The 70,575-nt window shown below is 55.8% G+C and overlaps 1 long non-coding RNA gene across 1 annotated transcript; it reads right to left on the bottom strand.

Annotated features, from left to right (window-relative positions):
- Positions 1-32,551: 32,551 nt before the first annotated feature.
- Positions 32,552-43,514, bottom strand: LOC147348875 (uncharacterized). The gene is made up of 2 exons (XR_015150249.1): positions 38,817-43,514; positions 32,552-33,720 (listed from the first exon to the last, which is right to left on the bottom strand). It is a non-coding gene; the product is annotated as an uncharacterized LOC147348875 (long non-coding RNA).
- Positions 43,515-70,575: the final 27,061 nt, after the last annotated feature.

Below are 70,575 nucleotides of genomic sequence, written 5' to 3'. Positions count from 1 at the left end.
GCCTTTTAAACTTTACACGAATACAGTCTTCCCTCACGTGTGCCGTTTGTGTCTTGCTTCTTCCATTCAATGTCACACGCGTGAGATCCGTGCGTTTTAATGCTGTGGTGTCATTCGACGGTCTTGCCTGCTGCTCAGTATTCCGGTGTGTGGCTCCATCACAGTGTGTTGGTCATGGACGCTTATGTCGTCTCGAGGCTACTTGCTATCACAGGGCTGCGGTAATCAGCCTGGTTTAGCGCTCTACATGCACGTGTGTGCTCCTCTCTCTGGAGGAGCCTGCTGGCCGCGGTGGTTGGGGTGGAGATGCGTCTGAGTGATGGAGCCCCCGCCCCGCCCTGGTGCTTGAGTAGCTGAGCGGGGCTGGGGCAGTCTGGGCTGCCCTCCTGGCTGGCCCTGGTGGCCCGGAGCTGCTTTGCCCACCGACTCCACTGTGCCAGACAAGGATGACACTGTCACTTCTGCACAAGTGGAAAAGGTCAGGGAGCACTGCGCTAGAGACGTCACCAGGTACGCAATTATGTGCAGATCACTTTCACTCACAACGGTGAAGGGTTTTCCGAAGTAGCTGTGACTCCGGCTCCCACGGCTGAGAGCTCCTGTTGCCCCACATCCTTTCCAGTACCTGGAATCCACCTACTTTTTAACTTGAGCACATTTTGTTGTAGTAAAATGGCATTTTGTTGCTTTGTTTTAAATTAACAAATAAATGCAAGTTAAATACAATACAATCAGTTGGAGATCGTAGAACTTGCCTGCGATGAAGAAAACAAAGTGGCAGATTCGTGTACAGATCTTCCTCTACTACGGGGCTTGTTCTCAGTCGCGTCCGCCCTGTGAACCGCAGCACAGGCCCCCGTCCCTCGTCATCTCCTGCAGTTTGCTGAGACCCACGTCCATGGAGTTGATGACGCCTCCAACCATCTCATCCTGTCACCCCCTTTGTCATGATAAACCCATCCTAAGTTGAAAATACAAGTCGAAAATGCACCTCACCTGCTGAGCATCACAGCTGAGCCTAACCTACCTTAAATGTGCCCAGAACATTTGCCTACAGTTGGGCAAAATCATCTGGCACGAAGGCTATTTTTATAATAACGTTTTGGGTTTCTTCAGGCTTCCCTGGTAGCTCAGCTGGTAAAGAATCTGCCTGCAATGGAGGAGACCCTGGTTTGATTCCGGGGTTGGGAGGATCCCCTGAAGAAGGCATAGTCTACCCACTCCAGTATTCTTGGGCTTCCCTGGTGGCTCAGACGTTAAAGAATCCACCTGCAATGCAGATCCTCTGGAGGCGGGCATAGCAACCCACTCCAGTATTCCTGCTTGGAGAATCCTCCTAGACAGAGGAGCCTGGCGGGCTATATGGTCTATGTGGTCACAAAGAGTTAGACAGGACTGAGTGACCAAGCACAGCACAGCACACTGGGTTTCTCAGGTAATTTATTAAACACTACGCTGAGGGTGATAAACAGAAGGGCTGCGAGTGTATCAGCTGTTTACCCGCTGACTGCACAGCCGCCTGGGAGCTCCAGCCCACGGCCCAGCGCCATGAGCATCATGCTGCATGTTACCCTCCCAGGAAAAGGTGGAAATTCAACCTCAGGGACTGCTGTAGTGTTAAACTTCTTATGACAAAAAACGGTAGTTCACTGATCCTCCCTTCCTTGATCCTTCCAGACTCAACTATCATTAGCTTTTAAAATAACTTTTCTGGCTTTCACGGTCCACATCTTTCTGTATTTTATCTATCTATAAATCCTTCTACCTTTTGGTTAATCAATTTGAGAGATAACTTTTTAAGATTTCCTCTTCATGGCAGGCTACAAAAAGAGCATAGTGTCGCAAAAGAGTCAGACAGGACAAGTGACTAACACTTTCAGAGCACGACTTTTCATTGTGACGGTTTAGCCCTCAAACTCTGACACCTCCTCTGTTTCCCCTCTCTGCTCTTCCCCAGATAGTTAGATTACAATTTTTGGTTGAACCAAATGGAATCTGTTGAAGTACATTGCACTCTATCTACACAATCACAGCTTAACTTAGCATGATAGCAGACTTCAGTTGCTTCCTTTCTTACTCCGTGTGTTTCCTAAAGTTATTAGTTGCCTCGCTTTTTCATTTGCTAAATTTTTGTTACTCATTCTCCCTGCACTTCCCAATACTCTTTGACATACTTTCCCACGTTAGTTGTTCCTGGAGACTCTCTGCTTAGAGCTCTCTTTCTCCTCTGATCGCCTGCCCGCTCTCTGGGCAGAGGAGAGCGGCACCCGGCATCTGCTTCTGCTGGCGTCTTGCCTTCCTCCTGGGTGGAGCCTGTTTCCTGAATCCCGTTTGTGCCTTCCTGGTTTACTGTCTTCTCTTGGTGGGAACCATTCTCCTGTGGTTATAAGTGAAGATAGAAGGATGGTTCATCCATAGAAATCATAATGATGACAACTCTCAACGTTTTAGTCTCCTGAAAATGCTCCTCCGATCCAGACTGGTTGCTTTGTATGTTCCGAGAGTCCCTTTACTTCTATTTTCTGGATCTTGTGGTTTCCTTGTGTACTCCCTTGTTTATGGAGCACACCCGTGTGCAGTTTATTGAGGAGAGACACACAGGAGGTAAACTGCTTCAGATGTGTATTTCTCTTGCTGCTGTTCAGTCATGACGTCGTGCCTGACTCGTAGTGACCTCATGGACTGCAGCATGCCAGTCTCCTCTCTCCTCCACTATCTCCCGGAGTTTGCTCAAATTCATGTCCATTGAGCTGGGGATGCTATATAACCATCTCGTTCTCTGTCGCCCGCTTCTCCTTTTGCCTTCAGTCTTTGCAAACGTCAGAGTCTTTTCCAGTCAGTTGGCTCTTCACATCAGATGGCCAAAGTGCTGAGCCTTCAGCTTCAGCATCGGTTCTCCCATTATTCAGGGTTTATCTCCTTCAGGATGGACTGGCTTCATCTCCTTGCAGTCCAAGGGACTCTCAAGAGTCTTCTCCAAAAAGAGAGAGAGAGAGAGAGTCTTCTCTATCACCACAATTCAAAAGCGTCAGTTTTTGGCAGTCAGCCTTCTTTACGTTGTATCTCTGAAAATAATTTTATTCCATCCGTACAGTTGATTGCCATTGGATTTGGATATGGAAATGTGGGCTGGAAATCAATTTCCTTTAGAATTATGACGGCATTGCTCCACTGTTTTCTTGTTTCTATGCTGCTGAAGTCACTGTTTTCTCGATCTCCAAGCGCGCCCTTCGCCGCGCCATGATCGAGACAGACTTGCCCCTTCCCGTGAGGTCCCCTCATGCCACATCTTTAAAGTGGGGCCTTCCATCCACCCCGCCCCCACGACTGTCCCCAACTCCCGGCAACCAACTATCTGTTTTTCATCCATATAATTTTGTCATTTCTACAATACTACATAAATGAAATCAGACAGCACGTGGACTTTGAAGCTGACCTGTTTTCACTTGGCGTAATTGGGAACTATTCAAATTGCTTCATGTGTCAGCAGTTGGTTCCTTTGTAGTCCTGTTCTGTGGCTGCACCATTTCATTTAACCATTCACCTGTTGGGGGTCATTGAGTTTGTTCTAGTTGTTGGCTATGATGCATACAGCTGCTGTGAACAATTATGAACAGATTTTTTGCACAAGCATCAATTTTCATTCATCCGGGACAAATGCCCAGGAGCGTAACTGCTAGGTCATATGGTAAGTGTATGTTTGTTTGTGTAAGAAACTGCAAATTATTTTCCAGAGTGTTTTCACCATTCTATGTTCCCATCAGCAGTGTATGAGAGAGACCCAGTTTTCAGCAGTCTTGCCTGCATTTGGTCATTGTCTTCTGTTTCAGATGTCCTGCTGCGTGTGCGGTGATATCTCTTGTGGCCTTGATTTGCATTTCCCCGTGGCTTTGAGGGCACACTCTTCATTTCTGTGCTCTGGCACTGCCTGTACCTCACTGTGGTCGGGTTCTGCCACCCCCTCTGCATCCCCAGCCCCAGAAACACCTGCTACCACCACTTCCTGAATATTTGAATCATCTTGGGAACAAACCAGGTTAATTCACAGTTTTTCCCTTGTAAGCCTAGAATTTATCTTCCTCTAGTCTGCTAAGGCAGTTGCCGCTTGTTCATATGCTTTTCAGCTTCCAGAATCTTGTTGTTTTTGTCTCCTGTCCTGTTCTTCTATCCCTAATGATTTATGTCATAAGAAATGCTCATTGCTATAGTTTTAGGGGGAGTTTGGAGTAAAAATAATGGGATGCACGTGCTCAGCCTGTGATGCGAAACAGAATCCCCTGCAGGAGTTTAAAGAGGCATATCCATAACTGCCAGCGACGCTGGGCTTTTCCAGACACTTGTGAGCCTGTATGTTTCTGTTTCCGGGAAGTGCTTGTTCCTGCGTCTTGCCCGTTTCTTTCCTGTGAGGCTGTTTGCCTTGTCGTGTTGACTCACAGGAGCCCCTTACATGTTCTGGGTGCTGCCTCTTGTCAGTCAGATGTGCTGCAAATACTTTATGCCCGTCTGTGACTTCTCCTTTCACGTTCTTTATGGTTTAAGGAATTGGTTTTCTTAATTTTAATAGTTGAATTTGTCCGATTTTTCCTCTGTTGTTTGCTCTTCTTGAGAAATAATTTTATATTCCATAGCCTTTTTAGTTATGCTTTTCATCTTTTGTCTTTAATCACTGGAAATTTATTTCTAACTATGATGTGAGGCAGGGGTTTGTTATTTTCAGTGTGGATAGCCAGTTTCCCAGTATCTCATGAAAACTCCGGCTTTGTTCATCAATCTGCGCTGTTTGCTCACTCGCAAACTATGCTTCAAGTTTCCACAGATATTCATTTCACGTGTGCTCTTGTTCCCTTCTGTTGCCCTCTTTGTCTGCCCCAGAATCTATGCCAAATGGTCTAATGACTTTAGCTTTATCATAATTATTGACGTTTGGTGGGGCAAGCTCCCCAGCTTATGTCTCTTCTCCAGGACTGTCTTAGCTGATCTCAGTCATATGCTCATATATAAAATTGAAAACTGGTTTGCCAAGTTCCATGAAAAAACTTGTTGGGATTTTTTTGTGTGTAATTGTATTAAATCTTCTTATCAGGTTTGGGAAATTTGACATCTTTAAGAAATATACAGCATATTTTTCCTTTTACTTAGATTTTCTGTAATGTCTTTTAAAAAAGAGTTAATAATTTTCCGGTAAAGTGTTTACATACTTTTCTCAGTTTTGTTCCTAGGTATTATATATATACATATATATTCTGATATAATAAATAGCATTTAAACTTTATATTTTCTTACTGATTGTAGTTGATGTCAGTGTATGGAAATGCAATTGAGTTTGGAATATTGAATTTTGTATCCAGCAAATTTGCTAAATGTTCTTATTAAATATATATATACACTTTTTTTGCTTTGTTTGCTTGTTTTTGAACAAATTACATCATCTATAAACAGCGATGGTCTTTTCTCTTTTCATTTTTATGCATTTGTTTCTCTTGTTTATAGAGTGTTTGAGAACTTTGGTTAGCTTGTATTTTTATTGTGGGAAGATACACACATCATAAAGTCTACCATTCGAGCCATATCAAGTGTAAAGTTCAGTGCATTATCTATGTTCACACTGGTACGTAACCATCACCACTGTCCACCCCCAGAACTTCTCATCTCCCCAGACTGAGACTCCATACCCATCAAATGCAAACTCCCCATTTGGCCCTCCCTCAACTCCTGGCAACCATGGTTATACTTTGTGTCTCTATGAATTTAACTCCTCTAGGGACCTCATTGAGGGGCTTCTCATGTGGCTCAGTGGTAAAGAATCCACCTGCAATGCAGAAGCCACAGGAGACCCGGGTTCGATCCCTGGGTTGGGAAGATCCTCTGGAGTAGGAAATGGCAACCTATTCCAGTGTTCTTGCCTGAAAGATTCCATGGACAGAGGAATGTGGCAGGCTATAGCCCATGGGTTCACAAAGAGTTGGACATGACTGAGCACCCACACAGGGACCGCATTCATGAGTGGAATCATACAGAATTTGTCCTTTGGGCAATTCCTGTCTTTGTATATAAGCATATTAAACACGGATAGTCACTAAAAGAATGCAAGTAATATGTACAGCTTCCAAATCAGTAGGGAGGAAAAATGAGCAACGTGTGTGTGCTTACTCACTCAGTCGTGTCCTACTCTTTGTGACTGCGTGGAGTGCACATAGCCCACCAGACTCCTCTGTTCATGGGGATTCTCCAGGCCAGAATACTGGAGTGGGGGATCTTCCCAACCCAGGGATCAAACCCAGGTCCCCTGCATTGCAGGCGGACTCTTTGCCATCTGAGCCACAGGGGAAGCCCAAGAATATTTGAGTGGGTAGCCTATCCCTTCTCCAGGGGATATTCCCAACCCAGGAGTTGAACCATGGTCTCCTCCACTGCAGGCCAAATCTTTACCAGCTGGACTACCAGGGAAGACCAAAACAAGCAACAAAAAAGCTTAATTCTTAAGGAGGCCGCCAAGGAGGAGGGACACAGAACAAAACAGAAAACAGGGAAAGTACTGGTAGGAACTTGATGATGGGGAAGTCAGGGGGAAATCGCCTGCAGCACCACCTACAGGCTGGAGGAACTCATGATGTTTCCAGCTCAGCTGCCTGGATCTTGTGTCCCAGATTGCGCTTCCCAAGGACTAAGTCTTACAGAGACCTCGCTGCCCACATGACCAGGGTCCAGGCCTAGAGGAGCTGCCTGCCTGCAGAGGACTCTGACAAGAATTCCAAGAGGTTCAGTGGTCCCATTGTAAAGCAACATAAAATGCTATAAAAAAGAGTTTAATCGTACACACACGGCAGGCATTGCATTTAATTTATTGCTCTGCAAAATTAAAGCCGTTCCAGGGTTTGCCATCACTCATGCAGCATAGAGTTATTTATTGGACACTGTCAGAGCTGAGGAGATCCGAAAATCAGGTCAGGAAAAGTCAAGCTTTACAAAGGCTTGTCTAGGGCCCCAGGGGCCCAGCCAGCTTGGGGTGATGCTTCCTGGATTGTTTTGCTGCAGAGACTGGAAGGGGAGAGCTACTGTGTGTATTTTCCAGATGAGAAATTGGAGGCTCCATGCAGGGGTCTGGAATGCAGCCTCTCCTGTGCTCCATGATGTGACCCCTGGACTAACTTCTGGGCTTCTCATGGGCTGTTTCCTGCATCTACCCTCGGACAGTGCACCAGGTGACAGGGGCTTGAAGGGCATGCTTCCACTATGCCCAGCCTGTGAGGCAGGCCTTATCACCCCACAGGACAAATTCCAGCCCAGGCTCAGAGAAATGGATTCCCTGGCCTGGCGCTGTCCACCCAGGCAGGTGCTGAACCTGTGATTTCTAAGAGACCACCAGGCAGAGGGCCTGACCCTGGGAGGAGCGCCAGCATGGAAGGAAGCCTCTCTTGGAGGAATGAAGCTGGTTTGAAATACAAGGAATTGCCTGGTGGTCCAGTGGTTAAGAGGCTTCCCAGGAGGCACTAGTGGTAAAGAACCCATCTGCCAACGTAGGAGACATAAGAGACATGGGTTTGATCCCTGGGTCAGGAAGATCCCCTGGAGGAGGGCATGGCAACTCACTCCAGTATTCTTGCCTGAAGAATCCCATGGACAGAGGAGCCTGGCAGGCTACAGCCCATGGGGTTGCACAGAGTCGGACACGACTGAAGTGGCTCAGCATGCGTGCCGGTGCTTAGGACCTGATGCTTTCAATGTTGTGGACTGGGTTCCATCCCCAGCTGGGGAACTAAGATCCTGCAAGCCATGTGGTGTGGGGAAAAAAATTAAAAATACATTTGGGCAAGTACTATGGCAGACTCCACGGGGTTCTCCCTTCAAAGCACTTACACGAGCAATTACACACCCGGACGGAGTAGGGGGTGCCTTTGGCCCAGCCCCTGGGCTCTAATTAGCCAGCTAATAAGGCTGTTTGTGTCACTTTGCTGAGGCAGGTGGAGTGGCTGCTCAGTCGCTGCCTAACGAGGCGGAGAGTCGGGGTGCATGGCCCTGGTGAGGCCCATTGAGGAGCCAACGGACCATGGCGGCCTCTTTACTTTTCTGTCTGCAGGGCCCCGGAAAAGCACGTGGAGGCTGGGGGAGCTCAAGGCAGGAGGTCCATGGTTGTCATTTGCCCCCAGACCAGCAAGGCACTGCCTGTCCCACTGAAGGTGCTCTGCCACCTCGGGAAGGGCCACTCACTGCCCAGTGTTGCCAGGCAACATGTCAGGGGTCAGGGCACCCAGAGCTCCAAGCCTGCGGCTCCACCTCAGTTCCTCTGAGAGGAGAGATAAGAGAGGACCTGCATGGAGCAGGGGGAGTCCTGGAAGCCCTTGCCTATGTCCTCTCCTTTCAGCCCCACCAGCACCCAAGTGACGCCCACTTTCCTGAAGAATCAGCTGATGCCTGTCCGGGGGAAGCGGCTTGGCCTCAGACACGCAGGAGAGGTGGTGTTGAGCCACGGGTTCAGACGGTGGGCTTGCTGTGTGACCTCAGGTGAGAGCTGTCCCTCTCTGAGCCTGAATTTCCTCTCCGTGGAAAGATCTGGATCTTCAGCTTGGACTTTCTGCCCTTGGACACTTGGCAGCTAGATGGCTGTGGGGCTTGGGGGCGGGAGGAGCTGGGCAAAGGGGTGGAGTCTCTGTGTCTCCGTGCAGAGTTCTGTCTTCTCCCCGCTCTGCCACGTACAGGGATCTCCTCCAGCCGTGCTGAGTCACACGAGCGAATTCTATGACCTACCGTGGGAAGACACACCCTCATTCCATGCAGCTCTCTGGAGCACGCGCTAGGTGCCAGGTGCCCTAATGGAGCCCCGTGGGAGCTCCCGAAGCTCAGGCCAGGTAGGGGCAGGTGTCCGCCCGTCACACAGGCAACTGTCGGGTAGGGCTGTGGCCAGATCTGACTTCAGGTGGGGCTTGCGGGGCAAGGTCAAAGTCCTCAGGTGCCCACTGCAGGCTCTGTCAGTCTCCTGAGGGCCCCTGGGCGGGGTCGGGCCTGCTCCGTCTGTCCTCTGCAAGCACCTTGTGTTTCCTGGCTCTCACCTGCAGCGCTGCCCTTTCCCACACACACACCACGCCCCATCCAGCCACCCCCATCTCTGCAGAGCTTTCCCACCTCCTTCAGCCCCAGGCTCCTGCAGACTCCCACCCATGAACCGGTGTGCAGGTGCCCAGGCGTACAAGGCCCGGTTTCCACTCTCAGAAGCAATGGTACCCGCTGTGCATGCACGAGGTAGACAGGCAGGTGCTAGGTGGCAGGTGCCAGGACAGTCCTGCAGCCCGGGGCCTCGGGCCGAGCATGCTCTCGGAGGACGACCGTGGCCGGCGACCTCAAACAGCTTTGGTGACGGTACCAGACTGTGTCCCTGGAGTGGGGTCCCTGTGGTGGATGCCGCCCTCTTGGGAAGCTCGCTCTGTTCCCTATCCCTCCCTGCCTCTCACCCCCTCTTTATTTCCCTTTGCAGCTTAATAATCACCTGGAAAATTTTTCATTTACGAGTAAATTTTCTGCTGTCCCCACTAAGATGCAAGCCCCATGTAAGCAGAAAACCTGGTCAGTATCTCTTTCCATGCTGCACCCTTGATGTACAGAGCGGCGTCTGGCACGTCGTAGGTACTCAATGAGCATCTGCTGAATAGAGCAGTGAGGGGCTCTCCTATACACCCTCCTTCAGGAAGTGTCCGTGCAGCACGGGCAGCTACGTTGCACTCACAGTGCAAGTGACCTCCTGTGTCCTCCAGCTTGCCTGTCTTGCATAACTCTTGCACACGTCTCCATGGAATCTGCAGTTTTCGCTGGTGTCGCCTGCACACAATTCGGAAGGATGGGTGTGTGTTCCTTCTCTCGCTCTCCGGAGTGAGGGTTGCACTTGAGCGCGTCCCCAGCGCCCTGCTGCTCTAGCCTTGGCTTAAGGTGCATCTTAGGGACAAACTTTCCTGCTCGGTGGAGCAGTTTTTTCAGGATAAGTTGCTGTGAGTCGAGACCACCCAGCCTGGGAGCCCTCATCGCTCTGGCAAGTTGTGGCCTGGAAGCTGTGTGCCAGGTCACACGGCCACCACCAGGGCGGGGGTCTTGGGTGAGGCCAGGCTGCACCTGGCCATGGGGAGAGCTGGCCAGGCCCCAACTCTCAGGACGGAGCAATGGAGAGACATCCATGACCTGCCTGCCCAGGAGATGCGCCATCAGGGGCCCTCACCAATGCGATGCTGGATTGTGCAGGATGCTGAGTGCAGGATGGAGGGGGCATGGGCAGAGGACTGGTGGCGGGAGAGGGGAGCCCGTGGGGCCCGCAGAATGGAAGCCCTGTGCAGAGAAACGTTACTACATCCCTCATGGAGAAGGTCGGTGATGAGCCCACCTGATGATAAACGGGTAGGACATGACCAGAGGGGCTGGCAGGCCTGGTCACTGGGCAGCCACGTACGGATTCGTGGGCCTGGCACCCTGTCGTCTTCTGAGTGCGACGGCAGCTCCATGCAGGTCTCCAGTCGCAGGGCTGGCTCTCTGACCCCTACCCCAACCCCTGGTGGGGGGATCAGACTCCAGGCCAGCTACCCAAAGCTCAGGATGTATTACCAGGTACATCTGGGGCAGACAGGCACTGGCAAAAGGAGAAAGAAGAGTCTACAGAGGGCAGGGGCACCCGGGGGCCTGGGAGCCCCAGCAAGGGCTCAGGCCTGGCTTTAACCGGGGGCGTTGCTGGTGGGGACGGTGGGGGGCAGGGAGGTGCACGAGCGTCCAGGAGCGCCAGGCCAGCTGGAGGCTTCTCCACCCACAGGACAGGGGTGGTGAATGACAGGTTCCAATGCAAGCCATCAGGCCCCGCCTGACTCACTCTCTGGTGGCGAGCCAGAGGAGGCCGGCCTTGAACTTGTTTTGAAGGGAGAAAAGCTGACAGTTTGAAAAGTTGTCAGTCAAACCCCACTTCTTTTACCCAGCGCAGCTCCAACTGGACGGATCCTGCAATAGATACAATGATACACTCTGGGCAAAATATAAAAATAAATAAAGAGCAGGATTTCAGGTTCAGCTCCAACACATAAAGAGCTTGGAACTCATCACTGCTGTCTTTGCAACAGGAAAAAAAAAAAAAAAGGCAGACAAACTGGAAATCGGTGACTTTTCTCAGAAGAGAAGGGAGGTTACAAAGAAACTGCCGCCCTGAAGTCTGGAGAGAAAGCCAGACACGGAAGAGCAAGCCTGAGAGCTGCTTACCTGGCGCAGACGCCGCCGGAGCCACGAACCGGGAGAAATGCTTCTGGGGAGGCTTTGATGAGCGGCTGGAAGCTGAGTGTGGACCCACACGACAGTGAGGGATTCCTGGGAGCCACGGTTTTAGGGGGTCCCCGACACCTCCCTGCGCGTTTCCTCCAGAAACCTGGCCGGGTTCTCAGGAGATCTGAGAAAGGTCCGCAGTGCGTGCAGAAGCGTGAGGGTGTGAACACACCGAGTCTGCCCCACGGTGACGGCCCGGGGAAGACGGTGCTGGAGGCCGTGTCCTCAGCCAGGGCCACCTGGGGAACCTTCTTCCTCCCACTCCAGTCCCCTCCAGCCTCCCCGTTCCACCTTGGGAGAGAAAAGAAACAAGCAAACGGCAGCTGAGGGGCCAGCGCTTCAAGGACACGGACCGAGACAGTCGCATCAGGGAAGCGCTGGGGCCGAGGAAGCAAACGACACCTCAGAGAGACGCGGGGGCACAGCCGCAGCCACAGGGCCGGGGGGAGCACACCCTCAGCCACAGGGCCGGGGGGAGCACACACCCTCAGCCACAGGGCCGGGGGGGAGCACACCCTCAGCCACAGGGCCGGGGGGGCGGGGCGCGCACAGCCGCAGCCACAGGGCCGGCGGGGGGGGGCCACAGGGCCGGGGAGAGCGCACAGCCTCAGCCACAGGGCCAGGGGGCACCCACCCTCAGTCACAGGGCCGGGAGGAGCGCACACCCTCACTCTCAGTCACAGGGCCGGGGGAGGGGAGCACACCCTCAGCCACAGGACCGGGTGGGGGGCGCGCACCCTCAGCCGCAGGGCCGGGGGGGGGGGGCCACAGGGCCGGGGGGAGCGCACAGCCTCAGCCACAGGGCCGGGGGGAGCGCACACCCTCAGCCACAGGGCCGGGGGGCGCGCACACCCTCAGCCACAGGGCCGGGGGGGAGCACACCCTCAGCCACAGGGCCGGGGGGGAGCACACCCTCAGCCACAGGGCCGGGGGCACACACACCCTCAGCCACAGGGCCGGCGGGGGGGCCACAGGGCCGGGGAGAGCGCACAGCCTCAGCCACAGGGCCAGGGGGCACCCACCCTCAGTCACAGGGCCGGGAGGAGCGCACACCCTCACTCTCAGTCACAGGGCCGGGGGAGGGGAGCACACCCTCAGCCACAGGACCGGGTGGGGGGCGCGCACCCTCAGCCGCAGGGCCGGGGGGGGGCCACAGGGCCGGGGGGAGCGCACAGCCTCAGCCACAGGGCTGGGGGGAGCGCACAGCCTCACCCTCAGCCACAGGGCCGGGGGGGAGCACACCCTCAGCCACAGGGCCGGGGGGGCGGGGCGCGCACAGCCGCAGCCACAGGGCCGGCGGGGGGGCCACAGGGCCGGGGAGAGCGCACAGCCTCAGCCACAGGGCCAGGGGGCACCCACCCTCAGTCACAGGGCCGGGAGGAGCGCACACCCTCACTCTCAGTCACAGGGCCGGGGGGCGCGCACACCCTCAGCCACAGGGCCGGGGGCGGGGGCGCACACACCCTCAGCCACAGGGCCGGGGACAGACTGACTTCGTTTGGAGGGTTACAGAGGGCTCCCCGTCCCCGAAAAGACCCGCTGGAGTAACAGTGCACTCTGGAGAAGACACAGGGTCTCCCTAAGGAGCAGGACTCAGAGAGGCTCCAAGTCCACAGGGGAAGCGAAAACAAGGATGCTAGAGAACTGGGAGCGTCTAGTACCCACGGCTAAGGCCAGCCTTAGTCACAGCCCTGCTGCTGAGCTGGAACATCAAGCCTCGCTCTGAGGCCTGGCTACCTCAGGCCCTGTTACCCACTCCAAATAGGTCAGGCTTTCAGCAGGAGACTGCCAAGCACGTTAGAGGGGTTTTTTAAACTTACTGTGTGAAGAGACCATGTGACCCTCAGAAACAGACTCAACTATAACAGACGGCTGAATCATTCAGACATCAGGGGATTCAAAATAACTATGGTTAACGCGTTAAAGGCGCTAATGAAAAAAGACAATATGCAAAAACGGATGAGTAAGCAGAGAAGATGTTAAGAAAGCATCAAGGCTACGGTAGAAACAAGACCATTGTAAGAGAAGTGACCGCAGACCTGCTCTGCACGCCGGACCCTGCCCGAGACAGGTCGACAGAGGCTTGCTGAGCTCTGCTCCGTGCCTCTAACTCCTCTTCTACGTTTTCCACCTCTTTTCTCCCTGAGCTGCATTCTGCAAGATTCCTTCATTTCTGTGGCCTGATTTAGTAATTTTCTCTTTGGCTACATCTAACCTGTTCTTGTAAACTTCGGTTGAATTTTTAATTTCAGTTGTTTTTATTTCTTGAAGTTCAGTTTTTAAAAATCTGCCTGACCATTTTTTTTTTACTATTCTCTCTTTACAAATTTGCCTTTATTTTCCCCAACAGCTTCTTTCAGAAGTATTGAGTGTACTTTTGAAAATTTCATATCGGACCATGCCGATGTCTTACGTCCTGGTAGGTCTGTTTCTGCCGTTTGCCTTTCTGCTGATGCTTACTCAGGATGCCATATTTCATGGATGGTTTTGAATCTTATTTGTGAGGTCATACTCACTGAAGTCCATTTATAGAAATTCTTTGAGTTTGTGTTTAAAGTGTGGTTTTCTGGAAAAGGTTTTGTGGGTGGAGCCCCAAGTGTCTGGGAATACTCGCAGCCCAGGAACATTTCAAATAAATTATTTTTAGTGCACTCAAGTATAGACCCCAACCCCAAACCTTCACAAACGAGAGATTATGAGTGGGAATCCTTGGCAGGAAGCTCCCCGACTCCCCGCCAACACACACAGCCCTTCCCTTGTCCACTGAGACCTCAGGCCCAGGTAGGTGTGTCTCCTGGTCTTTTCCAGTTTGTCTGCTGGGCAGGTTGATCTTGGGACCCTGGATGTGTGAAGAGCATCACGGAGGCGACCCAGCATCCAGCAGGCTCGTCTCCCTTCCTGCGCCCCCATCTCGACTCCCCTACCCCAGCTCCTGGTCTGAAGCCCAGGCCGAAGGCCACCCCGGGCCAGTGGGCGCCCGGGGGCCGACGCCAGTGCCCGCCCTCACTTTCCGTCTTGGAGTCACGTTTTTCCAACTCCAGCGTTCTCGCTTCCTCATGAGCTCAAGCAAGCTTTAAAAATATCGCTTGTCTTATAGGTCTCTGCACGCCCAATCTGACATGTTGCCAGAATGGTCTCTGTGCGTCACCCTCTTCTCTTTAGCAGAGCTGCCAGCAGCTGAGCCTTGGGGCTCCCTGCTGTAGACGCACATCGTGGGCACCACCCGGAGGCAAGTGTGCGAGTCCTTGGCGGGCAGGTGCTGGCTCACGACACTCTTGAAAATGACTAAGATGAAATTCACATACCGTGAAATTCACCATCAGCTCACCTCTCCTCTGCAAGAGACCACCCACCGTTGTCACGCTGACAGCCAACATTCCTGTTGCCCGTGACTCTGTGGGTGGTCCCGGCTGGTCTCAGCTGGGCCGCTCACGTCCATAGACGTGTCTATGGTCAGTGGTGGGCCAGGTAGGGGCCGGACGGTCTGGATGGTCCACCCAGTCACTCAGCGGGTGTCAGCTGGGGTGACTGAGGCCGGAGGCTCCACATCTACACCAAGGGTCTCAACGCTCCTCCCGACTCCACGTGGAGTCTCGTCCTCCAAGTCCTCCCAAGCAGCTTCGTTTCTTTCAGCTGGTTCGTCTCAGGGCAGCAGGAAGCTCTACATGGTGGCCGGTTTCCCCAGAATGAGTGCTCCTCTGAGCAAGGCGGAGCTGTGAGAGCTCGTGTGACTCGGTCCCTGGGTCCCAGCTCATCACGCCTGCGGGAGTCTGGCCATGGCGAGCAGGCCAGTGTGGACCCAAGGCTGGGGTGGGCAAGACCCCAGCTTGCGATGGGAGGGGGAGCCCAGGACTGTCTTCCGTGTCCCCCAGCCTGCCCTGCGGGCACAAAGTGCACACATTCCTTCGCGTACAAAACACACCCAACCTCACTCAGCACTCCCACCAGACACTGAACCCCGTTCCAGCCTCCCCTGGCCTCTCCTTGGCTTGGCTTCCTTGAAGTCCAAGACTACCTCGTCAAGTCAACTCTGCCTGCCCATGGGGCCCCCATTGTGGCTCCTCAGTGCAGGGCTCTGACCTGAAGACCTGAGATCCCGAGCCCCCGACACACAGCATCCACACAGAGACCCAGGAGGAACGCTCTCATTCAGCAAGGCAGAAAATGCAGTTCACGTGGGCTGTCTCGAGCAGTATGGAAGTCCACGCTGGCCCCAGGGCCAGCTCCCGCTTCCGGGCTCCCAGTCTGCCCAAGTTGTTCTTCCTTTTCCATAGAAACATCCCTTGTTCAGCCCTCCTGCCCAGGGCAGGAGGAACGTGTTGGTGCAGCTTCTCTGAAACCTTTGTGGGTTCTTGTGCATTAATGAGTGGTCAGCTTGACAGGACCAGAGCCGCCCATTCCACCTTCCAAGGAAGCCTCTCCCAGCCCCAGGCAGCTGGCTTGTTCCTGGCAGCCTGTTGTCTTCCTGGGAGGGTCAGGGCCCACCCTCGGGACTTCGAGAGGCCCCTTTGTTGACCTGGGGGAGTAGCTGAGACACCATTTTAAATCTCTCTGAGGTCTTCGGCCACACACCTCCTTCCTGAGTTCGCCTCTCGTGTTGGGGGGTCTCTGTGGAGGCTTGGGGGTGACCTGTTTTTGAGCACAGCAAGCCCTGGATCCTTGATGCTTCTTCTAAATTGTGCTCAGAAGTACACCCGTGCCTGGGTGAACTCATCTCTCTTTCCTGGGTGAGCTCATCTTTCTTTTCGTGTTTAATCCCAGGCAGCTAGAGGAAGCCGGCTGGCTCTTCTGAATCTTGCCTGGAAGATTCTGCAGCCAGACTCACGCCTGCCTGAGCGTCTTCCAAGCTGAGTGTTGGTGAGCTTGCTGCCGCCGTGTACCAGGGTGCCTTTCCTCCAGCCTCCAGGGACACCCCCATGGCTCCACGAGCCTTCACCAGCTGTGACCTTGAGGCCCTTCCAGCCCAACTCCTACCTGGTATCCGAGTCCTTGACCCTGCTTGAAGCTTCTCCTGCAGCAGTGCCCACTAGCAGGTCCCACCCTGGGTCTCGGTGCCTGCTGGGAAGGAATAAAGCACCCCAAACGCAGGTGTGCACACCACCCCTTCTGTTTCGCTCCTGGTTCCGTGGTCAGATTTGGAAATGGCTCGGTGGGGCGGTTTTCCTTGCAGACCCGTGGCATTGGCTGTGGCCGCCTCTTCCCAGGTGGCGAGCTCGCCCTCATGCCTGGGCCCTGGCCCCCGCATAGACCTGGGCTTCTCACAGGGAGGCCAGGAGGCGGGGTCCTTCACGTAGCTGGTCCCCTGGGGTGGGCTTCCAGAGCAAACAGGAGTGCTGGTCCTCAGAAGCCCCGGACGCCACCTCTGCCACATCCTGTTGGTGAAGCCAGTGGCTGAGGCCTCAGAGCCCAGGGCGCTGGGATGTCAAAGCCTTTCTGTAGGAGAAGAAGCAAGGATTCGCCTGTCTTGACTCGGTCATGGTTCCTGAAACCCTGTCTCCTGCTGGCTCTCTGCTTCCCCGGTCCTCCCAGGATGCCAGCAGCTCAAGGCTCTCTTTGCTTCTGGGGCCTAAATCCCCATCAGGGAAACAGTGACGGTGGCCCCCAGGTCTCCGTGTCTGGATCTGGGGGATCCCAACCTGGGCAGCTCTGGGCCCTGGGTGTCCACACAGCATCCCGTGGGCAGGGGGACTGGAGAGGGCAGGGCTGGGGGACCAGGGGGCAAGGGCTGGGAGGCTGAGGGGCCTGTAGAAGGGCAGGCAGGTTCAGGAGGAGGTTGGGGGGAGCGGTCTCAGTAGGGGGGAGGGGCAGGGCTCGGGGACGGGCGTGAACAGAGCAGGGGCTTCTGCAGGTCCCCTCCTTTCGCAGACCCCTAGGCTCACCCTTGTGGCATCCCGCTTCCCCACCCAGTTCTTGGGCTCCAGCATGTCGAGGGCCCGTCTGCGTCCTGCTGCACCCCCTCTCCAAATTCCCACAGAACCGTGAAGTTCTGGAGTACTGCAGCAGCAGGTCCGCCTGCCTGGAAACGACAGGGCGCTCCCTTGGATGCTCAGCGCTCAGGAGGGAAGACGCCGTGCGGCGCATCACAGGCTTCGGGGGCGTGAGAGCCTGCTTGGGGGCAGGACCCGGGTGGGTGAGGAGCCCAGTTTCCGCTGCTGGTCAGAGGCAGGCTTGGGGGTGCGGGCATTCAACAGCAAGCCCGAGGGGTGGAAAGAGGCTCCAGGGCAGGACCGTGGGGAGCAGTTTATCCATCAGCTGTTCATTCACCTGTAAACTGGACCGAAGGGCCATGCCCGCCGCCAGGAGGCTGTCGTGAGGGGCCTAAGTCTGAAGGGCTCGGTCAGAGCAGCTTTGGGGGAGGAGTTAGACAGTATTCGTTTTGGTGACAAGTTTTCCAGGCAGACAGAGGGGAGCCCAAGGGCCAGAGATGAGGCAGAGGGCCTGGAGCCCTGCTTGGGGTGGGCAGAGCGAGCGGCAAGGCTGAGGGGGCACCAGGCTGTCCTGGGAGCCGTGGGGAAAACCAGGGAGACCCTCACGCAGCTTGGAGACCACCCCTCCTTGTTTTCTCAGAAGTCACAGAGCAGGGAGGGCAGAGGACTGAGGACCCGGGCCCCACTTCGCCGCCACAGGAGGGGGTGGAGAGACAGAGCTGCTGAGGGTCGCAGGGCAGGGGCTGGGCTGGCCGCCCGGCTGGCCCCCAGGACGCTGTGAGTGCTGGCCACCTGGGCTGGGGGGCGTCAGCTGTGCGTGGCCACGGCTCTCCCCTGCCCGCCCGCTGGTGCTCCCCACCAGGAAGTGCTGGCATGGGGGCCAGGACGGGGCGGGCTTCAGGGTGGTGGGCTCCATCACTGCCCAGGAGACTGCCCGGCCCTGGTAGCGATGCTGTGCTGGCTCTGGGGAGGCTGAGACATTCAGCGTCCAGGAAATTAATGGTTATTGCCGCCCACTGAATGTCAAATGCATCCATAATGGTGGGGGAGCAGAGCTAAAATACTATCCGTGTTTCAAGTGCCTTTGGATTATTGAAACTGTCCACGGGCGGGGAGCACGGTGGGTGGAGGCGGCGCGGTGGCCGCTCAAGCAGATGTGTCGGAGACTCAGCGGGAGGACGGGGACTCGGGGCAACAGGTCCCTGCGGTGGGGCAGATGGAGCACCCGGCTCTGCGGGGGGACATGGGGGCTGTGGGGCCGGGAGGGGCACAGCCTTGCCGTCCTGGCTCATGAACCCCCATACTAGGCCTGCCCCAGGGAGCCCACATCATGAGAGGCCTGGCTGAGATGACCGCAGAGCGGGCGAGGTGCCCACTCCAGCTCATGCCATGCCCACAGCAGGACCAAGCTGGCTGGGGGACTCTTGACCCCTACCCTCCGTGATGCTTCGTGGAGGAACCAAGGGCCAAGGCTCCCACAGTCCACTTCCCCGAGGCCCACCCTGAGGTTCCAGCACCCGCAGGTCACCCAGCTCCAGCCGCCAGCCTTGGAGACCGCTCCCCCAAACCCCGACTCATTTGCACCTGCCGCAGGCTTGACCTCACCCCCTGGCTAGGATGGGCTCCCCGTGGTCATGGCTGGGTTCCTGGACCCCTCACACTGACCAGGCATGCACCCACCTCCTCCGACCCTCCAGGGGCCCCTCGGACGGAGGCTCTGGGAAGAATGAGGGGTCCTCAGTGTTCTGCAGGGACCGAGGGGGAGGGGAGGCCAGGACAAGGCTCGGGGGGGGCGGCCCCCTGCCCCGTCTCAGTCGCCCCGCAGGGTTTGCTGTGGTCACCGTCCTGGGGTCGCCTGTCCCTGCAGTCAGACAGCGCCCGCCCACCCAGCGTGGCCGCAGCTGCCAAGGCTGCCCCTGCCGTGGGAGTGCCAGCCGGGCCAGGGCTCTTTCTCTCCACCCTGCTCTTTGTTTTCTTCCAGTGCCACTCAAAAAGAGAAGAAAAAGGAAAAAAAAAAAAAAGGAAGAAATTGCTCAGAGATGATTCAGAGCTTTTTGCAAAAGTGCCTTTTATCGTCATGCAGAGAGGGCACCCCTCCCCACCGGGTAGAAAAGATGTCCAGCACGTTCTCAGGCCCTGCCTGGCCGTGGCTCTCTCCCGGGTCCCCTACCCCACCGAGGCGCTCCCAAGGGGAGATGTCGCTCTTCCTTGTGGTCGCTGGCCACCCGTAGGCCCGTCCCCCAGCACCCCTCATGCTATTTGTGAGGGGCTTGGAGAGCAGGATGGGGCCTCTGGGGGTCTGGGTCAGCTGTGGCGGGGGGGGCGTCTGGGTGGGAAGAGGCCTGCGGCCCCCTGGCCTTGACGGGATACCCTGGGTGGCCAGGGCTCAGTTGGGGACAGTCCCCTCCTGCCAGCCGGACCTCACAGGACGGCTTTATGCCCTCCTCCTGCTTGCCCCCTCGGGGGGCAACTGCCAGCTCTTACGCTGAAAGGCCTTCAGCGACTACCTTGCCAACTGTGGGGCATCCATCCTTCCTGGCGCTCACCATGCAGGGGCCTGTCCTGACTTGGCCACTGGACGCTCTGCATGTGCAGCAGGGCGGCCCTGCAGCTCCAGGGCAGACGAGAAATGGCCAGCTGTCCCTGGTACCCGTGACCCCTTACGTCGCTGGGTGGGCAGCACCGACCTGGACCAGACCTGCCAGAGGGGCACCTTCTGCCACCATCCTCCCCGAAGGTATGGCTGGAAGGCCCAGCCCGCAGTGTGGCCGCTAGGAGACCTGCAGTCAGACGTGTGCCCGGGCCCCAGCTGGCACAGCTGTGCTTTGATGTTGCGGTTGGGTGAGTGGTGACCCCAGTAAGGTCTGTCTACACCCTGACCCCTGTACCCTGTGGATACGACTCTAATTAGAAAAAGTGTCTTTGCAGATATAATTAAGGATTTTAAGATCATCTTGGATTATCGAAATGGGCCCCAAATCCTTGTGAGAGAGGCTGAGGGGGTTTGAGACGAGAAGGGCAGGAGGTCTTGTGGGGACCGAGGTGGAGACGGGGGATGCAGCCACAAGCCCAGGGGCGCCTGGAGCCCCCAGATGCTGGACGAGGCAGGAAGCATCCTCCCCTGGAGCCTTGGGAGGGACAGAGGCCCTGCTGACACCTTGACTTTGGACTCCCGGCCGCTAGAGCTGAGACAGAAGCTATCTCTGTGGTTGGAAGTCTGCAGTCATCTGTTGCGGCAGCTACCCCAGGACCCTACAGACACCAGCCTGTGGGCTAAGGCCACCTCCCTGCGTGGCTCTTCCTCCCGGGCCATGCCACCTGTCCCCTTGGGTCCCACACCTCCTGTGGCTCCAGACACAAGGGCACGTGTCACCTCTTGAGACCCTTAGTGGAACAGGGCATCTCAAACCATAGGGCTCTGGGGCCCACACCTGCCCTGAGCCCCCAGAGCCTCTCCTTGGTGCCCCGCCCCGCCCCGCCCCAGAACTCCGTAACCATCCCTGGTCAGCCCTGGGCCTTGGCCCCCCAGGACTGGAAGCCTGATCACGGGGTGTCCAAGTGCGTCTCCTGCTCAGGGGTCTGCACAGCCCCCACACGAAGCTGATGAGCCCAGCAGCCCTCCTGATCCCTGGCCTCCTTGTGGGGTCTCAGCAGATTCCTGACCCGCCCTCAGTGGGGGCTCCGGGTCCCCGAGGGAGGAGCTTCAGGCCCCAGCCTGCTCCCACTCTCTGTCTTCTCCCTTCTGGGCCCCGAGTGGTCTTCTCAGGAAAAATGGGCTTTACCATCTCATCTCCTAAAATCACAGAAACCAGGTCTTTCAACATGCAGATGGGGAAACTGAGGCCCAGAGCTGGGAGGGGATCTGACATCCTCCCCTCCCAGGGACCAGGGGAGCTGCCTGGACCCCGTCCTTGCCCTCAGCTCAGCCTCCTGGCTCCATGGCATGGCCCCCACCCCCATCTGGGCCCCTGCTGGTCTATCTGAACTGATGGCTGCCTTGGCATTTCCTGGCATTTGCCTTTGACCTGAGGGAGTGCTGACTTCAGCCAGGACATGGGGACAGCAGTCGCAGGGTCTGGAGAGAGGTTTTCCTGTGTGCCCCTGCCCCTAAAACCCCAGGCTGCCTCCTCAGCTCTCCCAGGCTGGGGGGGGGCCGGGGCCTGGCCTGGAGCAAGCTCCCGGGACTGGCACACGTGCTCGGTTCTCACCAGCCCTCAGAGGAGGCTCCTCCACGATACCCAGAACCGTGGGAAGCAGGTAACCCGGGCATCCACCAAGGGTACAGGGGTCAGCAGATGGGTCAGCGCCAGGGCCCCACCAGGCCTGCGGGAAGAAGCCCCTCCAGAAACAGCTAGAGGAGGAGCAAAGCCTATGCCCTCACCAAGGTTGAACTGGGACCAGAGCTTGTGACGGGCTCACCAGGGCCTGCTGGTGGCGGTTGAGCTGCCTTGGAAGGGAGTGGGGGCCGGCAGACGTGGGACAGACATATCTGAGCCCAGAGGATGCTGCAGTCCTGGAAGGAGCATGTCCTCTCCTGGGTCAAAGCAGTCAACCAAGGCCTTGCCTCCTCCAGGAAGCCCTCCGGGATCCACGTGGCCAAGTGCAGAAGAAAGAAAACCCTGTCGGTATATTCCTGACTTCTGTCCCTAATTCATCCCAAATCATGAGTTCTAAAGGAAGCTCTGGTGTCTCCGCTGTGGCTTCTGGTGTCCAAGAGGGACTGACCATGACAAATGGACACCAACTGGGCAAGGGCTGAGTGTTGGGAAGATCCGGGCTCGGCAGAAATTGTTCTGAGAAGGAACTGTCTGATGAGAGAGTTGTGCTGCCCTGTTGACCACATCCTGTGCTCATGGACAGAAGGCTGGGTGGGCCCCGTTTTGTGTAAGGGGCCCAGGCCAGGGACACTCAGCAACAAGCCGGAGTCCCCAGAGGCACTTGCGAGCCAGGAGGGAGCCTGGGTCAATCTCTTGGATCAGCCTGGAGATTGGTCAGGAGTCACGGCGCATGCCCCGGAGCCTTGGGGCATCAGTAGATCCTGCCCGGAGCCTGTACCCCAGCCTTGCCCTGGAGGCCGTGCCGGACCCACTGTCCCGGGGGAACCCATTCTCAGAGGACCCCAAGGGAAGCCCACGGTGCACAGGAGGAGGCCTCCATCCTCCCGGGGTGTTGCAGCCCCTGACCATCCATGCTCTCCCTTCTCACAGCTGGGGTCCTGTCCTCCGGCCTCCGGAGAAGCTGCTGGGTGTCTTATAAAGGCCAGATTTCATGGTCCAGAACGTAGGACCATAAAGGCCACAATTACTTATTGGGGTCAATTGTTTGGAGCCCCCAGGGGCAGGAAGGGCTGGTCTGGGCTGGGCCTCTTTGAGGGGGGATAGAGCAGTCCAGACCGGGCCCTGGGTCACCTGTACTTGGCTCAGCCTCAGGAAAGATGGGGGGCGGGGGGGGTCGGTCAGCTTGCCCTGTGACACAAGGCTGGAGCTGACCAGGAGCGGGTGACACTCGGGGAGGAGGGACCTCCTGACTGTGGTTCTAATTCCCTCCAGAATCAACCTGATCCCTTCCCCTCAGGGCCCTCAACCGTCAGAGGAGGCGGTTCAGTTGGGAGAGCTCTGGCGTGGAGCCCTCGTTCTTGGGTGTGGTCGGAGAACAAGCCCTGGGGAGCGACTTCAGCAGATCCTGCCGGGGCAGCACCACCCTGGGGTCTGTGCAGCTGGTGGGACCACTGAGCAGACCCCCGAGCAATTCCAGGAGGGCACTCCCAGGGTGCGCCTAGGGCAGAGCGGGCTGGTCCAGGTCACTGGACGCAGCGGGTCACCCTGGGTGGGGTGGTGGGTTCAGCTGTGCAGCCCCGTGGGTCCTCTTACTCCCGATGAGACCTGTCCACCAGGACTCCAGCTGCCCTCGGCAACGGGGCTGAGTCCATGTTCCTGGAGGTGACTGAATGCTTACCAAGGGTCTCTCTCTTTTCCGGCGGGGGAAGGAACACAGTGACCCCCCTCCTTCCTCCACCTCCAGCTCCCACCTTCCCCCCTTTCTGGGTCATCTAGGGACTGAGACCATGGTCAGTAGGAGCTGGGAGGCCCCAGGCTCATCAGAAGTCCACACAGAAAACACTGGCTTTTTTCTCTGGCTTTGTGCTCACGGGTGGTATGAACCCTCGGAGGTGGATGTCGGGGAGGGCTGCGGAGTTGCCAGAGCCGAGAAGCAAGATCAAGGCACTGAAACGGTGCCCAGAGCATTCTCTAACTGCAGTGCAACTGCTAGAAATCATGGCAAAAAGACAGAACACCCAGGCTCGTGGGAATTAAACAAACAACCCATCAGTCAAAGAAGAAACCATAATACGCTAAGCAGTCAGCTGAATAAATTAGAAAAAAAGGAGATTTAAAAAGAAGAGCAGAAATTAGTGAAATAAGAATATAAATACACCCAAAAAAGGGCTCAGTAATGCCAAAACGTTGATCTTTGGAAGGGTTTATGAAACTTATAAAGCTCTGGTAGGCCTGACGAACAAGAGAAAATGCCTGAGATTCGGAGTGAGAAAGAGTCTCCACAGTGTTTACAGATCCCAAAAATTCACGAAGAGGAAGAATTAAACGGAGTATTATCAGTTTATGTCAGTGTGTTGGAAACATTTGATAAAACGGACAACTTCTAGGAAAATACACCTAACAAAACTGACAAATAGAGAGAGCCTGAAAAGTCCTCACCGTGACTATTAAAGAGATCAGACATAATCGAAAGCCTTCCATCACAGAAAACCCCAGGACTAGGTAGCCATCACACGTGAGTTTTGCTCAACGTTTGAGGAGGAACTAATGACAATTTTATACATTTTTTAAAAAGTAAACTCTTCCAAGTGACAGTAACAGAGGGAGATCTTCCCAACTTATTTTATCTGGTAAGGGTAACTTTAATACAGAGACACAAACAAGAAAGCATGATGGAGGATCTCACTTATCGATACAGATGCATGTTAAATAAAACATCAGCAAAGTGAACTTTTTCAAAAGGTCATCCATCGTGTGCAAGTCCGTCTATTCCAGTGTCATAAAGTTAAACAGAAAATCTATCAGTGTAATTACCCATAAAAAGTTATTAAAGAAGAAAAATTATATGATCATCTCAAACGATGCACCAGAAATGTTTGATAAAATCCAATACTAATTAACAACAAAAGTATCTATTAGTGAACTTGGAGTAAAAGAGAACTCTTTAATACAATGAAGAATATTTTTGTAAGACATGCAAAAGCATAATACTTACTGGTGAGATAGAAAGGCTTTCTCTTTATGATCAGTTATCAGAAAAGAGTGCCCCCTGAGCCCAGTTCTGGAGGCCCTGGATGAATCTGTCAGAGAGGAAATAGGGGATAAGAATCTGAAAGACAGAAGCAAAACTTTCCTCATTTAAAGATAAAATTGTTGAGCATACTAAATATAATACCTTATTAGAATTGATAGTTTAGCAAGGTTATTGGATTAAACAATAGTACACACAATTCAATTATGCTTCTATAATCCTCCATTTAACAATCAGAGAATAAAGCTTAAAACAAAGATGCTATTTGTAAAATATCAGAAAACAGTCAACCCTCTATATCTGTGGGTTCTGCGTCTGTGGAGCCAACTAACCACTGATAAATTTTGCTTGAAACCGCAAACTTGGAATCCTCAGAAACGGGGAGCAGACGGTGCCTCAGCGCTTTATATGATGCACTGAGCATCTGGGACTCTGGTATCCTAGGGGTCAAGCAGTGGGCAGTCCCAGCACCGGCCCCCGAGGGCATGGAGGGAGGGACTGTACCTCTGAATGAACCTAACAAAACAGGGCTAATATTTCCACTCAAAAGTCTATTAAGCATTATTGAGAGAAATCTTTAAAAACTTAAAGCTTCATTTTGAAAAAGACCATGAAAATGATGGTCATGGATATTAAGATTCAATATTTTTAAGATTTAAAATTTCTCCAAATCAATTTAATATTTCAATACAATACCATTCAGAACCCCAACAGATCTGTTCCCCTGAGTGTGTGTGTGTGTGTGTGTGTGTGTGTGTGTGTGTGTGTGTTGTGACCAGGAGATTCTACAATACAAAAGACCAAGAATAACCAGGACACAGAAGGAGGAGGAGAAGGGACCTGATTTTGACATTTGCTGTGATGTTATTAATAAAACTGAGACAGTATGTCGTTGGCAAAGCAATAGACGTGAATAGTTTTAAGTGAATAACCTTGAAACAGACCCGTGCATAGATAAACACGCGGCTCGTGAGGAATGTAGCACCAAAGAGCAGTGAAGAACTAACGGAGTGGGGGACGATCAGACATCCGAGGGGATCCAAGTGAACTTGAACTCTACCTTACACCACACTCTGGAATCATTCCAGGTGGGCCGGAAAGCTATGTGTGAAAGGCAGAATAATAGGCTTGAGGAGTTAAGGCAGAAGAAGAGCTTCACGCTGTTGGGATAGAAAACATGTTATCATCACTAACCCTAAAGGAAAATATTGATGCGTTCAACTACATTAAAATTAAGAACTTCTGTTCATCAGAAGACATCATTCACAGAGGACAAATACAAGCCACAAAATGGGAAACCGTATTTGAAAAAATAAAGGGCTTATATTTAGAATTTAAAACAGCCTCCTAGAAACAAAAAGAAAAACTGATGGACAATGGAAAAAAAGCCAGAGACACAAACACTTCACTGAGGAGGACATCCAAAGGCCCCATAAACGTGGGAAAAAGTATCGAGAATTGTTATTATGAAAATGGAAATTAAAACCTCAGGGATATATCATTACCTCGGCACGAGAATGGATTTAAAAAAAGACCGACGATAAAAGGACTCATGCAATGGATCTCATTGCTGCAGCCGGGTGTGTGAGTCGTCACCACCAACTTAGTGGACTTCTTGCCGATACCCGGGTAAGGAGGAGATGTGCAGAGCTCAGACTGAAAGACTCCACCCCAGGAACTCAGCTCAGGGAAACACGCGCGCCTGTGTACACAAGACGCACGTCAGGACGGGATGTTAAGTAAGACGTCCCCACCCAGGAAAACCAACCGGGATGGTAAAATGGTAAACTTTACTCCTTTTGCCAGAAAAGTGGTAAAAGCAGCAACGCCCACGCGATGAATCCTCAGAACGCCATGTCAGGCGAAAGAAGTCAGAAATGAAAAGTGCACGCAAGTGAAACTGGAGTGATGAACAGCAGGCTACTATAAGATTGGGCTGTGCCCTCAAGGTCCCAAGGCCACGTTCTTGGTGGATCTCAACACCTTCCGGGGGGCAGAGGGATTCGTGGCTGGAAGGCAACTGGGCAGCTAGAACATAGAGAAGCAGACCATGAGCTGCGGAACCAGCCAGGACAGCTGCACCTGCGGAAAAGTCTGGGAAATACCCAAAGAGCTAGAGCGTATGCATCGCCTGGCTCCCTACCCGAGGAACGCAGACCCCCATGAACTAGGACGGGGAGGGGCCTGCAGGAGTACTGACTTTACCGGCTCGCTTTCCTTCCTTCCTTCTCGCCCCTCCCCCTTCTCTTGCTCATGTGGTCCCATTTCTGGGCACAGCCATGCGTGGGGCCCAGGGACAGAGCAGGCCTCCTGGAGCAGGACATCCAGACCATCCCCAGAACTGGGGCCTCCTGGAGCCCCACCTTCCCTCTTCAGGTCCTGGTGTGGGCTTCCCTCCTCCAGGGCCAGGGGGTGAACAGGCTGGCTGGAAGCTGGTGGGGAACAGGGTGGCATCCCCCACCCACCACCCCACCAAGTTGGCAAGATAAGGTGTGTGTCCAAGTGCCAAGGGGTCAGGGCCAAGGAGGAGGTCACTGTTGTTGAGTTGCTTCAGTTGAGTCCGACTCTTTGTGACCCCATGAACTGTTGCCTGCCAGGCTCCTTCTGTCCATGGGATTTTCCAGGGAAGAATACTGAAGTGGGTTGCCTTTTGCTTCTCCAGAGGATCTTCTCGACCCAGGGATTGAACTGGCCTTTCCTGCATTGGCAGGCAGAGTCTTTACCTTGGAGCCACCTGGGAAGCCCCAAGGACGACAACCCTGGAGCAAAGACGGTCTCCCTAGGTCAGCACCCTGGTCAGCGCTCTGCAGACAGTACACCTGCTGGAGTCTCGGTGGCCATAGGGGTGATGGTGGTGGTGATGGTTCAGGTCGGGGGTTGCTCCCGATGTGGAATGACTTCACCTAGATGGCCGGCTCCTCCCACCTGCACACTGGTGAACCCCATGCCACTGTGTCCTTGACCCCTGATGGCGGCCTCAGGTCATGGAATCTGGCGTGAATCCCAGGAGAGCAGGACAAGGACTTGTCAAGGGGGACGGGGTACCCAGGCCCCCAGGGAGGAGAGGATTCCCCATGCACGGTCCTAGGGCTTCCAGGCCCCCACCGATCGCCCCTTCTGCTGCTGGATCACCCCTTCTGCTGCTGTGACCACCAGCCCACCAGGACCTTGGCTTCTCTCCACAGGCCCCGGGCCCCACCACACGCATTCCTCCAACATTTCCCCAGCAAATGCCTGCCAGGCTCCTGCCCTGCCTCGGCCCTGGGTGGGGGGCTTGAGGGAGCAGGACCCTCTGTGCAAACTCTGTGGGCTCCTGGGCCCATGCCCGGGAAGCACCCCCCTCCCAGAGAAGGACTCGACGTGAGCCAGCCCCTCGGGAGATGGGCACTCGTGGGAGGGGCCTGGCCGCTGGCCCGTGAGCATTCACAAACCTCCTCAACAAAGGTCCTCCCCTGGCCCAGCAGAAAGCCCGGCTGCCCGTGTTTACCCAAAGGCAGTGAGGACGGCCGGGCCCGGCGGGGCAGTCAACTGCGGCAGAATGGGTGGGCCACTGTGGATGGGATGGAGGCACAGGCAGGCGTGAGCCGGGGAGAGCGCGGGTGGGGGGGCGGGGTGGGGGCGTCCAGGGCCTCATTGCAGTGTCTCCCGGCCGCAGTCTCCCACCAGAGGACACCGGGGCTGGGTCAGCCCTGCCTGACGCGTGCCCTTCCTCGGCGGGCTGCTCGCTTCTGGAGGGGGTGGCTTCTGTCCCCGGGCAAGCTCACGGGGGCTCTCACGCTGTGACACCCGCAGGCCCCCAGCCGCAGCCCCTGTTGGGAGGTCTCGCCCAGCAGCTCCAGGGCTCCTGCTCTGCCCGCCACGTCTACACCCGCTGTGACTCATGCTGGGGGCCCTGCTTCCCATCTGGGCCCGACAGTTCAGACGACTGAGGTTCTCTGGACCTCACGGCTGGGAGTGCCCGGAAAGTCCGGCTGAGGCTTGTCCGGGCTCTTGGCAGGGGATGCAGGAGGGCAGGGTCTCTTTGGGGAGCAGAGGGTGTCAGAAGGCACTCCCTCCGCTGGATGCTAGTGTTGGGACCAATGGCAGGGAGCCCAGGGGTGGTGGTAAACGAAGGGGCCGTTTCTTTCATTCCCAGAGTTTCAAGCTCTCTCTAGATCCCTACTGGGACTGGAGCCTGCTGGCCCAATGCGGCCCCCTGGGGCAGCCCCTCATCCTCTGGGGGCTGGGGGGGGACCCTGACTTGAAGGTCGCACCCTTTTCCGAAGCACACAGGCACCGCGGGCCTCCCTGGACACCGTTGCTCTCTCTGAAGTTCCTCCCGGAGCTGGAAGGACGGCTCCACAGTGGAACCTTCTGAGGACGGGTGCCCTGCCGGCACCGTGGACCCCGGGGCAGCTGGCTGACCACCCTCAGGTTCCTGAGCTGCGGACACTGGGTGGGGGGTAGCGTTGGTCTCAGCTGCTCAGCATCGGCTCATCCGGTGACCGGTCCAAGACTGCAGCAGCGTCTGCCTTGGGGAGGCCCCACCCCTCGGGGTCCCTGGGCCAGGCCAGGGGAGCCCTGGTTCTGCTCCGGCCAGCCCTGCCTGTCCAGTGACCTGGGCAGCACTGCCCGCTCCCCAGCTGGGTCTTGGTGTCCTCGTCTGGAGCCAGGTGGTGGCTGCATGGTCTGTCCGGGCCTTTCCAGACCCGCCAGGTGACGCTTTGACACCTGGGGGTCCAACGTCCCTTTGCTCTAGTTGCTGAGCCTCCACCCTGGGCGCTGGGTGCCTCCCCACCGCTGCCCACGCCCCGGCAGAATCAGGTGCTGGGTCCACCCTGGGCAGCACGGGGCCTCTCCCCCAGCAGCTAAGCGGGGATTTGCTTAATCCAGGCTAACAAGCCAGACACAGCTTGCCGTGCAGAAACGATGCGATTACACAGCTAATCGGCCCAGCCGCCCTCCACCACTGAGGGGCCTCTGCTTGGTCTGTGGGCAGCGGTCTTGTCCTCAGTATTTCATCCCTGATGAGCGGGGCTCCGTTCTCCTGGAGGGAGCCTGGAGTGAGGCCCGTGACCCGGCTGTTCGGCGTGAGGACCTCCGCCCAACGCCCCCTGTCCTGCGGTGAGGCTGTCCCTGGGCTGGTTTCCCCACAGGCTGTGGACAAAGGCAACACTCCTGGTTTCCGTGGTGATGGCCTGTGACCACCCCGCGCCCCCGGCTCTGGGCACCTGCCTGGAGGGGTGGGATCTGGTAGCCGAGAGGAGGTGGGGTAAGGTTTTCTGCTTCCCCTCCCCCAAGGCCCAGCGTGTCCGGTTTGTAAGATGAGCTCACGGTCTGAAACACGCCAGCGCCTGGTTCTGACCTGGGACCATTACGAGCAGCAATTTCTCAGCAGGAAATTGACATGTAACCAGGAGGACTCGGTGGAGAAGCGGTGCTGGGCTCGTGGCTTGGGCAGAGGGGTGAGCCGTGCGGGCGTGGATGCCACCGGCAGAGGGGGGACAGCCGGCAATGGCCTCCCGAGCAAGGGCCCCGCGACGGCCCTGGTGGGCGGCACGTCGGGGCGGCAGCCCTCAGTCTGGGCCCCGGTGGAGACCTGCCGCCCGCGTCTGTTGGGGCCGGTCCGTGGGCTCGGCCGCTCAGCAGCAGCTTCTCCAGCCTCCCTGTCCTGCAGGGATGCAGATCTGCAAGACCAGGGCCTGGGTCCTACTTGCCCCCTGCAGCCGGGCACACGGCCCCACGCAGAGAGTGAGGTGCCCCCTCCTGCCCTCAGCTCCCCCAGGCGCTCGGAGGGGTTCCCGGACCACCTGCCTGAGAGATGCTGCCTGCACCATTGCCAGCTGCAGGGCAAGCAGTCGCCCCAGACTCAGCTGCTAAAAGCCACACACTTATTCCCTCACAGGCTCTGTGGGTCGCAGGCTCTCTGGGTCAGGGTCTCTCAGGGCTGTGGGCTGGGTGTCGGCTGGCCTGGGGGCAACAGCTGCCCCAAACCCCTGAGATGCCATGGGGAGGTGGTGCAGAGCTCAGGGGGTGCCTGGGACAGGAGGGGTGTTTCCTCATTGCTCCAGGAGCCCGTCCTGCCTGGCACCGTCTCCTCCGGGCACAGGTGGCTGTGTCCTCTGGGAGGACGGGGCTCTGCCAGCCCCCACTCAGCCTCACCCTGAGGACTGGGGAGGCTGGGGGAGGTGGGGGCTTCTCCCTGGGCACCACAGCATGCCCGGTCAGACGCTCACAGTGGACCTTCCTTCCCCCTCCTCTCCACCCTCCCTCACGTCCTCCCCAGGCATCCCCTTCCTCCTCCCGGTCCTTCCCGAGGGTCCAGGGGTGGGCCTGGGCTGGAGCCCACCACTGCATAAAGTGGACAGAGCCCTGTCCTGATCCTGCCCCCTCCTCAGTTGGCAGAGTGGCCTTGAGCCAGTCACACCTCTTCAAGGAGCCTGTTTCCCTGTCTCCCGTGGGTGATGAGACTAGATTTTTTTCCTTCTTTTCTTTAATCTTGGAGCCATAGAAACCCAGGGCTGGGGGTGATCAGCCCCTCACCATGCACTCATCTGCTCACTCATCAGACAGTCGCTGTACCTCTCCCGCAGAGGGGAGGACGGGGGCCCCCCAACTGACCATGCGACCCAAGCCTCAGAACCCGTACATGTGAGCTCCCTTGGAGAAAGGATCTTTGCAGAGGTAATTAAGGCAAGGCTCTCGTGATGAGATCATCCACGCGCTCAATCCAACGACAAGTGTGCTAACGAGAGACACGCCGGAGAAGGAAGTCAAGGAAAGACAGGGTTAGGGATACAGCCCGAAGCCAAAGAAGAGGCTGGAAGTGGCAGGAAACCCCTCCCCTGGAGCCTCTGGGGGGAGTACAGCCCCCTCCCCAGCACCTGGACTTGGGTCTCCTGCCTCCGGAACTGTGAAGGAACACGTTTCTGCTGTTTTCCACTCCCTATTTTGCGGTCATGGGTTATGGCAGCCCCAGGAGACACGCAGCTCCCGTGAGCGCTGCCTACGGAAGGGGACAGAGACCACAGGGACCGTTATCCAGGAGGGGAAGTGGGCCGGGGCGGGACGCATGGAGTGGGGGCCTCTCTGCCCTCGTCCTCTCCCCGCCTTCTGAGGCCCTGCAGGACCAGCAATCCACCAGCCCACCGCAGTTATAAACAGCTTCCAGAGTCCTTAAGCCTCAGGGAGGACGACCTCCCATCTCAATAATGATCTGCTCTCGGACATTATGGGGAGTGGGCTGACCGGCCCGGGGAATGTCCTCCGATGGACGCAGGATCTACTCTAATGGATGTGTGACTGCGTGTCCCTCCAGAGTCTCTCAAAGTTTGCACAAGGCAAGGAATTTAAGCGCGACCCCAGTGAAGTGGCTTACGGTAAAAATAGTTACCATGTTCTGATCGCAGGACGTGAGCTCACCAATGAGCGAGGCAGTTAATTCTCTTTGAGAAGAAATAACCGCAGCGTCAGATTTAACCACCAAGCTACTTAATATAACTTCCGCCCAATTTTGCAAATCATTATTTCTGCAGTTAATGGGCAGGAGGGGACGAATGGAGCGAGGCTGCTGGGAGGCTCAGGGAGGCTGGTGATGAAGCCACGGTGGAGGGCATGGAGCTTGTGGCGGGACCTTCAGGCTGACCCCAGGAGGAAGCTGCTGCAGGGGAAGGACCTGCTTTGGGAGCTTCACCAGGAAGGGCTTCTCCACCCTGGATGGAGGTGGTGGCTTCGGCGGGTGTGGGGCAAGGACCGCAGAGGCTGAGTCCAGGGATGCATTTGGGCCACCCGCCCTCCCAGTGCCTGTCATGTGTCTCCCCGCCTCAGCTTGTTGCCCGAGAATCCATGCACCCCAGTTTTTTAGGATGTTACCTTTGCTAGAGCCTTCTTCTGTCTTTTATTTGCTCCCCACACGTCCAGGGACAGAGGGCCTGTTCTCTCCTTCCTGCAGGACTCTAGTGACAGTTTCCGGGAACAGAAAACCAGACCAACGTGTCACCGAGAGTGGAGGTCCGGCTGCTTGCTGCTCTAAAGCCAACCTCGAGAGGCACGCTTGGTGGAAAGGAAAACTTACTTTATTTCCTAGGCCAGCAAACCGGGAGGAAGGCAGACTCGGGTCCAACGGCCGACACCCGCCTGCCAGTCCGTGGGCAGGAGCTTTTAAAGGCGGAGTTTCAGGGATATATGGGGGCGGGGGCCACATGTAGAAACTGCGCAGGCAGCTCCGACGCTCATCTTGAATCTGGTCATCGGTGGTCTGATCGGTGTCCTCTTGATTAAGTACAATCCGCCTTCAGTTTCAGGGTCAGTTTGTTCCCGTTTCCTTGAGGTCACTTTTCAGAATTGTGGCAGCTTATGTTGTGGCCAGGAGCTCCCCAGGTGGTGCGGTGATAGAGAATCTGCCTGCCAATGCAGGAGACGCAGGAGATGCGGGTTTGATCCCTGGGTCTGGAAGATCCTCCGGAGGGGGAAATGGCAACCCACTCCAGTATTCTTGCTTGGAAAATCCCAAGGACAGAGGAGCCTGGCGGGCTGCAGTCCATGGGGTTGCAAAGAGTCAGCCATGACTGAGTGCGTGTGCACACACACACACATGTCGTGGCTACAGTTTGGTCGTCATACAGTTAACTTCTCCACCTGGTGGGATTTCAGTATCTACAACACAGCTCACGGGATATGGCTCAGAATATTATGTGTAGCCCTTGAGAAGGAACTAAAGGTCCTTGACTTTGCTTAATGATTAAGCTATTATTATCCTGTCCTGACTGTTTTCCTTTGCTTCTGCATTTTCTCACTTCACTGAATAGACTTATTCTTTGACTAAAGTTTTCCTGCAGACAAAAGGCAGGGGGAGGACCTGGGGGGCTGCAGGGGGAGGACCACAAGGTCCTGCTGTTTCAGACAGAGACTTGGCAGGGCAGTTCAGTGCTTCACGACAGCAGACTGCTGCAGACACTTCCTAAAGACACCCAGTTCTGCATCCTCGGAACCCGTGAACACGAGCTTCCCTGGAACATGGGACTTGGCGGATGCAAGCAAGTCGAGGATCTTGAGATGAGGAGGTTATCCTGGGGGACTCGGGGAGCCTTAAATGCAATCAGGTGTCTCCTTATGAGCGGGAGGAGAGGAGAGCTGATGAGAGGACGAAGAGGGGAGGGGAGGCGACCACAGAGGCCGAGGTGGGAGTGATGCTGCCGGGAGCCAGGCAGTGAAGGCGGGACGGGAGCTGGAAAAACACGGAGAACGGATTATCCCCGAGAGCCTCGGAGGGGAGCACAGCCTTGCCAACACCTGAGTTCAACCTAACGAAACCCATTTCAGATGGCTTTTCCAATGTCCAGACTTCTAAGATAACACATTTCTGCTGTTTTAAGCCATCAATTTAGTGGTAACTTTTTAAGCCTCAATAGGGCTTCCTTGGTGGCTCAGATAGTAAAGAATCTGCCTGCAATGCCAGAGACACAGGTTCGATCCCTGGGTAGGGAAGATCCCCTGGAGGAGGTCATGGCAACACACTCTAGTATTCTTGCATGGAGAATTCCATGGACAGAGGAAACTGGTGAGCTACAGTCCAGGGGTCACAAAGTGCTGGACACAGCTGAGTGACTAACATTTTAATTTTCAGGAATATGCTCCTGAAACAAGAAGTCTGAAGGCAGGTGTCACAGGCATTGAGAAGGAGGTAACGATGTGATCAAGGACCTAGGCTCCTCTCCTTTCCCTCAACCATCCTTGAATGTTGACTATTTGTGCTTTGGCTTGTCACCTCATGGACATAAACTGGCTGCCACAGCTCCAGGCATCACATCCTCACATGACATCTAAAGCAGGAAGGGATGAAGGGTGGAGTGGGAGGAGTTGCTTCTCCTTATTTGATTCTTTCATCAAAAAGGACATTTTTTTCCAGAGCCCAAATGGTGTACTTCCTAGGCTGGTCCAGCCAAGGGCATATGGTTACTCTGGGCCAGTCGGTTGCAAAGGGAATAGACCTCTCTGGTTGGCTTAGACCAATCCCAAGTCATGTCCGGGGTGGGCACAGGTTCCCCCACACATGGGCTCTGCTGACAGGTTGTCGAGGGGACGGCCTCTCCCGTGGTCACTGTGGTCCAGCCCTCCTCATTTGTCCCCAACCCCTGCTGCCCAGAAAAGACAGACAGACCCCGGGGACCCAGTGCTCATAGGCTGTGGGACAGAGGAGGGTGCTTGGCAGGTTTCAGGGCCAGCTTCCTGGAGGAGGCGGAGGTAACCTGGAGGTGTGGTGGGGAGAGCCCTGGCCGAGTTCCCTGGGGCTGGGGCCAGCACCTCGTGGGACACTCGGCGCCCTGGGTCCTGGGGCAGGGGGGGTGGGGCCCTTTCCTGCTGCTTCGTGTCCCCCCACAGCCCCCAGACCCCAACCTGGCCCTGCAGTCATGTCTCTGGAGACCGTGCTGGCTTGCCCCACCTCAGGCAGTCCCTCTGGGCCTGCCGCTGGGGCCTGCAGTGCCCACCCACACAGGACTTGCACGCTGGGTGGCCTCCACCCTCCTTACCACACCCCTGTCCCAAGAGCCCCACTGGCAGGGCGGGGCCTTTTGTTGAACAAATGAGCAACTGATGAGTGCCCCCCACACCTGTCGGGGCACCCTCTGGCCTCTGCACACCCAGTGCCCCATTCCCTCAGCCTGCCTTGCCTGTCCAGGAAGACCCACAGGCTGGTCCCGTCTGGCTGGCGTCCAAACGTCTGGTGAGGCTGGTGGGGGCCCTTGGACTTGACCTGGCAGCGGTGACCACAGCTGGCTCTGGACAGGGCTTCTGGGTCCCCCAGGGTAGGCTGTCCCGGGGGCACCCTCAGCTCTCCACCTTGGGGGGCATTTCCTATTCTCAGGTCTCTTGGGGGGGCGGCTCTGAGAACACTGTTGGGGCGGGAGGGGAGGCAAGGCTGCCCCACACCCCTCCTGGAGCCCCCACCATGCCTTCCTCCGGAAGCCCCGTCCCCACCCCCACGAGGCCGCCAGCCCGGGCCCCTCCCTTTCTCCCGTGTGGGTTCTGCCCCGCCCCGCCCCGCGCGCAGCAGTTGGGTGAGCCTGGAGCCCTCCTGATGTTGTTTTTATTTATTTACCTGAATACTCTAAACAGCTGCTTTATTGAGACTCATCCATCACAAGGCTTAATTAAAACAATGCTGAGCATCTAACAGCGTGGATCACTAAAGCAAATGTTTGTTTTGCTGCCGTCAATTAGGGCTGTGTGCGTGGAGCAGCAGCCTGGCAAGGAAGCCGTGTGTGGCCCTGACCCCTAGCAGCCCCTGGAAGCCGGAGGCAGGGCTGCTGAGAGGGCGGGAGGGAGTGGGGGGGTCGGGGGCAGCCCTCCTGGTTCTGTGCCTGGATGGCAGAGGAAGGGCCCTGGAGCGGAGGGGTCTTCCCTGCCCTGACACCAATCCACACCCCCCCACCGCTACCCATCCTCATCCTCTGAGCTGGATATCTGAGTCCCACTCCCCAGGGGTGGTGGACGCTTCTGCTGTCCTCCAGCAGTGACGCAGGCCGATTCCCCGATAGCCATGGGATGGGCTTGGAGAGACACAGTGGAGGAGGGCGGTCCAGGGGGAAGGGCCTGGCCAGCAAGGGTCCCCCACCCCCCCGACCCCCGTCCCCCCAGAGGGTCCCCCTAGGAGATTCCTGCAGCTGCTGCAGATGAATTATCACCAACTGCCTGCCTTAAAGCATCACGACCTTATTACCTCCTGGTCTGGAGGTCAGAGGTCTGACTCGGGTCTCACCAGGCTGAGGTCAGAGTGTGGACAGGGCTGGCTCCTTCCAGAGGCTCCAGGGGAGAGGGTTTGGGGCCTCGGCCAGCTGCGAGAGGCCACAAACATCCTTGGGTGAAAGCCAGGCCTCCCCTGGCACAGCCAGCCTCGGGGCACCAGGCCCCAGCTCTCCATCTGTCCCGCCCCTTCCCCGTGAAGGCCTGTGCACACCTTGGACCCAGGCCCACAATCCAGGACAGTCCACACCTGCGGGTCCCGAATCACACTGCGGGCCCCTCAGCCACAAGCGCAGGGTGATGGGGCTGTCTCGAGGGCAGGATGTCGGGAGAGGGCGCAGACTCACGGACACGGGTGGTACAGCACCCAGGCCCCCGTTCCTGAAGGGGTGGCGGAGCTGGACGGGGGGCAGGGCCAGGACCACTGTGTCACAGTCAAGCTTGGGGAGGCCCAGCGGGCCCAGCGGGGGTTGGCAAGGCTCCCAGGTCCTGGTCCGTGTGTGCTGCCCATGATGGCCAGGGGCTGGCGCCCATCCAAGCCTCCCAGCCCGTCCCAGTTCATCCCATGTCGGGTGCCCAGACCCTGAGAACCAGGAGCAGTTATGGGGCAGAGGGGCCTGGGGGTCCCCCCCTTTATAGGACGGGGGGACAGGTGAGCAGCTGCTGGAGCGGCAGGGGCCAAGGAGGCCAGAGGGCGCCCAGGCCGTGGGTGACCCAGAGCCCTGGGCGGGGGCGGCGGGGGGGGAGGGAAGGGGCAGCCCATCCACGGGGTCCAGTGTGGCCTCAGGGTGACCTTGGAGACTGTGAGGATGCCTTCCTGGGGAAAGAGCCGGGGCAAGGAGGAAAGAGGGACGTGAGCTCTGCCCGAGTGGATGGGGCACCAGGGCTGGCTTGGGATCAGCTGGGGGTCCAGAGCAGGAGGCCCCCTCCCCCAGGAGCCGGGAGCAGGGGCAGTGGCCGGCACAGCCTTTAGGAGCGTGGGGTGTGGCTGTGCTTGTGTTAATGACGCTCCTGTGATTGGCCCCAGACGTCCTATGACTTCGTGCGCTGGACTCTCCGATCTCCATCCCGCCCCCGGCCTGCAGGACGGGCCCCTCGTAAGGCGCAGGCCTTCCCAGGGAGACCCTGGAAGCTGGTCCTTCCGGGGGGTCCACCTCCCCAGCAAGGCGCCCCTGGTCACTCAGACTCGAGGAGCCCACCGTCTCACCCACGTGACCCTGTTCTCTCTGTGACCAACACAGCCCCTCTGAGACAGACTAGCTGCTTCTGTGCCAGGCCCCCCACCAGGGTTAAGTTCCACGGGGTGGGATGGGGGCCACAGGAAGCTCACCACCCCCCGACGTGCCGTCTTGGGAGCTCAGACTCCCTTTTGCTGGAAGCCCTCCCCTCTCATTCAGAGGTCACTTCCTGTGTGCTCCTGTCCTAAGGGAACCTCCGTCTGTGAGGCCCCGTCTCTCCCCCGGGACACTGCAGGCCAGGCCCCCAGCCCGGCCCCTCAGCCTCTCTCCTCCCAGAGCTGGGTGACCTGGGTGGAGGCAGTCCGAGCACTCACTGAGGCAGGGGACACAGCTGACCCTCCGTGTTCCCATCTTCCCATTAGGACCAGGACCAGTCCTCCTCACGAGGCTCCTGCAGGACCCAGTGGAAGTGGACACTGCGCCCAGAGCAGGGTGGGTGGGTGAGGATGGACATGGAGCCCAGAGCAGGGTGGGTGGGTGAGGATTACACGGAGCCCAGAGCAGGGTGGGTGGGTGAGGATGGACCCGGAGCCCAGAGCGGGCTGGGTGGGTGAGGATGGACCCGGAGCCCAGAGCGGGCTGGGTGGGTGGAAGTGGGGGTCTAAGACTCCTGGCTGCCCTCGTTGTAGAAACCCTCTCACTCACTGTCACCGTGGGCCCTGGGGAGTGACTGAGGTGCTGGCAGCAGCTCTGCCAGCCCGGGAGCCCTTGGGGGCCGCTCCGGCCGGCTGGGGTGCTTGGTGGTCATTCAGCTCCTGGGGTGTCTTTCCCCTGAGGAGGGGATGTCCTCCCAGGAAGCCCTTCCTCTCTTCCAGCCTCGTCCGTGTGGCTGTGGTCCCTGCTCCCACCCCACGGGCCCCCAAGGTTCGTATGCTGTCCGTGGCCCCACACACCCCCATTCCCACCTTCCCCTCAGGGCTCTTGGGCCCCTCCTCCCCACCTCCAAGCCCTCCTCCACCTCCGCTGGGGTTGATCACAGTCCACCTCCCCCAGGGGCCTTCCCTGCCTGCACTGACCAGCCACAGGAACCCTTCCCTCCTCTGTCTGGGAGGACTACTCAGGGGACTACTCAGGGACCCTCCCAGCCCAGGTCTTGGTGCCCCCGACGCTGCGGCGGGTGATGACATCATAGGAGGAGGTTACTAGGCAACCAGCCTCTGCAGTCAGGGGAGCCTGTTCTGTGATTTGAAGGGCCCTGCCAATTTCTTAAAATATCAGAATCAGAGCACATGTAGTCCCTGAGAAGAGAGGGAAACACAGCCAGGTTCATGTCATTGGCAAGCCCCGCTTCCCCACCCTCTGACCACATGGGTTTTCCAAGTGGCGACCGTGTGAGACTGACCTCGTCTTCTCCTCTTGTCATGGCCCTCAGCCTGGCGGGCGAGGGGCCCGCTATTGCTGTGATTTTAGCAGGCACTTGCCGAGTCTGCCGTGTAATCCTTGAGGATGAAATGGGACGCGCATCCCGGATGAACTGTTAGGTGCTCTTTGTTACAGGGAACTGCAGACGAGGGAGCTGACTCATGGCCTGGCGTCACCCTGGAGGGAGCGTGCCGCTGGGTTCCCACCCGGCCAGGCATCAGTCCTGAGGTGTCCAACACTCTTCCCAACGACTTGTGTGCACAAACAACCCGCCCGTCTGACCGGTGCCGAAACAAAGGATGGTCACGACTCAGAATCGTCTCAGTGGGGAGGTGATTTAAGAGTGAAAGAGAAATTTTAAACAGGGCACAAACAGCGCTGTCCGTAAAGAACAAAACTGATCGATTGGACCACGTTAAAACTGAGAACTTCTGTTCATCAGCGGCACTATTAAGGGTGACAGAAGGCCAGACAAAAGGTGACGTTTGCCAGACGCGTCTCCGACTGAAGACTCGTCCACGTGAAGAACGTTCACTTTTAAAGAAGAGGCTGAGTCAGAGGGAGCAAAAACAGGCAAAATATCTGAACTGATGTTTCACAAAACAGCACGTCCAAATGCCCACAAGGTGTATGAAAAAAGAGATGCCCTCTTCTGTCTGCAGGGAGACGCCACCCCCAGCTGCAGCGGGACACCTCTTCCAGGTGAATTTCAGCCAAAACAAAGCAACACGCACACATCGTAAGCACCCTGTGTGGGCTCCACTCCTCGGAAACGACCTCACGAAAATGATCACGTGCTTTCACCAAAAGACGTGTGTATCTTTGTGACCCTAGGGACGACAGCCCGGGGCTCCTCTGCCCACAGGATTCTCCGAGGCAAGAATATTGGACAGGATAGTCATTCCTTTCTCCAGGGGATCTTCCTGACCCAGAGATCAAACCCGGCTCTCCTGCATTACAGGCAGATTCTTTACTGTCTGAGCCACCCAGGAAGCCCAAGAACATTTATAGCAGTTTTCAATGGCCAGAGACTGGCAATAACCAGGATGTCCACAGCTAGGTGACGGGACACCAAGCTGGGGCGTGTGCAAGATGGAGAGCTGGAAGCAGTGACCACGGGGGGCCCTTGCTGTGCTCCCCAGTGTGGTTGAAGGTCCCCAACGACGGAAGGAGTGAAAGGAAGCAGACAGGAGAAAGCGCCCACTGCACGATCCCATCACAGGAACACCGCAACCACGAGGAACTGGTCTGTGGGGCTGGAAGTCACGACGGGTTGCCTCTGGAGCTGGCCTTGAGGCCTGGAGGTGGAGGTGTTTTCTTTCCCATCAGGGTTCTGGCTACAAGGGGGCTCTGTCCTGGGCAAAGCCACCGCACGTCTCATCTGTGGTGTGCGCTTCCACTCTGAGAAGTTCAGTGAAGGTCTGTATGGACACATGGTTCCATCACGACAGATGAATCAGCAGGGGCTTTGCTCCAAGCCGTGGACAAATCCAGAGCTGAATACGAAGCGTGGAAAGACTGCTTTTAGACACCAGACAGCGCCAGCTGACCCTGAGGGACGGCAGCTGGGAGAATGCCCTGTCTAGGGCTCGAGAAACTCTCTGGCATGCAGGCAGGACGGAGATCCGAGCCCACATGGCTGTCATGCTGAGCTGGGGATGCAGGACCAGGGTTCGGGGAGGTTAAGAGGCTGGAATTCACGGGGATGCTGCCAGAAACACCATGGGACAGCTCTGAAAATCGATCTGGGGGGCACTGGAGCTCTGACCAGCCAGAGAGAGGAAACCTTTTAAACATCTGTATTCATCAGCTTGGGCTTCCCAGGCGGCTCAGTGGTAAAGAATCTGCTGCCGAGGCAGCAGACTCAGGAGACACGAGTTTAATCCCTGGGTCAGGAAGATCCCTGGAGGAAATGGTATGGCAACCCTCTCCAGTATTCTTTCCTGGGAAATCCCACGGACAGAGGAGCCTGGCAAGCTACAGTCCATGGGGTGACAGAGAGTCAGACACGACTGAGACGTGTGCACGTGTTCATCAGCTCAGGTCACCACAACAGAATTCCACGGACTGGGTGGCTTAAATCAGAGCCCTTTACTCGTCACGGTTCTAGAGGCGGGAAGTCTGAGATCGGGCTCTCTAGTTCTCCTCTAGTAAGGCCACAACCCACTGGATGAGGTTCCCCAGCCTATGACTGCATTTAATTTTAATCATTGCTAAAGACCCTAGGAAGAAGGCAATGGCACCCCACTCCAGTACTGTTGCCCAGAAAATCCCATGGATGGAGGAGCCTGGTAGGCTGCAGTTCATGGGGTCGCTAAAAGTCAGACACGACTGAGCGAATTCACTTTCACTTTCCACTTTCATGCACTGGAGAAGGAAATGGCAACCCACTTCAGTGTTCTGGCCTGGAGAATCCCATGGACGGAGAAGCCTGGTAGGCTGCAGTCCATGGGGTCGCACAGAGTCGGACACGACTGAAGCGACGAAGCAAAAAGACCCTATCCCCAGATACATCATATTGGGGCTTCAACCTATGAATCTTGGTGGGGAGACCAGTTCAGTCCATAACAACACCGCAGGCATTGAATGGAAACTCCAGAAGGGCCACAACCTCAGTAGGGGAACTAACCAGCCCCGGAGTTAAGGCCACTTTGACCCATCACTAACAAAGTTCTAAAACAAGCCTCAAAGCTCTGAGTCCAGCAGCAGCCACATAAGTTCCTACCAGACTGTTCCAAAGGTAACAACTATAAACACTGGACTTAAAAAAAAGAAATGGCCGGCTGAAGACCCTGGAGAACAAGCCAAAGCAGGCAGGCTCTGGAAGGGAGTCAGTCGTAGACTAGACTGAGGAGGCTCTCCATTTCGATAGCATCCAGCCTGAGCAGAGCCCTGAGTCTGCACCATGAAGGTCATGGAAATAACCCAGAGTCCAGTACAAAGGCACGGTCTTTGTGGCTTGAAGACCAGAGCACGGGGTGTAAGGCAAACTCAGCCACAGAAAGGTTAGGGAGGATTCCAGTAAGGAGTGAATCCCAAAGTCTGCGTTTAGATCCTGTGCCAATCTCTGCCTGAGCCCTGAACCACACATGAGCAGGGCAGACTCCAAATAGCCAGCCCAGGTCTAAAACCCCAACTGAGGTTTGAGATGCATCCGAAATGAAGATTTTTCAGTTTGAGCCATATCAGATTAATTGCCTATCAAAACACTGAAAATCAAAGCACCTCAATCCAGTCTCCACAGGTTACATTTACGAAGTCTAAGATATAATCTCAAATTACTCAGTATCTGAAGAAAGAAGAAAATATGGCCCATTCTCAGTTCATGGAATCTAACCCCAAGATGACCAAGATGTGGGAGTAGGCAGGGAATTCAAAGTTGCTGTGGCTACTATGCCCAGTGAAGTAAAAGAAAGTATGCTCACAATGAAAAAATGGATTGGGTACTGCGGTAGAAAAACAGAAATTGTAAGAAAGGACCAAACAGAGAAATTCTAGAACTGAAAAATGTAAAGCTGAAATTTAAAAGTTCACAAGGGGCTTAACAGTAGAACAGAACTACAAAGAAAAGTTAGTGAACCTGAAGAGAAATCAATAGAAATTATCCATTTTGAAGAAGAGGGAAGAAAGGAAGAAAAAAAAAACAATAAAAGAAAGGGCTTCAGGGACGCATGGAATAGTATCAAAAGTCTGAGAGATGTGATATTGGAGAGCTCGAAGGAGAAGAGAGAAAATACAAGAGACATTAAAAAATTTTAATACATTTTTAGAAGTTATGGCTAAAAATTACCTGAATTTGATCAAACACACCAATTTATAGTTTTCAAGAGCTCAGAAAGCCCACATCAATATGAGTACAGGAAAAAATATGCCCAAACACAGTGTAGTCAAATGTGGTCAATGCACTCGCTCCAGTGTCTTTGCCTGGAGAATTCCATGGACAGAGGAGCCTGGCGGGCTGCAGTCCACGGGTCGCAAAGAGTCGGACACGACTGAGTGACACACACACCGCATGGAAAACTGGAACTTTAATTCCAGGGAACAGAGTTTCAGAATAAATACGTGGATAAACAAGAAAGGACCACCTGGAGTTAAGAACCTGAGGGCGGGATCCTCCTCGATACTCCTACCTACTGCCTGGCCCCTTGTACGTCTGAGCGCTTTTAGGGCTGCTCTCCGTGGGGCTGGAGGGCCTGGCCCCTTGTGACACGTCTGAGCGCTTTTAGGGCTGCTCTCCGTGGGGCTGGAGGGCTTGTTTTCTGCCTTCCCCCACCCCAGCTGTGGTCCCTGTTCTCAGGGTGGGTCTGTGGGGTCCTGGGCACGTGGGCTCTGCCCCGAGACCTGGGGTCAGGGGTCTGGCATCGGAGGCCAGTGGGAGGGGCTCCTTTGGCCCCTGTACACCTGGCTCATGTCATGGCCCCCCGCACACTCTGACCAGAGACTGTTCTTCCAGAACACCCTCTTTCCCAGCCCGGCGTTCCTTCCTTCCACTTCCCGGCTTCTGGTGCACTTAGGCCTTGTGTCCAGGGCCTGGCCCACCTAAGGCATCCACCCACAGGAAGCGCTGGGGCATGGCCACCCCATAGTAAGGCGCAGCACAGAGAAGAGGGCACTCAGCGGCCATCCCTCAGGGCACCCCCGGACCGGACACAGCTCTGCAGCCTCCCTCTGGGGCCGGGTGCCCCCCCTCCCCACCGCGGGGCTGCTGAGCAGGGCCTCCGTCTGCGGTGGGGTGTTGACAGCGGGCTGGTGGCCAGGAGCTGGTGGGGGCAGGGGGACACGCACGGGGGTCCGGTCTCCGCCCCGTGCACAGGAAGGCCCCCCGCCCCAGCGCCTGAATATGGATTTGTGCCTCAGGACAGGAGGGGCGGCTCGGCCCTAATTAGCGGCGACGGAAGCCTCCCCCGGCCCGGGGCGCCGCGGGCCCCATCAAAGAGCCGCAGCCGCTAATCCCCGCCTTCCAAGGGCAGCATCTGCGCCCTCCCCTCCCCCAGCGCGGCTCTCTGACAGCAGGCCGCGAGAGTCCCGGCTATTTAATTAGGACGGAAGGTTCCCCCAGCCCTGGGAAATGATTTAATTTCAATATTTCCTTTGCTGAGCAGAGGCCCTCCGCCCCCCTCCTCCAAGGCCTTTCATCTGCGGCTCGGCCCATCCCCCCAGGAGCTCGGTCCTCCCCTCTCATTCCGAGCCAGTCTGTGTTCAAGGGACCCCGCGGGGCTGGGGGTGCATCAGCACTCCCTCCCACCCGGGAGCCCTCGGTCCTGCCCTGAGCCAGGCTGCTCCCCCTCCTGGCAGCCGAGTGGGCTCCACTGACCTTGGCCTCGGACAGCGCCTCCTTCCTCCCAAGGACGTGGCAGCCTTGGCTCCACCCGCCTCATTACCGACTCTAAGCCCGCCTGCCTTATTCTGCTCCCAGGGCGCGGGGTGTATATGTATGTGTGTATGTCAGTGCACACACACGGGAGGGTGTGTGCGTGTGAACTGGCGTGTGCCTGCATGTGTGTGGAGGAGTGCGTGCCAGTGTTCCTGTGCATGCACACGCGTGTGAGCGCGCCCTGTGTGAAGTTGTATGTCTTCATGTGTGCGCACACGAGCACCTGCCTCCGTGCATGTGTGGCTGTGGGTGCTCACAGGGATTGCACACAGGTGTATGTGTGTGTAATGGTGCGTGCAGGACTGTGCATGTGAGTGAGCTTGAGCACATGCCCGTGGGTTTGAGTGTGTTTGCGCCTGTGAGCACACCTGTGTGCGGTGTGTGTCCACTGGGCGGGGAGCTCCCTAAGGCCTGAGCCTGCTTTCACCCGCTTCGCATTAAAGAGCCGGTGCTCGGCTGTCGCCGACCACTCCGACCACTCCCCCGGAGCGGCCCCAGGCCAGGTACCGCCTGGGGCTCCAGGCAGGCCCCAGCTCTGGTTGCTCTGTCCCTGGCTCAGTCCAGACTCGGTGCCCCTGTCTGTACAGACCCGGTGGTTCCAGCGCCAGGGGCACCCAGCAGAGTGGAGGCTGGGTAGGCTTGGCCGACCTGGAGAGGCAGCCCAGCCCCCACCCCGGGCCGAAGGCTCCAGCCGGCCTCCTCCCCAGGCCTAGGCTAATGAGAGGTGTCAGCTGGGCGGCTCCTCCAGGCAAACCTCCGCCCTGAGCAGTTTCTTAAAAGGGCAATTCTAACCTCACAGAGTCCTTTGAACCCGTTGAGAATGAACGAGGAACGCGGAGAGGAGGCTCCTCCCATGTGTGGAGGAGCTGGAGACAGAGAAAAGGGAAGACTGAGTCCCGCGGGCCCCCTGGCGTGGCCCTGCTCTCCAGGAGCCGTTTATCAGCCATCCTGGGGAGAGGTGGGTCCTCGCCGACAAATGATGGGCCTTGTGATTTCCACCCCCGCCCCCCGCCCAGCCCCCATACCACGATTTATGCCTTTTCCAGACAACATCCTCACGGCCTCCCCCAGCACACATGCCAACAGAGGACCACTGCCCACGCGGTGACACACTCAGGGAGCCAGGGACCCCACGGGCTCCCCCCACCAGGCCCCCAGGCTCACTGGGCACCTGTGTCCCTAGGGGTGGCACACGGTGGTCACTTAGAATGAATAAGTGTGTGAACGTGTAATGTCTAACGTGGAATAAAACAACGGCCAGGAGCTGTGGGGACAGGCGCCTCCCCCAGCCCCTCTGGTTCTCTGGGTTAGAATCCTGCGAAGTCGGCTGGGCAGGGGGACCCCCCTCCAGTGGCAGCCTGGAAGGCCTTGGGGTCCCCGGAGATCCACGATCCCCCGGCCCGGAGGAGGGCTGAAGAGCTTGGCAAGCAAATGTGCACAGAACTTGGCGAATTGCTTTCTTTCCTGTTTTATGAAATACTTCTCTAAATGCCTCCATATTGCTCTCTTGAGGGCTGGAGGGAGAAAAATAGCAATTAAAGTCTTGTCATCCGACTTGTTCAGGCCGTTAAGTTGTTCAATCTTGCATAAAAAATCGGCGCGTGTACTTACCGTGGAGGGAGCACCTGGCCAGGAGGCAGTAACTGTAAATCAGCGTGTAACGGCGCGCTCCTGCCCAGCCTGCGAGTCTCGCCGGGCGCAATGCAGGCTTCCTGTGCTTGGGGAGCCCCACGGGTCCCTCTGCCCACGGCGGTCCGGGCAGAGGGGGACACAGTGGCCCACCTGGGCTCTGAAGACACCTCCAAACCGCCTGTCCTTCTTGGAAGCTGGAATCACATCTGGGGAGGCTGCTTGTTGCGCCGTCCGCTCGGACAGACACGACGCATCCTAGGGCTGTGCTGCCGTGGCGTTGGGCCACACTCAAGTCCCAGGCAGCCAGCTCGAACCCCGCACGGCTGGATGGTGCTGAAATCAGGCTGCGCTCCGGTGGGAGATGGTGTGGGAAGGTGGTGGTTGCCACAGGCGGCCCGTGTTTGTGCCCTGGGTCCTTCCTCCTCGCCGGCCAGCCTGAGCCAGTCTGCAGCGTCCCATTCTCCAGGTGAGGGCGGCGGGGTCCCTCAGTCACCCCAGGGATGCGCTCCCAGCAGCTCCGGCCACTCTGCGGCTGACCCTTCCCTGCACTCGCGGTGGGAGCCAGGCCTGTCCCCACATTATGTCCCTGTTTTACAGCGTCTCGGGAGAAAGATAGCTCGAGCTCCAGAGATTCACTCCCGCCTGCAAGAGGTTCATTTACTTTGACACATGTGGTTTAGTTTCAATTATTTATCATAACACTGGAGAGGGCACCGATAAAAGCGCCAAAGTGCGTTTACCCAGAGCCACTCGAGGGTGGTAGGTGGTATGCACTTTGGGGCGGGGGCAGCAGGCAGCTCCTCACCAGGGAAGAGGGAGCAGGGGGCCAGGGTGGGCCAGGGCCCAGGGGCCGCACGGGCCGTGACGGGAATGCTCCATGGCCCTCGGGAATGACATCTTGTTTCAGCGCAGGAGAGGAAACCAGAGTTGGGGACGGTGATGTGATTTTAAGAGAGTGGCGTTGGCTTCTCTTCAGTGGCCGCAGCTTTTAAATCAGCTGGAGACAGAAGAGAACCAGGGCAGCGCAGCTTCTCAGCTTTGCTGAGATTCCCAAACCTTGCAATCCACCCTCCAGCCGTCACTGCCCCTGTCCGTCTGTCTGTCCATCCGCCTTTCCGCTGGTGACCCCCCCCAACCCACCAGATCCTGTGGCGGGGGGAGGGGACAGGGACCCTGGTGACACAGAGGCACAGCAGGCCTGGCGCTGCCCTGGGGGCTCTGGCCTCGGGGAGAGACCGGCCAAGTTAATTAGAAAGCTCTGTGGCCCGTGCTGTGTCCCTGGCGCTGTTCTAGGGCCCAATCAGCGGGAGGGCCCCTGAGAGCTGGTGGAGGAGCCCTGACGACCTACGACCAAAGGGTGCCAGCCGAAGGCATGGAGGCTGGAGACGCTGACCAGCCTGGGCTGCAGGTCTGGGCCGGGGCGGGGGTTTGTGCCGGGGACCTGGGCCCTTGTCCTCTGGCTCAGAGCCGGCCCCCTTGACCTCCACCCCGGGGTCCGTGTTGCCTGGCCCCTGGCCCGCAGCGCCAGCCTGCCTGCGAGGTGTGGAAGGGTGCAGCCCCCAGCCGCGGGCCGCCCCTCCCTGGGCCCCACCCATCCGCTCGGTGTGGACGCGGGGCGGGACCGCAAGCCGGCACGCCCCCTTGCACAGCCGGTACTCGGCGCTCTGCTTCCCAGACAGGGCAGCTCAGAGGGAGGCGGGCCTGCGGGACTGTCTGATCCGGGCGCCTGCCCTGGAGAGCCGGACACTGGGGTCCAGGGGAGAGAGCCGGCCTGGGGCGCACAGGAGGGTCTGGCTCCGGAAGGGCCACGTCTCTGGTGTGGCCAGAGAACCGGGGAGGGCCCCATGCTTCTTGACCCACCAGAGTCCGCCAAGAAGAGCCGAGATGAATGCTGTCCCAGATGGCGATTTTAATTCTCCAGAAAGCGGCCGCGTCCTGACGGACCGGCCGAGGTGGCCCCTGCCAGCCTCTCTGACTTACGATGGAAAGAACTGGTCCCTGAATTGCTGCCAGTTCCCGTTCGGGATTCTGCGTGATTCTCCGTGGACCGCAGCCTGCCTTTTATTGACACCACTGGAGTGTGAATTCCATGAATAAATTGTATTATCTCGGGGGCTTCGGGATGACAAAAACATGGAAGCCGCTGCAGTCCTGAAATGCCCCTCTCCCCTCATCACACCAACAGAGGCTGGGGGAGCGGACCCTCCCGGGAGGCGCATTTAGATTTTAATTAAACTGGCGTTCCCAGTTTGCAATAAATTAGCCACAAACAGGGCTCTGGCATCCAGGCAGGAGGCATCAAAGGCTCTCACCTGGGTCGCCCACAAGTAAGGTCACGCACACCTCTGGACAGACTAGAGAGCCCCAGGCCGGCTGTGGTCCCCAGGAGAGGGGCCGCCTCCCTCGCCACAGGGCTGTGCGTTCCCGGGGCCTGCCTACTTGGACTTCCTGGCGCAGGGGTGGTGGGCAGCTGTAGGCCCCAGCATCTCATGACTGCCGGACACCCAGCCTGGCCCCCACTCCAGCACCCCAACCCACCGCTCTTGCTGCAGGTGAATCAAAGAGGCCAGAGAGCAGGGACCGCACCCTCCATGCATGTCCGTGGCTATCCTCCCAAGGCCCCTGTCCAGGGGGTGGTCCCTGGGTGACCGGTGGCTCGGGCACACTGTCCTTGGAGCTGTGACTCGGCCGCCATCCTCGGCTCCGACCAGTGGGTGGGTCACTCCACCGAGTGCCAGGTCACTCTCCAGAGGCTACTTGAGGTCTGGGCTGTGAACTCACTTCCTGGGGATTGTGGGGAGAAGAGACCCAGGCAGCAGGGCTCAGGGCCTGTGGTGTGAACCGCTGGAGATCGGATGCCGGCTGGGTGGGGGTCAGATGCCGACTGGGGTGTCATGCCAGGGCTGAAGGAATTCTGGGCTCTGGGCACTGAGGCCCCCAGGCCCCACACTCCTTCCAGGCTGTAGACCAGCCTCGGGCCGGGCAGAAGGCTCTAGCTGAAGCAAGTCCTGGCTGCCGCTAACCAGCTATGTGTCCTGGGTGAGTGACCCTGGCTCCTTCCTCCCCTCCCTCCCCCAAAGCGAGGGGCCAGGCACTGCCACTTTGTGGCATGAGCTTGGGGTGGGTGCGCTGCCGTCAGCCAGGTTTCTAGAGACTTCCATGTCACCTGGGTCTGTGGTTCTAACATCCTGAGTCTGGGCTCCCAAGGGCAGCAGCTCCAAGGTTCCCCAGTGCTGGTTCTGGGCTCTGCCGAGTCCGAGTTAGGGTTCATGGGTCCCCGCAGGAACCCGGGCCTCCCCAGGCCTGGGGGTCAGGGAGAGCCTCCCACAGCGCCATCTTATCCCTGGACCCCTCACACCAGCTGCGGGAGAGGGTTGCCGCCCCAGAGGCCACCAGCTCCCACTGCCGGCACAAGGCCGCGCCTGGCTGTCCGGGGCAGACCTCGCGTGTGGCTTTGAAATAACAAAGCCCAGGAAGGGAGCTGGAGGCGTGGTGTGGCCGCTCCATCCTTGTCTGCCGGCTGGCAGTGCCGCCGAGTGGGGCAGGCACACCTGCTCCCGCAGCTGCCCACCGGCTGCAGCCGGCCCCGGGCTCCGCAGGAGCAGCGTTGCTGGGCGGTTGGAGGGCGAGGAGTCGCGGTCCGCTAGTTTTATGGAGGTGTCTCCAGGTTCACCTCCGCGCGGAGGGGCAGGCAGCTGTTCTACACGCACTCCGAGGACCACCTCAAGGGTTTTGGTGTTAATTAAGTCGGCAGGACTGTTCTCAACAAGCACCGTCATTAGGGAGAGTGGAAATGAAGCGCCCACCTCGCAATGATGCGGGGAAGGGGGCGTGTGGGCCCCGACGGCTGGCCTGCGCCCCCCAGTGCCAGGCCTAGGCGTGTTGACATCTGTCCAAGCTGGTAAAGCAGCTTCCTGGAATGATCCAGAAGGTTTCAGAGCAACCAGAGAGGGCCAGAAAGGATACCAGCTGGAGGGGAACTGGGCGGCTCTGAATGACGGGGTTGGAGGGGAGGCAGGGGCTGGGGGCTTCCAGCACAGGCTGGGGGTGGGGGGTGTGAGGAGGCATACAGCTTGTCACCCCCTCCCCGGTGTGCTCCCAGGGCAGGCACACAGGGACCTGCCCTCACACACTGGGTGTCAGCTTGGAATTCTCAATAAATTCATCCCTGGATTTGGGTTTGGTATGTGAGTCTGAAAGGACTACGGTGCCTGTGGGGGTAAGTGGGGGGCACCGGAGCCCCAGCCTGCTACCCGATTCTCAGCCACCTGCTCCCTGCCCTGGCGTCCGAGGCTTGTCCGGCTCCTCTCCCGTCCCCACGCCTGGAAGTCAGTCATGTAGAGGGTAGGGGGTGGACTCCATGCTTCACGTTCATGTCTGTGCTGGGCATTGAGGCTGCCCGTGGGGGCAAGGCAATCCAGCCCCTTCCCTTGGTGAGGTTTACAGTGTATAGGCGGCAAGTGAGCAAATTCTCACAGACACATGCACTGAGGGCACGGCTGGCGTCTTGGAAGAGGAGTGACCGACGGATTTGAGTAGGCCTGACACCAGAGCCTGGGGGCTGCACCCGGGGGTGGAGCCTGGGCCACGGGGGTGGAGCCTGGACCAGGAGGGCTCTGGGGATGGAGCCTGGGCTACGGGGGTGGAGCCTGGACCAGGAAGGCTCTGGGGTGGAGCCTGGACTATGAGGGCTCTGGGGGTGGAGCCTGGGCCACGGGGGTGGAGCCTGGACCAGGAGGGCTCTGGGGGTGGAGCCTGGACTATGAGGGCTCTGAGGGTGGAGCCTGGACCACGGGGGTGGAGCCTGGACCAGGAGGGCTCTGGGGGTGGAGCCTGGACCAGGAGGGCTCTGGGGATGGAGCCTGGGCCACGGGGGTGGAGCCTGGACCAGGAGGGCTCTAGGGCTCTGGGGGTGGAGCCTGGACTATGAGGGCTCTGGGGGTGGAGCCTGGACCACGGGGGTGGAGCCTGGACCAGGAGGGCTCTGGGGGTGGAGCCTGGACCATGAGGGCCCTGGGGATGGAGCCTGGGCCACGGGGGTGGAGCCTGGACCAGGAGGGCTCTGGGGGTGGAGCCTGGACCATGAGGGCTCTGGGGGTGGAGCCTGGACCATGAGGGCCCTGGGGATGAAGCCTGGGCCACGGGGGTGGAGCCTGGACCAGGAGGGCTCTGGGGGTGGAGCCTGGACCATGAGGGCCCTGAGGATGGAGCCTGGACCAGGAGGGCTCTGGGCGTGGCATACCGACTCAGAGGCACTGCTCTTGTTGCACCCAGCGGCAGTGTAACAGGGGCCAGACCTGGGCCAGGGTCAGGAGACCTGAGCCGGGTCCAGCTCTGCCCTGACCCTTGACCAAGGTGACCTTCAGACCCTCGGGGCTCTGGCCTCTGAATCTTGGACGCGAGAAGTTTCTGGCTCTGCAACTGGGAGGTCAGCCTAGGGAGGAGGCAGGAGCTCGGGTGCGGAGTGGGCAGGTGGGGCCCCTGAGGGGGGTGGTCCAGAGAGGTGGGGCTCGGGGGCAGGGCTCTGGGAGGCTGGGTGGTCTCCACGGCCCCCACCTTCCAGTGGCTTGCTGGGCTTGAGGCCCTGGGTGGCCCATGGGTGGCCTGGCCCAGCTTTCCAGCCCCCATTGAGAGCCGCAGACCCGACTATGACGGCAGCCTGAGACGGAGCTGCTTGAGTGCACGCCTGGGTTCTGTCTGCAGGACTTTGGAGCCAGCACATGGCTTCCAGCACAGTCCTCTGGTTCTCGCAACAAGGCCCGGTGGCCCCCAGGCCCGCAGGGGTGAAGGCCGGGCCTGGGCCGGCTCTCAGAGCCCTTGTTCTGTCTGTGGCAAGAGCCTGGGGCCGCCGCACCCACCCCCGCCCCGGCCCTCTGAGCTGGGTCACCCTTGCAGACAGGGCTGTGTGTAGAGGGCCAGATCGGCCCACTGGGTGCCCTCCCACCTCTGCTTCGTGGGCAGCCAGACAGCAGTGATGGAGCCTGAAAACCTGCTGTCCCAAGAGGCATGGCCGGACTGTCGGAACCAGCAGGTCCGCCCAGGTCGGGAGCCTGAGGCCCAGAGGAGCCCAGACGGTTGTTCCTGGCTGCCTGGCACGGGGGCCGCCATCAGGCCTCTGATGGGCACCACCCCCAGGCTGGAGTCCTGCCCCCGGCCCACGAGCCGTGCCCGTGGCCTGCCCGCCTGACTCGGGCCTGTCTGCCCCAGCCCCCAGGCAGGCACGGCTGCGGCCACGCACGCTGGCAGCTTTGGCGTCACTGCAGACCCTCCGTGAGTGAGAGAGATGGTCGCTCGGTCGTGTCTGACTCTGCGACCCCACGGACTGTAGCCCACCAGGCTTCTCTGTCCATGGAATCCTCCAGGCAAGAACACTGGGGGTGCCTTTCCCTTCTCCAGGTGATCTTCCTGACCCAGGGACTGAAGCTGGGTCTCCCGCATTGCAGGCAAATTCTTTACCGTCTGAGCCACCAGGGAAGTCCAGGGACCCTTGAGAAATGGGGGGAGCACCCCAAGACTGGGAGATGGGCCTCTGGGATTCCGACCTTTGCTGCCCTGAGCCCACCATGGTGGTGGCCCCTGGCCTCTGGGCCACTAGGCTGATGGCATGTTCAGGCCCAAGTGACCATCTTGAGTGTGCGAATGGAAGGTCTTCAGGGACCCCACTTCACAGTAACCTCTGTGCCTCCCCAGGAAGCCTCCTTCCCCACGGTCCCCTCCTGCATCCTCTGCTGGGCCCTGCTGGCCACTCCTTGCTCCAGGTTCCAGGCCCTTCCTTCCTGGCCCTCTGGAGTCGGCCTTCAGGCCCCCAGGTGCTGGGATCACAACTTCCTCCTGCTTTGGTGTGCAGGGAAGGGGCCCTGAGAGACAGCAGAGGGGAGGGGCAGCGCTCTCCCCAACACCACCCGGTCATGGGCAGGCCTGGTCTCCGGCGGGCCGGGTCTCGGGTGGGCCAGGTCTCAGGTGGCTGCACCCCCAAGCATCAGAGGCTTCATCCAGGCAGGGGCTGAGCTGGAGGCTGGTCCTGTGACCTGGGCCAGTGCTTCCTTCCACACCGCCCTTGTCCTTCTGTGACTGGCCAAGTGAGGAAGTGTCCTCCCTAGAGACAGAGCTGGGCAGAGGATACTGGAGGGTCCCTGGAAACGCTAGCATCTGAAACCTGGAAAATTCTTCATCCTAGGTTCCTACTACTGATACCAGGAAATGATGCCTGGGCTAAAATGATTAAAGAAAGTCACCACCCCACGAGACAGAGCTAATTGAAAATTTTGCTTATTCCTAGTGGAAGAAATGGGATTAGTCTAAAATATCTGAAAATTCACTGAAAAGAGACTGCCAAGTACCTTTTCAAAATCGGTGGCTTTGGAATTAAGTTAGGGACTTAAATTCTGTGATAATTCAACAAGACTTCTCGCATTTTCTGACCGGGGTGGGGGCTGGACAGAAGAGGGTGGGGCTGGATCTCTGGGAAGATTTAAAAGATCCTGAAACCTCCTCCATGTAGGTCCTCCTCCATGGAGGCTCTGTGTAGGTTCACACAGTGGGGACTGGTCTGGCCTGCCACACCTCCTCCCGTGACCTCCGATTGGTGCCACGACCCCACCAGACCCCCTGGAACTGGGGGGTTAGGAGGAAGGGCGCTTGCAGGACAAAGTGTCACCCCAGATTCTAGGTGTCAGGACTGAGGCTTCACAGCAAGTGGTGGGGGCCTGGTTCTACAGCAGTCCTTGCAACAGTAAGTCACGGTGCCCTTGGCAATGCACTGACTCACCCACCGGGGAGTCTAGAGCCCATCGTGACAGCAGGTGGCACCCTGCAGGATGCTTGGGGCGTGGAGGCCAGTACAGGGCTCGGCTGCATCATCTCAAGCCGTTGGCCGAGCCCAGCTTCTGCAGTGGGCCGACAGATGCTATGTAATGGCTCAGCAGGCACGAACCCCTTTAATTCCCAAAGCAGCCTTGTGAGGAAGGTGGCGGGCGAGCTCTCCCCAGGGGCACGGACACTCCCCTCGCCCCCTCCTACCCTCCTGTCACCTGTCTTCCCCAACACTGGCCAAGGACACAGGGGTCATCCATGTGGTCCATGCAGCTCAGCCTCCTGAAGGGCCAGAGACGGGTGGAGAGAGGCAAGTGGGTCTGGAGGGTCAAACGGGAAGTTCTCGCACATCGCTCTGTTTAAACGCGGCTCCTTTTGCTGTTGGTTGTGCATCTGACACAGCCCCACCAGCTCTCTCCAGCTACGTCCAGAGGAGGTGTCCATTCTTCCTCAGTGTGCTTTTCAGTTCCGCTACTGATGCTTTCAAACTGTGGTGTTAGAGAAGACTCTTGAGAACACCCTTGGACTTGCAAGGAGATCCAACCAGTCCATCCTAAAGGAAATCAGTCCTGAATATTCTTTGGAAGGACTGATGGTGAAGCTGAAGTTCCAGTACGTTGGTCACCTGATACAAAGAGCTGACTCATGGAAAAGACTCTGATTCTGGGAAAGATTGAAGGCAGGAGGAGAAGGGGATGACACAGGATGAGATGGTTAGATGGCATCACCGGCTCAGTGGGCCTGAGTTTGAGCAAGCTCCAGGAGCTGGTGATGGACAAGGAAGCCTGGCGCGCTGAGGTCCGTGGGGTCGCAAAGAGTCAGACACGACTGAGCAACTGAACAGGTGCCAAAGGAGTAGCTACTGTGGGCTGGGACTTTCCCGGGCCTGGGGGTCAGGGGACACGTAGGCAAGGCCGTGCCTGCCTGAGGGTATGCTCCAGGGTTGGGGAGCGACAGATGACAAGTCCCCATGAGATAGAGGAAAAGGGAGTGCAACTGGAAGGAGAGAAGGGGGCAGAGAATAGAATAGACCAGACTTTCCAGCGCTGACGAACTTGAAAAAATGGGGCTGCTTGAGATGCAGCATCTTTCTTAGGAGGTGACGTTTAAACAAAGACTAAAGACAGGAAAATTCTTAAAGAGATGGGAATACCAGACCACCTGATCTGCCTCTTGAGAAATTTGTATGCACTTCAGGAAGCAACAGTTAGAACTGGACATGGAACAACAGACTGGTTCCAAATAGGAAAAGGAGTTCGTCAAGGCTGTATATTGTCACCCTGTTTATTTAACTTATATGCAGAGTACGTCATGAGAAACGCTGGACTGGAAGAAACACAAGCTGGAATCAAGATTGCCAGGAGAAATGTCAATAACCTCAGATGCACCACCCTTATGGCAGAAAGTGAAGAGGAACTAAAAAGCCTCTTGATGAAAGTGAAAGTGGATAGTGAAAAAGTTGGCTTAAAGCTCAACATTCAGAAAACGAAGATCATGGCATCCAGTCCCATCACTTCATGGGAAATAGATGGGGAAACAGTGGAAAGTGTCAGACTTTATTTTTCTGGTCTCCAAAATCACTACAGATGGTGACTGCAGCCATGAAATTAAAAGATGCTTACTTTTTGGAAGGAAAGTTATGACCAACCTAGATAGCATATTCAAAAGCAGAGACATTACTTTGCCAACAAAGGTTCATCTAGTCAAGGCTATGGTTTTTCCTGTGGTCATGTATGGATGTGAGAGTTGGACTGTGAAGAAGGCTGAGTGCCAAAGAATTGATGCTTTTGAACTGTGGTGTTGGAGAAGACTCCTGAGAGTCCCTTGGACTGCAAGGAGATCCAACCAGTCCATTCTGAAGGAGATCAGCCCTGGGATTTCTTTGGAAGGAATGATGCTAAAGCTGAAACTCCAGTACTTTGGCTACCTCATGCGAAGAGTTGACTCATTGGAAAAGACTGATGCTGGAAGGGATTGGGGGCAGGAGGAGAAGGGGACGACAGAGGATGAGATGCCTGGATGGCGTCACCAACTCGATGGACGTGAGTCTGAGTGAACTCCGGGAGTTGGAGATGGACAGGGAGGCCTGGCATGCTGCGATTCATGGGGTCACAAAGAGTCGGACACGACTGAGTGACTGATCTGATCTGATCTGAAAGACAGGTCTGGCTACTTGTGAATGTCTAGAACAGTGGGGGAAACAGCAAGTGCAAAGGCCCAGGGGTGGAGCTGGTTGTGTTCAGAGCCCAGGAGGACCCAGGGACAGACTCTTTGCTGGTGCGTTTGGAGATGTCGACAGGGTCAGATCTGCCAAGTCTTATGGAGCATTGAGGAAAGTGGGCTTTAGTCTAGATCTGAGGAGGGGCGTTGGATCTCATGGAGGGGAGGTGTCACTCTGACTACTGAGTGAACTGAACAGAAGTTGGAGCCCAGGGTAGACATCACAACTTTCATCTGGGGTCGGTGGCAGGGGCAGGGGTAGGGCGGCGAACATTACTTAGATGCTGGAGGTGCTCCCGAGCACCGGAGCCAAAGGATGTGCCCAAGGGAGTGCGTGAGCCTCCTGGAGAGGTGGTCAGGGCTGCACTTAGCCTGAGACACCAATCCCGTGCTGTTGGTAGTGGCCGTGGGTGTGGACATCCTGGGCCTGGGAAGACGTGAGGAGGCTGGGGCGTGGAATGGACGGCCCACACGTGCGTCTGGTGGAGCCCCCTGTCCCACTGCTGTTCTCGGTCCTGCACTGGCCTCCCCTCACCACCAGGCACCCTCCCCTCCCCCCGACTCCTGCCCCCTCCCCCACACCCTCCCCTCCCCCAGACACCCTCCCCTCCCCCACACCCTCCTCTCCCCCCACAGGCACTCTCCCCTCCCCCCTCCCACCCCTCCCCACACTATCCCCTCCCCCACAGGCACCCTCCCCCACACCATCCCCTCCCGCACAGGCACCCTCCACTCCACCCCCCCCCGCCTGCCCCCCTCCCCCACATTCTCCCCTCCCCCCTCCCCCCCTCCCCACACTATCCCCTCCCCCACAGGCACCTTCCCCTCCCCTACACCATGCCCTCCCACACAGGCACCCTCCCCTCCTCCACACCATCCCCCCCCACACAGGCACCCTCCCCCCTCACCCCTCCCCCACACCATCCCCTCCCACACAGGCACCCTCCACTCCACCACCACTCCCCGCCCCCCGCCCCGCTCGCTCCCCTCGCCCACACCCTCCCCCCCCCACACCCTCCCCTCCCCCCCCACACCCGCCCCTCCCCCACACCCCCATGCATCTCAGAGTCTGCCCGTGGGCGTGTCAGGTGCGGTGCTGGGCCCACGCGTGTCTTTCTGGGACCCACACAGAGGTGGTCCTCATCTGAACAGCACTGACGGAGGAGGGTGGGGCGGGGGCGGCCCGCAGACCCTCACACTCACCTCTCCCGCTGTTTTCCTTCATGCTTTTCTGCATTAAAGAAAAAGACTTGTCGATTATTTGCTCGGCAGCCTTCCCTCCCGCCCCGACTGTAACGCAGACCCCGGTGGGCAGGACGGCCTGTCTCTCTTAGGCTGCCGTCCAGGCCTGGTGTGAGCTGTGTCCAGCTTCCCTAGATGGGGCGCCAGAATGACTTAACGATAGAGCGAGTGTCTGAGCTACCGTGACACAGTGACACACACCTGGCAGCTTCTGCATCGACGCTTATTGCTCACGTTTCTGGAGGTTGGACGTCCAAGATCAAGCTGCTGGCAGGTTTGGGGTCTGGTGAGGGTCCTTCTCCTGGCCTGGAGGTGCCCACTGTCTCCCCGTGTCTTCATGTGGTAGAGGAACAGTTAGTTCCATCATGGGGTCCCCACCCACATGCCCTCATCTAACCTAACCCCACCAAAGGCCCACCTCCAAGAACCATCACACTGGGAGCTAGGACTCCATCCTGTGAATTTTAGGGAGACACAAACATTCAGTTCACAGCAGTAAGTGAAGAAATTGCTATGGAGACCGTCATAATAGGCCACACATCTGAGCCGTGAATCCTAGGAAAATCATGCCGAGTTATGGAGCTCAGGGCTTTCTTTTATCATTGTTTTGTTCTAGCAAACAAATGAACAAACACCGAGCAAAGAAGGATTCATCATTTGTTAAAATGAACTTCTAGTAAAGTAGTCTCTCTTTTCCTCCTTGAAAATAAGAAGCAAAAAAAAAAAAAAGAAAATAAGAAGCAGACACGGGAATTCCATCTTCATGGAGAACAGGAAATACCCAAAGTTCAACCACCCTGCATTGAAGACACTGCCAAGTGCAGTCGAGGCAGGAAGAAGTCGGTGGAGGCCCCTGTAGGGGGCTGCATCCTGAGCCATGGGTGTTTCTGCTCACGTAGACGACGGCCTTCATCCCTGCAAACCACTGGCTTGGGAAGACCTCACTTCAAAAAAGGAGCCAAAGCAGGACCCGTTTAAAAAAAAAAAAATGCAAGAAAAAGGCAGGAAAGGCAAAAATCGCAGACACCTGTGAGAAAGACCTCGCTCTGGGCAGGCTGGACACTTCTGCTGTTTAAATCAGAGACGTAAAAGATCTAAATGAAAACATGTTTCCTCTAAAACAAAAAGCAGAACGGGCTAAATAAGAAACTATCAGACAGCAGAAGACGGTAAGTGAGCTCAAGAAAACCTGTGGCTGAACAAATAGCAGCCCAAGATGAGGCCACCCTGGAACCAAGAGGTGGACGCAAGGGGCCAGGCTTGGAAAGAGTGAGAAAAGTGAGACAGAAAGGAGCCAAGAATTTAAAAGGATGAAAGAAAAAGCATATGAAAGGAAACCCACTCAACTCAGCAACCGCTGTTAGAATTTAAAAAAAAAGATGAACTCCGTGGATTGAAAGGGCACTTCATTCCCATAACATGGATGCATGTAACCAACATGGAGGCTCCTTTGAAGACGGCGGGTCCAACCCAGGAGTTAACTTGGGTCCAGGAAAAATATGGAGGCTCTGATGGGAGGAGGAACGTGCAGGCTCAGCTGCTCTCCTTCGACGCCCGGTATTAGGACAGAGAGAACGTAGAACCCTCATGGGCAGATGTGCCACAGATGTTTCAGAGCTGGATTCCCTAACTGCTCTTCAAACTGACCATTGACGAAGCATTGCTAAAAACAGCCGTGACTTGGGGACGGCAGACTACCTAAATTCTCCTTAAAGAAGACGATGGAATGGACATTGATCGACCAGAGGTGACACTGTGAGGAGAAGGGCTGGAAGCAGCGAAGAGCGGGATGAAGGCGAGGACGATGTGGGCCTCGTGGCACAGAGCGCGGCAGCCACTGGGACCGCGACCCCGGAGGTGTCTGCGAGAGGGCTCAGGATCCGGGGCCGCACAAGGCACACCTGCCCCTTCAGGCCCCCCCCAGGGTGCACCTGCCCCCCCAGGCCCACTCAGGGCACACCCCCTTCCCTCCAGGCCCCCCAGGGCGCACCTGCCCCCCCAGGCCCCCTCAGGGCACACCCCCTCCCCTCGAGGCCCCCCCAGGGCGCACCCGCCCCCCCCAGGCCCCCTCAGGGCACACCCGCCCCTCCAGGCCCCCCCAGGGTGCTCCCCCTCCCCTCCAGGCCCCCCCAGGGCACCCCCGCCCCTCCAGGCCCCCCTTCCCCTCCCCCAGCCCTGCCCCTGCATGGGCATGCCTGCATGGATGCTCAGTCATGTCTGACTCTCTCTGACCCCATGGACTGTAGCCAGCCAGGCTCCTCTGTCCACGGGATTCTCCAGACAAGAATACTGGAGTTGGTTGCCGTGCCCTTCTCCAAGGGATCTTCCCAACCCAGGGATTGAACCAAAATCTCTTGTATCTCCTGCATTGGCAGATGGGTTTTTACCACTACAGCCACCTGGGAAGCCCAGGCCCTGAATCCCACGCTGGCTGTGGGGCTTTCTCACCAAGGGGCATCATCACCCGGAGTTCTGAAGCCTCGGGGCGCAGGAGCCTCGATCCTCACCCTCCCGGAGGTGAAGCTCACACCCAGAGCTTCTACAGCATCAGCCCAGGCCTGAAATCCCCCCTGCCGCTTGGCCTCACCGTGTCCCAGGGGAGGACCTTCTTTGGAAATTCTGGTTTGGGGTCTACTCAGAACCTGGTCTAAAATGCCGCCTAAGACAGGCATTGGCCCCAGATTCTCTCCGCCAACTCCGATCAGAGAGCATGGCCGTGCGGGATGCAGAGTCCCCCACCCCTGGCGCCGGATGCTGGGGCAGCTTGAGGGGACTCCCACCAACTCCCAGACGCAGGCTCGGCGGAGAGAAACTCATTTCTGGGGTCCTGGCGAGACCCCTGGCCTGGCAGGTGTGGGTGGGTTGCCCATGCGTGAACACACAGGCCCAGTGGCCCCTGCAGGGACCCCGCCCCCGCTGCTGTGGTCCAGGCCTGGCCTCCCAGGCCCCACTGCCAGGCTCCCCATCCGTCTCCCAGGCAACCAAGTCGCCCTCGAGGCCCTGGTTTCCTGGGCGGCCGTGGTCTCCCCACACGTGTCGCCATGGTGCCCCAGCCTCCGCTGTCAGAGAAAAGGCTCCTGATGCGAAGAATGCGGCCGCGCTAATTAGCCCAGCGATGCAGAGACGCATCCCGTGGCCCTGCATTGACAGGAGACGGGCTGCCCAGGATTCTACAGTCAGCCCGGGTGTCACTCAGGGACACGGAAAGCGGCGTGGGGACTCGGGAACGCGCCGCCAGGGCGGTTTTCCGGAGAGGATGGAGCAAAATAGACGCACTCAGAATAGCCGGTCCAGCCTCGCCTCGCCCAGCACTAATCTCTTCCAGCCACTAGCTCATTAATACTGACGACGGATCAATAAAAACACGACCGGGCACTCGCCCAGGGCAGTCGCGGTGAGCGTAAGTGAGGAGGGTGTGAAGTCTGTCCCTGCTGATGACAGAAAGGGGCTGGGGCTTAAGCAGCCCAAGATCGGGGTGGGGGGAGTCCTGAAGCAGGAAAGACAGACTTCACCCCCACGCCCATGGCCAGAGTCCACACGCCACCCGGGGCCACACGGCCAGAGGCCAGTCCACCTGCCGGCCGTGGCAGGATGCAGGTCCAGCTGGGGTCAGTAGGCAGGCGAGCTGTGGGGTCACAGGGGTGGAGACGGGTGGGCCCCCCAGGGAGGTAGTGCCTAGTGAGTCTGAGACTCTGCATGGGGTGATGGGGACCTGGTTTCCTTCCAGGGGTCACTGTGTGGAACAGGAAGGGAAGATCCAGGACCCAGAGGGGGCCACTGCTGACTGGTGAGCTGGGGGGACGGAGGAGCAGCTGCCGGAAGTAGTTTCAGGAGAGAGGAGCACAGATGTGCTGTCTGAGATGCTGGGACGGGGCAGGCTGCAGCCAGACTGCGCAGAGGCCCCGCGCGAGCGGGCAGGGCTGGAGTGGCCGGCTCAAGGAAGGCAGGGATGAGCACTGCTGTTAGAGGAGGGGCCTCGCCGGAGGAAGGGGGCTGGGAAAGGCCAGCTGACAGCGGGAGGAAGACGTGGGCTCGCAGAGCGCGTCCCCCCTTCAGATGCAAAGGCTCAGCTGCTCTGTGACTTGAGGGTAAAAACCAGTGAAAAGTGAAGTGTCAGTCGTGTCTGACACTGTGCGACCCATGGACTCTAGCCCGCCAGGCCCCTCTGTCCATGGGATTCTCCAGGCAAGATACTGGAGTAGGTTGCCATTCCCTTCTCCAGGGGATCTTCCTGACTCTGGGATCAAACCCAGGTCTCCCGCATTGCAGGCAGATTCTTTACCATCTCAGCCACCTGGGAAGCTCCCCCAAAAGGAAGCGTTAAAAACACTGCCAGCAGGAGGATGCTGAGGGAGCAGGACTCAGCGTGGGAGGGTGTGGGGCAGGGGTGACCGAGAACATCCGCTCCACGGAGACAGTGCAAGGATTCAGGTCACAGTCAAAAGTAGAGCCTGATCCTGCAGCGTCCACAGAGGCACCGAATACACGGTGACACACGTTTTGAAAAACAAAGCATCGAGGGACGTGTTTGCACAAGAACAGGGGAGTTACAACATTATCAAAAATGATTTGAAGGGCAAATCACTCAGAAAGAGACCAATATATGTTACAGAGAGATATCATACCCAGAAAAGCTGTAACGAGCTGGAGCCATTATAAAGGTGTTCAACTCCTGATATCCAGATATAGAAAGAAAAACTTGATATATCAGCAAGGCTGCCAAGGTGACGGGCTGTCTGTCACCAGCAGAGCCAACTCTTCATGACTGATACGGGAATGACTGGGTAAATCCTGTTACAGTGTTGAACACTCCTGAAGCGTGACTCAGCAAATCTACTTCTTAGTGATCACCCTTGAAAATGCCCATCGCAGTGGAAACTCTCTGGTGGTCAGGACGCTGTGCTTCCACTGCAGAGGCACAGGTTTGATCCCCGCGCAGGGAGCTAAGATCCTGCAAGCTGCGTGGTGTGGCCAAAGCAAAATTATCCAGTGCAGTTCTCTTTCTGAGTAGTCAACTCACATTCCAGGCCGAGGGCAGCCAGAAGAGCTGAATAAAATACAAAAGTAAACTGTGTAAAGGTGTCAGAGAGCCGTGGGAGCAGCAGGGGCAAGAGGGACCGAAGCTTCAGAAGGGGAGGCCCTCAGAGAGAAGGACGAGCGGGAGGTCCTCGGAGATAAGCTGAGGACCTCAGCGTGCTTCCTGGGGCCTCGTCACTCCGGGCCTGGTCAGAGGCTTGGTCCACGCCGAGCAGAGGGGAGCCTCGGCTCAGGGCCCGGGTCCTGGCTGGCGAGCTCCCATCCTGTCTGCTGGTCAGAGCCATGGGGAGTGTTTTCTGGTGAAGACACCCGGTGTGCCTTCCTCAGGCTTGTTGGTGCATAATGCCCAGAAAGTGATTCAGAAGTAACCGGGTAAACCAAGGAAAACCAAAACACGACTGCAAGCCAAGAAGGAAAAAATGCAGCAAGAACAGAATCAGAGGTGGCTGAGCTATTGGTGTTAGCAGTTGAGGATTTTAAAATAACTGATATGTACGTTTGAGAAAATACTGGAAATGATGGGGAAAATAGATGAAGAAAAAGAGACAATGGATCAAAGAAATCAAATCTATTAAGAGACCTAAATGGAAATTCTGAAAGTGGAAAATATCTGAAATCAAGCAGTCAATGGATGGATTTAACAGCATCTTAGCTATGGAGAACTCTTGGTTAAAGAGCTGAGTGAAAGTTGACTAGAAATGTCCAGACTAAAGCAGATAGGGGGCAGGGGGCGGGGGGAAGTAAAGAGACCTGAGGCATTCAGAGAAATTGTAGCCCCCAAAGAGAGGGAGAAAGGGACGAAGCTGCATTTGGAGAAATAATGATTGAGAACTTTCTAAAACCACCGAAAACCACCAGCCCACAAATTTAAAGACGCTCTATAAGTCGCAAACAGTATAAACACAAAGGAAACCACGCCTTGATCCATCAAGGCAAAACCGCAGAAAATGAGAGAAAAGGAAGAAATCGGGCAGAGAAAAGGGATGAGTTCTCATCACAAATGAAAGAAGTTAGAAGACGGTGGGATGACAGTTTTGCAGAGCTGAAATAAAAAAGGAACTGCAATCTAGAATTCTACATCGCCAAAAATACGCTCAGAAAATGAAGACATTTTAGGCAAAGAAACACTGAGAGAACTCAAGACCACAAGGCCTGAACTAAAGGAATTCCAGAACGAGGGATTCCAGTGGTTAGGCCCCCGCCCTTCCACTGCAGGGGCCGTGGCTTCCTCCCTGATCAGGGCAACTAAGATACTGCAAACCACTTGGCACGGCCCGAAAACACAAAATGAAGTCTAAGGTGAGAAAACACTCCCAGCAGAATTGTGGAAACATCAGGAAGAACAAAGAGCAGAGGATAACGTAAAACTTGGGTAAATATATGCAGGCATTTCATTTGCAGCAGTGATCCCTGGTAGGCGATGTACACGTTGAATTAAATGCAATACAACCATAAAGCAAAAGGCAGGGGGAGGGGTGGAGTTAAAGTCTCCCAAAGAGCGAGCAGGACAGGAAATTGGCAAAGCCTCAATTCATCCTGAGCCATCATGAATCAGTCAAGGCTGAATGTCATTGACATTGGCAGGATAAGCAACTAAAAATAGTCAAACGACGCATAACTCGTGAGCTAGAGAGGGAAAACAGGATGAGACAAGTATTCCACTAATTGAAAAGAAGGCGAGAGACGAGAGGACAATGGAACAGAAGTCAGACGGGCAAAGAGGGGACAAGAAGGCGAGATACGTTGTGTAGAGTGGGCCGAGCAATCAAGTGAACGATTAGTCACGTCAGACTCCATGCGAAAAATGAAACCCAAGTATACACCAGTTAAAAGGGACACTCCTTTGATCGAAGAGTGCGAAACAGTTGCAAGAAAAAACAAAGGGAAGGAAAGGACAGATTGCAGGCACAACCAGAGGGCAGCCCGTGGAGTCCTGTGGTCGTCAGAAAGCCGATGCGAAGGCAAGGTGCTCTGCGAAGGAGCATAGGCGCACGCTGACCGGATCGGTCCTTCTGGAAGATGGTGCAGCCCTAGAGAAGCATCGGCAACACGCAACGCAGTAAACGAAAGAGACCAAAGGAAAGGACGAGAGAAATCCGAAGTCACAGAGGCAGATTTGACCCACCTCTCTCGATGGCAGATTACAGGCAGACAAGAAATCAGAAAGGAGCTGGCAGTTCCAAGCAGCACCTTGGACAGCCCTGACCTAATTGACAGGTGATCCAGACCACTGCACCCGCATGCAGCCAGGCCCACGTCCGGTCATCGGTGTACACGAAGCCCCATAATACTGCCCAGTCCCAACCCATAGGACAAATCTCAGCACATTTCAAAGGACTGAAATCACTCAGGGGCAGATTCTCAGGCCACCACGGAAATAAGCTGGAAATAAAACCAAACAAACAAAAGAAAAAAAGGGGAAAAAATAACCAGATAAAGAAAAGCAAAAGAAAACGTAAATACAACTGGAAAATCCCAACCACTTGGATTTATGCCATTCACCTCTAAATCACAGGTCACACCAAAACTCACAAAGGAAACGAGAGGCGTGTGAACTGATTGCTATTGGAGATGTAACATATCAACAAAGAGGAAGACAGTTAAAGCAGTGTTCAGAGGGAAATTCATAGCCAAATATGTATATGTTTAAAAAGAAGGAAAGCTGAAAATCGATGCCGTAAGCTTCCATCTCAAGATGCTGGGGGAGGGGGGAAGTCTAGTTAAAGCAGAAGGAAAGAAAAATACAGATATGACAAGAAATCAATATAACAGAGAATATAAATATCAGATCAGATCAGATCAGTCGCTCAGTCGTGTCCGACTCTTTTTGACCCCATGAATCGCAGCATGCCAGGCCTCCCTGTCCATCACCAACTCCTGGAGTTCACTGAGACTCACGTCCATTGAGTCAGTGATGCCATCCAGCCATCTCATCCTCTGTCGTCCCCTTCTCCTCTTGCCCCCAATCCCTCCCAGAATCAGAGTCTTTTCCAATGAGTCAACTCTTCGCATGAGGTAGCCAAAGTACTGGAGTTTCAGCTTTAGCATCATTCCTTCCAAAGAAATCCCAGGGCTGATCTCCTTCAGAATGGATTGGTTGGATCTCCTTGCAGTCCAAGGGACTCTCAGGAGTCTTCTCCAACACCACAGTTTAAAAGCATCAATTCTTCGGCGCTCAGCCTTCTTCACAGTCCAACTCTCACATCCATACATGACCACAGGAAAAATCATAGCCTTGACTAGACAGACCTTTGTTGGCAAAGTAATGTCTCTGCTTTTGAATATGCTATCTAGGTTGGTCATAACTTTCCTTCCAAGGAGTAAGCGTCTTTTAATTTCATGGCTGCAGTCACCATCTGCAGTGATTTTGGAGCCCAGAAAAATAAAGTCTGACACTTTCCACTGTTTCCCCATCTATTTCCCATGAAGTGATGGGACCGGATGCCATGATCTTTGTCCAGAGAAAAATCCTTGAAGATAAAATCTGCTCCTTTAAAAAGGTAAATAAGATGAATATACCTCCAAAAAACATGATCAGGAGTGGGGAAAGAGGAGAGGAAAAAAAGTGATATTAGTAATAAAAAGACACTAACAAAACAAGAAGATATTACACATAACTTTGATTTCATGATTTAGATTTAATGGGCAAATCCACCTTCCAAAACACAGTTTATCAAAATCGCAGGTGGTATTTAATCTGAATAGTCTGATATTTATTAAATAAATTGTATCCATTATTAAAGCTGTTTCTCACCAAGTTAAACTCAGTCGCTAAGTCGTGTCTGACTCTTTGCGACCCCATGAACCACAGCACGCCAGGCCTCTCTGTCCATCACCAACTCCCGGAGTTCACTCAAACTCATGTCCATTGAGTCAGTGATGCCATCCAGCCATCTTATCCTCTGTCGTCCCCTTCTCCTCCTGCCCCCAGTCCCTCCCAGCATCAGGGTCTTTTCCAATGAGTCAACTCTTTACATGAGGTGGCCAAAGTATTGGAGTTTCAGCTTTAACATCAGTCCTTCCAATGAACACCCAGGACTGATTTCCTTTAGGATGGACTGGTTGGATCTCCTTGCAGTCCAAGGGACTCTCTAACACCACAGTTAGGTAGTTAAGTCTTCTCCAACACCACAGTTCAAAAGCATTGATTCTTTGGCACTCAGCCTTCTTCACAGTCCAACTCTCACATCCATACATGACCACAGGAAAAACCATAGCCTTGACTAGATGGACCTGTGTTGACAAAGTAATGTCTCTGCTTTTTAATATGCTGTCTAGGTTGGTCATAACTTTCCTTCCAAGGAGTAAGCATCTTTTAATTTCATGGCTGCAGTCACCATCTGCAGTGATTTTGGAGCCCAAGAAAATAAAGTCAGCCACTAGACAACCCACATCTGAAATGGTTACATTGGCGTTTAGAAATTTAAGGGAGAAATAACACTGATCTTGCACCAACCAATCTAGGGAGTAGAAAAGGAAAACTGGTGTCCAGACTCATGTGGGGACTAGTGTAGCCTCTCTATCAAAAGCTCACGTGGACACTAGAAGAAAGAAAAATAACAGACCCATTTCCTTCATGAACACACACGGGAAACTATTGGCAGATTGGATAGTAATGATCACATACTGGAGTCACGTGAGGTTTATTCTAGAAATGCAATATCCATTAATGTGTTTAAAATTCTCACATATTAAGGAGAGACATCATGGAATCATCTTAATATACAGAGGATTTAATAAAATCAAACAATACACATGAAAAAAAAAACTCCTGGTAATTTGGAACGGATTTGATTGATCTTCCTTAAACTGACGGAGTAAACGTCGTGAGAGTAGGAGTTGGGCAAGAAACAAAGTCAGTATTTCTGTTCAGCAGCATATTGCACTTTGTAGAAACACCTTCAGGCAAGAAAAATAAATGAAAAGATGGGAAAGAAAGAGATCACATGGTCATTATTTGTAGATCCCACGACCAGTACAAAGAAACTCAAATTAATCTAACCATGAAGTGAAAGTCTCTCAGCCGTGTCCGACTGTTTGCAACCCCATGGGCTATACAGTCCATGGAATTCTCCAGGCCAGGAGTGGGTAGCCTTTCCCTTCTCCAGGGGATCTTCCAAACCCAGGCATTGAAAACTCCTAGAATTAAGAATTGAATTTAGCAAGATCACCAATTTTATTTTTATATATCAACAAAAAATTTGGGAAATGAAAATCTATTTTTTTATTTTTGGCCACGCTGGGTCTTCCTTGCTGTGTGGGCTTTCTCTGGTTGTGGCGGGCGGGGGCTGCTCTCTAGCCGCGATGCTCCAGCTTCTCACCGCGGTGCTCCGGCTTCTCACCGCGGTGCTCCGGCTTCTCACCGCGGTGCTCCGGCTTCTCACCGCGGTGCTCCGGCTTCTCACCGCGGTGCTCCGGCTTCTCACGGCGGTGCTCCGCTTCTCACGGCGGTGCTCCGGCTTCTCACCGCGGTGCTCCGGCTTCTCACCGCGGTGCTCCGGCTTCTCACCGCGGTGCTCCGGCTTCTCACCGCGGTGCTCCGCTTCTCACCGCGGTGCTCCGCTTCTCACCGCGGTGGCTCCTCCTGTTGCGGAGTATGGGTGCTCAGGCTTCAGTAGCTGTGGTGCACGGGCTTAGTTGCCTCGCAACACGTGAAATCTTCCTGGGCCAGGGATCAAACCTGTGTCCCCTGCATTGGCAGGTGGATTCCTAACCACTGGACCACCTGGGAAGTCCACATAAAAATCCAAAACCCATACTCTTTACAGAAGCACTAAAGAGATCTAACATCTAGGAAAGCCCTTGTTACTTCTGTAATGAAAGATGTATGAGACTTCTACACTGAAAATTATAAAATACTTTTACAAGAAATTAACAAAGACCTAGACAAATGGGGAAATACTATGTCCAGAGATGGGAAGACTGGATACTGAGATTTTTATGTCAATTCTCACAGTAATGTTGAGTCAGTACAAATTCTGATTAAAGTCCAAAGGTTTTCTTTTTTTCCATAAATTGAAAGGTTATAACAATCTTGAATAAAATTGAAGGATTTGCTCTACCTAATATCATGACAATATTGTAAAGCTACAGAGGATACTATAGCATGCATTTAGCACAAGGAATGATTAATCTACCATTGTACCAAGCTAGAGAGTCAGAAAGAGACCTCCACTTAAACAATTGCCTGCAAAGCTCACTGAATAGGGAAGCGGCAGCCTTTGCAATAAATGCTGCTGATCAAGTAGTTATTTATATTTTAAAAATCCATTTTGATCCCTGCTTCGCACCATTAAAATAAAATCAATTCCAGATGGATGGCAGATCTAAATGTGAATGGGGAAAAAAATTTTAGAGAAAAATATAGAAGCACAGAATTGTAAGCTTGGAGAAAACAAAAGCACTAACCACTGAAAAATTGAGAAATTGAATCATATTAAAATAAAAAATTCCTGCTCATCAAAAGACACCATAAGAGAATTAAGAGGCAAACCACAGAATGCGAGATGCTGATTGCGACATATATGTGACAAAGGATTGTATCCTGACTCTATTAAAACTCCTGGAAATCATTAAGAGAAAGACAGATGGCCCAATGTGCAACTGAACAAAAGACTTTGATTAAAGAAATTTTCACATATTGAGGTATCAGAAGTCATTCTGGCTTACACACGAGTTAACTTGAAATTTTGTGCTGACTAGAACAGTCTGCTTCTTGGCCTATCAAATATACATTGTACATCTGTTTTAATTATTAAAGAAAAGGGCATACTGACCAGGAGTAAAGAATGTCCTTGTTAAAGACAAAGATTAAATGCCTCCCTTTCCGAAACACCAATGCTGGTCCACTTGCAATGATAAGACTCCCTTCCCAGGTGCCAAGGCCATGCTGACCTGCTGTGCACGTGCCGATCTGGTTTATTCGAAACCCTGAAGGAATGTATCTCTGACTTGTGTGGTATTCTTTGTTCTGACCGTACATGAAACTGTGCTGAAAACCATGCTTCTCAGAGTAATCTGGGAAGCTGGCTTCTGGGCTATAGTCCTCAGTTTGCCTCAAATCAAACTCTTTTCTATACCTATTATAGGTTATTGATTACTTTCATCAACGTTGCTTGGCATTGCTGGCAGGATATCAGAGAAACCCCTCTGAGGTCACCCGGAGTCTGCCTTGGACCGGCACTTGGTCACCAAGTGTCGGCCTCCTGCACCCCTGCCATTTCACAGCACCCTTCAGTGCTTCGGTGAGTTCCTCCTGACACCTGTGTCTCCTTGTATTAAGCGATGGCGCACTTCTTGTGTCTGAGCTTCATGTTAAGACCTGAAGTCTTAAGGGGGCACTGGTGTATTTTCTAGGTGAAGAGAACCTAGTGTTGGGGGGGTGGGATTCCTTGGGCAGGGAACCCAGGGGGACTCTGTGCGACCCCATAGACGGCAGCCCACCAGGCTCCCCCGTCCCTGGGATTCTCCAGGCAAGAACACTGGAGTGGGTTGCCATTTCCTTCTCCAATGCCTGAAAGTGAAACGTGAAAGTGAAGTCGCTCAGTCGTGTCCGACTCCTAGCGACCCCGTGGACTGCAGCCCACCAGGCTCCTCCGCCCATGGGAATTTCCAGGCCAGAGCACTGGAGTGGGCGCCATTGCCTTCTCCATGTATGTCTCTGTGTGTATGTTATAAATGTGATATATGTTGACCTCTGGATGGTGTTATCAAAATTAATTAGTAAAAGAGCTCTACTTATTTGACTTAAAAGTAAGCCCTTACAGATTAAATATTTCTAAAAGTAGCAAAAAATCAAGTCAAACTTTTACAGCATCATGTGATCTAGGATTCGTCTTTAAGAAATGAAAGCAAGTTCAGGTTGTAGGTTTGATCCATACGAACATCTCTTTAGATTCATCAACATTAAGTATAATACTTTCATTTGGTACCTGGTTTCCCTAAAAGTCAATAAGTTTGTGTTATCTGTTATAATATTTGTCAACAAGAAAATTAACTTGGTGTGATGTGTGTGTGTGCTCGGTCGCTTCAGTCGTGTCTGACTCTTTGTGACCCCATGGACTGTAGCCCGCCAGGCTCCCCATCCGTGGAATTCTCCAAGCAAGATACTGGAGTGGGTTGCCATGCTCTCCTCCAGGGGATCTTCCTGACCCAGGGATCGAACCTGGGTCTCCTGCATTAGAGGCAGATTCTTTTTTTTACCAATAAATCATCTTTAACTTTAAAAATCAGTTTTTATTATATTATTTTATCAATAATTACATAGGTAAAAAGTCGCCCTAGTTATAAACAATAAATAACAGAAAGTGATGAAAGGTATCCTTACTCCCTGCCTGCACAGAGGTAGACGCTGCTACGGCCCCACGTGCACCCTTGCAGAATTTACCTTCGCCTTTGTATCGTGTCTTTAAAGACGTTGCTG

Source organism: Bos grunniens, chromosome 21 (genome assembly GCF_055505025.1).
Source record: "Bos grunniens cultivar Pamir isolate PY7600 chromosome 21, Bosgru_T2T1.0, whole genome shotgun sequence".
NCBI classification, from domain to species: Eukaryota; Metazoa; Chordata; class Mammalia; order Artiodactyla; family Bovidae; genus Bos; species Bos grunniens.
Note: the sequence above shows the minus strand (reverse complement) of the source record. Positions and strands in the feature narration are given on the sequence as shown.